The following is a 71,445-nucleotide window of genomic DNA, read 5'->3' as shown; positions in this document are numbered from 1 at the left end:
GTGGGCTAAAATGGACAGGATAGGGAGCTCTAAGCTTGGCCCTGCTCCTCTGAGCCTGTCTGGAGGGCTTGGGTGGATCCTGTGCTGTGCAGGCCCAGGCTCTGTCTGTGGCTTCTCTGCCCAGGGTTGTCATGGGGATTAGATGAAATACACAGATGAAATATCCTGGGAGAGGAGAAAGGGCCACAAGAATAAGAGCATGATCAGTGTGGTATTGGTAGCCATATCTCAGATGACAGAATCCTGACCCAGCAGGCTGCGGCAGCATATTTACTGTAGAGTCACACTCAGCAGAACCATTTCTCATCATGATGGGAGAGATACTTTACGATGTGATACAGACAGATCTCCTGTTTGAAGCTGGGCATGGTGGCGCATGCCTTTAATCCCAGTACTTGGGAGGCAGAGGCAAGGGGATCACTGTGAGTTCAAGGCCAGCCTGGTCTACAAAGTGAGTTCAGGACAGCCAAGGCTACACAAAGAAACCCTGTCTAGAAAAACAACAACAACAACAACAACAAAAAAAAACCAAAAAACAAAACAAAAAAACAAAAAAACAGACAGATCTCCTATTTGAATAGTTACATAGTTGTTACTATGCTTTACTTAAAAAAAAAAAATACAAGCAGGCATCACAGGTTTTTTTTTAATGGATATTTTACTTAGATTAATGCTATAAAAAAAAAAATTAGTGCCAGCTATGGTAATACAAGCCTGTAATCCCAACACACAAGGTAGAAGCTACATAGCAAGTTTGAGGCCAGCTTTGGCCTACGAGACTGACTCAAAAGCCAAAAGAAGACAAAGAGGACTCTATGATGGCTCAGTAGGTAAAGGCACTTGTTGCCACGCCTGGTGACCTGAGGTCAGTCCCTGGGAGGTGCAGGGTAGAGGATAGGCCTCACTTCTGCAAACTGTCCTCTGACTCCTGTGTGCACATGCACACACATACACAAAAGTGTGAGTAAACAAATAAAATGCCACCAAAACAAAATGGAAGGGAAACATTTTATTAGGGAAATAGAATGCTTTTTAAAAGTCTCATTTTAAGGTAAAGATTCTCAGTAGACAGGTATGGCCCGAGTGGGGAGCTTTCCACAGGGGACTCCTTCATCTGTGACAGCTTTTGCTTCAGTTGAGTCCTTGTAGAGATGGGGGCCCACTCGCTGCCCATCAGGTTAGTCTGCTCCATTGGGGAATTTGCTCACTGGGTCAAAGTTCTCTCCTGTGCCCTTACCCTGTCCCGTGCACACACACCACTCACAGGCGTGTGTTTTATGGAATGGACAGTTTGCTTTCTCCAGCTTCTCCTCAGTGGCTTGGCTTAAAGATAACCTGTCTGCACGGCCATCTATATATCCACCCACTGGTCCATCTGTCTGTCTGTCTGGCTGGCTTTCTGTCCATCTGTCTGTCTGTCTGTCAGTCCACCTGCCCACCCATCTACCTATCCATATTCCCTTCAGCAAAGACCTCTGGACTTGCCCTGTCCTGTATACTTTGTATCCACCATCCCTGAACCCCATGACAGGGTCGCTGGACACCGCCAGCCTTCTATGGTTGCAGGGACCAGGCCTCAGGAAGGTTAAGCAGGTTGCCACAGGGAAGCTGTGCTAGGGAGGAGTCTGGGCATGTTTCAAACATAACGCTACTTCTGCTGCACCCGCTGTTTCTAGAACTGGAGGACCAGACAACAGTCCCCTCTCTGCTGGAGCTATGAGTTCTATTCTACATAGTCAATACTGTGGGGCAGGAGCCTGCGAGGAGAGGGATAGAATACTTTGTGCATGGAAACACTGTAGGCAACAGAAACCACAAAGATGAACCCATGGCTGACTTACAAAGGGCAGGGGGAACTGACTGGCAGCAACTCTGACTCCATCAATCCCGTGGACAGTGATAAACCCCTAAATCATTTGATCACTTTATTGTTTTTTATTTTGAAAAATATATATATAAAGGTGGATGTAATCAATGCTCTGAAACCGTGATTCAGAATTTGCACAGGTATGAGCATTTTGTGTGCACTTGATCCTTCCCATGGTCGCAAGAGCCTGGTCATTTGGGTGAGCCTGGTGAGTTTGGGCCCAGCATGTGCCTGTTGAGGGCTGTGCCTGGTTTTCATACCCAGGTAATCCACCGGAAATGCTAGTGAGGCCTCCACTGAGGGTGCGAGTACTGCTTTCCTCTTGTGACCACACCGGGAAGTGAGGCATGTGTGTATTGCTGGCCACTGACCTTTCTCAAAGGGCTTTTTCAAGCCCAAGCATCCGTCCTCACAGATGCCTACCTTGATCATCGGGGGTTTCGAGCGTACTTTAGTCATCAGTGTCCTAAACCATCTGTAATTTAAATGGAGACTGGAAAGGGAGGTTGGAAAAGACAGAAAAACTATGATTCTCTTCTTAGAATCTGATGATTTGTGAAGTTCATTTAAAACAACCAGTGACAAAGTCCATAGTATATTCTGAACCATAGCGTAAGCTGGGCATGGTGGTACATGCTTAGAATCCTGCCCCTTGGGAGGTTAAGGCAGGAGAATCAGGGGTTCAGGGTCATCCCAGTTACAGAGTGAGTTCAAGGCCAGACTGGACTACACAAAACCCTGTCACAAAATAAAAGCATAACGACGAGTTTAGAGGTTCACACCTTTAATCCCAGCACTTGTGAGGCAGAGGCAGGTGGATCTCTACAAGTGTGAGGCCAGTCTGGTCTATGGAGTGAGTTCCAGGACAGCCAGGGCTCTGTAAAAAGACCCTAATTTAAAACAAAAACAACAAAACAACAAAACAAACGAACAACCTAAACCCCCCCCCCCCCCTCAGAAACCCAAAACCAAACAAAAGTATAGGACTAGCTTTAAGGAAACAGACCAAGTCTAGCGGAGGCTCTTTCTGGCCCCCAGTTTCTGCATGCTCCTGTTTTTTCCTTTAGAATGGGCCCCAGGTGCCTTGTAGGGGGTTCTCTTCTCTGCTCAGGCCAGCAGCTCTTCAGCCACAGAGGGTGGGAGCTCCTGCTGGCAATTGGAGGCCGCCTCTTCCTTCTGCCCACAGGCAGACTCTGAACTGGAGGCTGACACAGTCCTGTTAGCGTTCAGCTGGGGATTGGGTGAGAACAGCGGAGTACCACTTCCTAAAGCGCTGAGAAGGTCTTCCTTACTCGCAGATCTTTTCGAATGCGTCACCAAAGGCGGCTGAGGTTTGAACTAGTTTTATAATAAGCCACAGGGACCTGAAGGGGTCCTCAAAGCCTTATTATGATCTGGGAGAGATGAAGCACCTTTGTGTTTTGTTTTGTTTTGTTTTGAGTTGACAACAAGAGACCACACTGCTGGGTCCTTCTCCATCTCGTGGAGATATTCCAGAAGTCACGAAGGCCGAGAGGGGAGACCTCAGAAGGGACTAGAGCTTATCTCACTATGCAAATGGCACCACTGAAAGCAATTGCTTGAATATAGAACTTAGTTCTATCTGATTATACAGACATATATGAATGTTATGTTCTCAGATCTAATTTCCAAAGGAGAGTTTGGCTTTACAAGAACCTATACCACATACAGTGTATTGGGTTGCCCACAGTATACACCAAGCACTGAGATTAAAACTATTTGTAGTCATGTGGAGCTGTGTGCACACTGGTAGAATCACCAGCGATTGAGAGGGGCCACCTACCTCTTCCGGGAAAGCTGAGGATAGGCTCTTGTCCGTCGCCCCTCCCCCCCAAGTGCTACATTCCTTTCAAAAGAAGAATTAACTTCAGGTTACTTACTGTTTTTCTCCTTTTCATCCTTTAGGATTTCAGCACAATTTCGGGAAAATCCCCACCCCCTCAACCCCTCCACCCCCTCACTCCCGGCTTAGATAATCACAAATTCACCTCTTCATGTTTTAATTAACATGAAGTTATAATGGCGAGACCCGCAGCAACACACTTTCCTCAGCCAGTACCATCCTCTCAGGAATCACCTCCAGAGCCCCAAATAGCCTCTTGTGTGCTTTTTCAAAGCCTGCTTTATTGGAGATGAGGGAAGAAGGGTGGAGATGTCCCAATGCCTGGGACACACACACACATATGTATATATATGTGTGTATATATATATATATATATTTTTTTTTTTTTTTTTTTTTTTTTTTTTTAATGTGTATAGGATATGTCTCCTCACCCATCCTTCCACACCCACATTCCTCAGGTTGAGATTCTTGGCAGAGAGTAAGAAGGTCTGCCGCTCACACCAAGCCCTTTTCCCGCTGAGGAAATCAGGGTCTACAAAGGTCAGGTGCCCTGCTGGCATTTCAGGCCAGCTGCCTCCCAGCCTCCTCCTGTCCACTCTGCCCACTGACCCAAGCTCCACCCACCCCTCCGTGGACTGTGGCCGGCATCCACTTATCTGGGACTGGGTGGGTGTTTCCTGCATGTTTAAGATTTTATGGAGGAAATAAAAATAAAGGAACAAAGCTTTTGATTTATTTGTGGACTCCGACTGGGGATGGCTGCAAGGATGGAAAGGGGTGCAGGAACTGGTCACTTGGCACCTTAACAAAATAACCATTCTCTAACAGGGAAAGCAGTTCACAGGGACTGTGCTATTTAGGGTGGGTATGGGGGGGGGGGAGTGGGAAAGATGGGCTGAGGGTTTGGAGAGAGCCTGCGTGTGGGTGGAATGGAATAGGACCGGACAGGGTGGAGTGGCTTCCCCCCAGGCAGGGTCTCCAGCGGTGCCAGGCAGGGCTCTGGGGCCACCCAGCTAGGCTTCAGAGGAGGCAACCTGCCCTTAGGGACTCTCTGACTTGCCTTTCTTGGAAGAAGTCTCTATTCTAATTTCTGCCCATTCTCTGTTGTCTGTGTGATGTGAAGTGAGTTCCCTTCTTCTCCAAGCCTCCCTTCTAGAGGAGATGCCCCCAGCTGCCTCCCGTCTGCCTCTCCTCCCTAATCCAGTTTCTCTGGGGTCAGGTCTCCATTCCCCATGTGTGGGGAGATAGGCACCCAGTTCTTCCCAAAGGAAGTTACTGACGTTCTCCAATGGTGTCGGTTTAAAAAATTGCCTAAGCATCAGTAACTTGCCACCCCCCACAGTACTTCTGAGGACTGGAGGGTGAGGACCATGCCTCCTGGCTGTCTGACCTGCTGGGCCCCATGTGTGTACAGTTGGCTTGGCTTCCTTACTCCCTAAGCCTTACTGACCTCCTGCTGTGTTATGCAACAGGCTTTTACCAAGAGCTTAGGAGAAAGGGGGGGGGGGGGGCTGCTCGTGGCTTACAATGGAGCCAGAGGCAAAGTTGAGTGGTTGTCCTTGTGCTTGGTCACACTCCTGGAGAATTTCTTCAGTGGTTCGTGCTCTCTCTCTCTCTCTCTCTCTCTCTCTCTCTCTCTCTCTCTCTCTCTCTGTCTCTCTCTCTCTCTGTCTGTCTCTCTCTCTCTAACCTAGCATACTACAGTTTCCCAGGGATCAATTTTCCTGTATACTTTCTCCCAGAGCCGAACTTCTAATACCTGATTGCAGGCTGCTGCAGTGACAGTCTACTCTAGACTAAGCTTTGCCCACACCCTTTAAATCCAAAAGACATTCCCTTAAAGAGCGTCTCTAAGCAGAATTCAGTATCCTAGACCTATATAGGAAGAACGTGGATGCTGTGGCACAGTCTTCACCATGATTAACACGTCAGGCTGTCTCTCCTAATGGCCAAACCAAGGGTGGAGGTTTTCTTTGGTAGACTAGCTGTGAAGAGCAGAGGTGATGTGGGTCCACAGATGTTCACTGAGCCTCTGTGGGGATGTGCATTGGCCACAAATGGGGAAGTCACACTGTATTGTCTATAAGTAAGCGTTAAGGTACCAGCACGTGAAATGTGATAAAGGTAGATCACAGAGTGTGATGGGGTGGGACATAACTGCAGTCTCACCAAGTCCGAGACACATTAGGCGTCAGAGAGGCAAGTACATAATGGGAGCCTAGTATGTGGTTAGGGTTAGATGAACAGGTGTTATAATGGCACGTGCTGGCCAGAGGCCAGTTTTGCAGAAAGGGGGCGAGATATACACCTGCCCCCCACAACAGGGTCTCGTGTATCCCAGGCTGACTTCAAACTTGCTGTGTAGCCAAGAATGACCATGAATCCCGGATCTTTTTGTCTCTACTTTGCACGTCCTGGGATTATGGGTAGGAGCTGCTTTGTATGGTTTACGGAATGCTGACGATTAAACCCAGGATTTAATGCACGCTAGGCAAACAGTCTGCCGATGGAACTACAACTCCAGCCCCTAGGAGAATGACTTTTAATGAAAGTGCTATGTAGAAAGCAGAGGGAGCTAAGTGTGGTGGCGCCCACCTTTAATCCCACCCAGCACTTGGAAGGCAGAGGCAGGTGGATCTCTATTAGTCTGAGACCAGCCTGGTCTACATAGTGAGTTCCTAGACAGCGAGGCTTACATAGTGAGACTCTGTCTCAAAAAAGAAAAACAAACAAACAAAAAAAGAAAGGGAAGGAAGGAAGGAGGAAAGGACGAGGAAAGTAGGAGACTGAGGAAGGAAGGAAAGAAGAAAGAAAGAAAGAAAAGAAAGAAAGCAAGCAGAGGGTAGGAGACTGGCCACCCAGTCAGTGATGACTTTTGGTTGAACCCTTGGGACTAGACCTGTTGCCTAGTCTTCCTCTTCTTTCCAACTCAGATCTGCTTGGTTAGGAAGGCAGAGGGGAAACAAACAAACAAACAGAGAAAACTATAGAGCTTGAAGGGTGAGATGTAGCGAGAAAGTGTAAAATCCTGAGTTTGGGAGAGTCACTTGAGAAAGCCCCCTGCCCTGCTGGAGCCCTGGTTGGACCCTCGGAGGCTGGCCGCTGGTCCTCTTCCTTGTACCATTCCACAGCCCTCATAGGAAAATCCCATCAGCCCGCTGGTTGCCATGCCAGCTCGTTTCCAGGAAGTTCCCCCTTTATTTGGCCCATCCATCTGGTTACTCTTTAAAAATGGAAATTAGATTGCCTCGCTCTACCTCTGGGAAGAGCCTAGTCCTCATCTCTTTCTTTTTTTTTTTTTTTTTTTTTTTTTTTTTCCGGTCAAGCACTAAAAAAAACGTTCACATTCTTTGATAATGGTGTTTAATGTTTTGAAAATAAATGAGGAAAACAATATCCCTTTTTAATGGGCCTTTTGCCCTCCACCTCCCTGGGTCTGAGCCACTCCTGAGACTGGCTGTGCACCCTCTGTGTGGAGAACACGCCCCTGGAAATTTCCCTTCAGGCTGAGGGAACCCCTGTTGCTGCATGGGGCCAATTCCATTGCTTTTCTCTTTTGGCTCTTTGTAGCCAGACCCAGGCTAGACCAGGAGTGAAGATGCACCTGTCCCAGGCCACCACAGCTCTAGGATTATGTATATGACAGAAGGGGCTGAGGAGGGAGCCGCTGACCCAGGGCAGACCCGTTAAGAGGTATGGGGGCCATTTGTTTGGCTTATACAATGTGAAAACCTTTTAAACAGATGGCCAGTATTTTAAAATCTGGAGACCCAGACTTCTAGTTACTCTAAAAAGGTAAGTTATTGAGTCCGGCGTGGTGGTGCACGCTTTTAATCCCAGCACTCAGGAGGCAGAGGCAGGCGGATCGCTGTGAGTTCGAGGCCAGCCTGGTCTACAAAGTGAGTCCACGACAGCAAAGACCTAAGCCATTTACAGAGGCCCTGGATAGACCAAAACAAAACACTGCTCTGCTGCAGATGTTCTCTCGCGGCAGCTGCCAGCTGGGTCAGAGTCGTTGAGGGTCTGCCTTCAGCCCCCTTCTCCACACTAGCAGAGGAATCTGATGGCAGGGGCGGCGCGGAGGGGCTTGCCCCTTAAAAGAGGCAGAATGGCCATGTGGCCAAGTAGGAGCTTTACGGCTCTGGACCTCAGCTAGCTATGTACCGAGCCGCAGACGCCTGCCCTTTGGGGTTCTGGGGGCCAGTGAATAATGGCTGTCGCTGGGTGTCTGCCTGAAACTCCACAGACTGAAGCAAGAGGCTCCCCAGAAGAGGTAGAGTAGGGCCCGGAGGAAGAGGCCTCCTTCTGAGCTTCGGTTCAGCGGTTCAGCGGGGCCTGCGAAGAAGAGGCAGCACCTCCACAGAGAGTGCTGGAGGCGGTTCAGTTGGAAGGCCCTTACTGGAAGGCTGCCTAGGGACACCAGCACCTCCAGCATGGACACTATGCCTGCCCCTGAGGACACCCTGCCGGGAATTAGTGGGGGCAGAGGCTGGATCCGGGAGGGCTGCCAAGCAGCAGGGGGAAAGCCTGGGAGGGTCTGCTCAGATAGCTTCAGCTTGCCACGCGTGACTTTCCGAGAGGGTCTCTGTGCTCAAGGGCGGCTAAAGAGGAACAGGGCTGAAGGACCAAGAGGACACTGCTGAGGAGGGGCCCCAAGCCAGGGGTCGACTGTAACCACTGAGCAGGCAAGCCACCACGTGCAGCAGACTTTCCAGACCTTGGCTTTGAATTTGAGGTACTCATTGGTTCTCAACCCGTGGGTCACAACCCCTTCCCAGAGGTCGCCCTAAGACCATTGGGAAACACATTCACTTTATGATTCATAACAGTTAAACAGCTATGAAGGAGCAACGAAATAATTTTATGCTTGGGGGTCCCCACAACATAAGGAATTGCATTAAAGGGTCACAGCATTAGGAAGGTTGAGAGCCACCGTGGCAGCTGAAGCTAGTCAGTGCAGGGTTGAGCTGGACTGAGCTGCAGAGCAGCGAAGAGGGAAAGGGAGCCCTGAGAGAGATCAGCTGAGTACAAGCTGCAGGCAAGGCAGGTCAGCAGCCTGCTTGACTGTGGAAGGCCCTAAGTAAGGGGAATGCTTTCTGTGGCATGGTGGAGTGACCACTAGTCACATGTAGATTCCTATGGCAGGCTAAAGAAATTCTGCCCCTTAGCTGCAGGTGAGACTGCCCCAGCACCAGGAAAGTATTAATTAATCCCTGCCCCTCCCCCCACCCCCAGGGATCCAGAACAAGGGTTCACAAAGCAAACGCCAGGGGGGGCCCTGGCCCCCCCCCCCCCCGCTCCAGCTAGAGCCCCGCCCTCACAAAACCAGTGGCTCTGTTTATCACCTTTGAGCCGCCATCCTCCCTTTCCCCCTGTCCTTGATGAGGTACTGGGGGCACAGTAAGAAGCAGAGCTGGGCCTGCAGAGGTCAGGTATGGCCCATGGCCTGAAGGCTGCATGGATCCTGAGACACTGAGGCCCCTGGCAGCCCGTCAGCTATTGTGAGGGAGACAACTTAGAGTCTTGCAACTTGCCAGGGCCTGGGGGCAAACACTTTAGCCTCTCCCCTTACTGGTTTGTACCTTTGGGCAGATGCCTCAGCATCTTTGACTCTGTTTCCCCTTCGATAAAATGGAGTAGCGCCCTTCACTTGGCTTCTGCCTCAGGCTTGGATGACCCCACTGGACCTCACCTGGGTCACCTGTGCCTCTCTCCTACTTGACTCTCCAATCTTTCCCTAACCCTAGTACTTAGAGTTTGCATTGTGCAATCTGTCCAGCCTTACGTGGGCTCTGCTGGGATTTACCTACTGTGTAATCCCCTTGTGGCCGTCACAACAAGGTGGAGGCCCTGTGTCATGGGGCAGCCGTGCAGCAGGCCTAATTGCAAGAGTCTGTTAGCCTACTGGCAGGAGAGGATCTGTGGGCCTCTAGCATGTGCAGGCCCGCCATGACCTCACCTGCCTATCCCTGCAGCCTTGGTCAATGGTTCCCTCATCACTGGATGTTTCTCGAGCAGCCACTGGAAGCTGTTGTACCATGCTCAATGTAAAGCTGCAAACATAGAATTCTCTGGCTTTTCTCTCACCCTCACTCTCCTAATTCATCACATCCATGCTCTACACCCAGCCACGTCTTGTGGCTTCGAGCACTCACTGTGCCCTTGCTTTCATGCTTCTGAGCTTCATAGCTTTGCAGCTTCTGTTCCTCACCTGGGGCATGCATCTTCTTCTTGTTTACCCAGATAATACATATCTAGGGTTTTCCTTTACTAGGGAGACTTCCCCTAGAGCTGCCAGCACAGCTAAGATGCCCCTCTTCCGCAAAATCTTACATTACAGCATTGGCGTATAGACCAGTGGTTTACAACCTGTGGGTCATGACCCCTTTGGATATTACATATCAGATACCCTACATGTCAGATATTTATATTATTATTTATAACAGTAGCAAAATTACATTTATGAAGTAGCAACGAAATAGTTTTATGGTTGGGAAGTCACCACGACATGAGGAATTGTATTAAAGGGTCTCAGCGTTAGGAAGGTTGAGAGCCACTGGTCTAGACTGAGCAGATATGAACCCTGAGAAGTTGGCTATCCTAGTTCCTCACCCTGTCTCCTCTTCTCCAGACTCAGGCATAACTTGGCCATTTCTTATGTCCTGTGGTTTGTCAGTTTTGAATCTCCCAATGATACACTCTCCAAAACACAAGGTGCCCAGAGAGGGCTTGGTTTTTCTGGTAGAGAACACTGGTATTTAAGATCTTGAGGGGAGATGTTGTCAAACACTGAACCACTTAATAATGTGTAATCTTCTGCACACTCTGCAAGGAGAACAGCCTTCTGCAGAATTCTTGGAGGCACGCTAAAGGACTGCATAGCTCCTGTCAGTCAGTGAGCACTCGGGGGCTTGCTGCCCGGGGGAGTTGCTGTACGAATGATTGCAGGCTGAGATGGATGCTACCCTCCAGCAGAAAATCTGCAATGAAGCTAGTACAGACTCCCACGAGAACCTTCTAGCAGAGGGATGGTGAGGGGCTGAGTTAAGTTGAGCTGTCCTTGGTTGAACTGCTAGATAGACGCCATCCCCGAGCTCAGGAAGGGCCTTGGAGGAGTAGGGGTTCTTCCTGCTGGGGAAGGCACTGCAGTGGGGTTTGAAGGGTGCTGATGCTGGGATGCTAACCTGGTGCTTACTGGGGAGTTAGTCTGTGTCAGACACTGGGTCAAACAAACACATAACGTAGCTTCTCCTAGTACTCTGAGGGCAAGTGCTGTTGCTATGTCGTTCCCTCCACCCCCAAGGACCCAAGGTTACATAACTCCAGTTCTTGGTCTGGATAGCAGATGATGGGCCAGCTCTGGGCCCAGCTGGAAACAGCAGCTCTGTATGTGGATGGGCTTGGAGCAGGGACCAGGAGAGTGGACAGTCCCATGTGAGAATGAAACAGAATGAGGTCTCAGAGCTCTCTGGGTTTTCCCCACTTCCTCTCTGGTCCACAAGGTACCAGATCTGTGCAGCAGGCTTTGTCTCACTTTGGGAGTTGGGTCCTTGAATTTGCCCTGCTCTCGCCTACCTTGCTGTTACTCCCATGAGGCCAGTGATTTGGCCCTGTGACCCTGACACCCCCTCCCTAGCTCACTGCTGTGTTCTCTCCAACACGCCTGCGCCTGCTGTCTCTGCCCGGGCCTGACTTTGCACATATGTGTCCATCATGCTACCAGCCACAGAGGGATACCCAGAGTGGTGAGCTGGTGGTGGTCTGGGACTACATTGCTCTCTTCTAGATGGGAGACCTTGGTGAAATTTTTATAACTTCTCTCATGTCTCAGTTGTTTCTGTTTTTAATTTTAAATTACATTTGTTTCTTTATGTATTTAGCTTGTGTGTGTATGTGTGTGTGTACATGTGCCACCCAGTGTGTATATGGAAGTCAAAAGGACAGCATGTGAAAGTCAGCTCTCTCTCTCTCTCTCTCTCTCTCATTTTGTTTTTCAAGACAGGGTTTCTCTGTGTAGCCTTGGCTGTCCTGGACTCGCTTTGTAGACCAGGCTGGCCTCGAACTCACATCGATCCACCTGCCTCTGGCTCCCTGAGTGCTGGGATTAAAGACGTGTACCACCACACCCAGGCAGCTCTCTCTTTTTTACCATGTGGGTCTCAGAGATTGACCTTGGGTTGTCAGGCTTGTCAGCAAGCACCTTAATCTGCTGAGCCATCTCATTGGCCCCTGTGGTTTTTGGAGCTGTAAAATTAGGTTAATCAAACCAGTGCTTGAAAACTAAATGAGTTCAGTGAATGTCAGAAGTCTCCCAACCGTTTCTGACACATTGTTTATGTTAAGCGTTAGCTGCTGACATGATCATTACTGTCTTGACGATAGCCAGAGGTTTCTGCAGACTGCTCAGAGACTCAGTGCTAGATGGCAGATGGGAGCCCAGACCCTGTCCAGAAGACTCCTTATACTTGTGAGGGGGACCCAAGGGTCACTCCTGATAGGGTAACAGGAGCGCGAGGGCCCTCTCCTTGCTTGCTTCCAGTGTTGTCTTTCTGGCTTGCCTGATGGGGGATGATATAGGCAGAAAAGAAGAGCTGTGGAGTCCATAGAAGACAACAAAAGAGTCATCCAAAGACGACCAACCAGGATGCCCCTGAAGACCGCGGTCCTTCCCAAGAAAAAGGACCCACTACATGAGGTGCTTGGGAGAGAGCAAGAAGGACAGTGGATTAGATCTAGGATGCCAGGAGATTTTTCTCTATGCAGTCACCTTGTTCCTGCCTGACAGGAGCACTGGGTATAAAAGGACTCTTTTTTTTGTTTGTTTGTTTTGTTTTGTTTTTTGAGACAGGGTCCTGGACTTGCTTTGTAGACCAGGCTGGCCTCAAACTCACAGCGATCTGCCTGCCTCTGCCTCCCGAGTGCTGGGATTAAAGGCATGCACCACCATGTCCGACTCTAGAAAAGGACTCTTAAGTGTAAGGAAGGAAGGAGGCCCACCACCAGTCAGTGGCATCTGCCATAGTTCCGGGAAGGAGCAGCACTCAGCCACACGTTTAATCATATGGACCTGAGTCCTCAGTAGCAAGAACTTATATGCATAGCTGGCGGGTGGTTCAACTGTAGGAATGGAGGGAGCAGGGTGCAGTGGTAATTTCTTAGAGGCAACAAGTGGTCCAGGGATGGTGCTGGCTGAGTTGGCACAGATGTCATACAGAGGAGACGGGGAAAGTCTTAGGGAAGGATGCCAAGTGTCCCAGACTCCTGGTGGGTCCTGCCTTACATGCACACAACCTGTAGGTCAGCAGCTGGGGGAAGCATCCCATTTCTGGGAATTGTGCAGAAGGGAAGGGCAGCTCCTGGAATGCAGAGCCATTTCCTCCACATGGGTTGGGTTGCTCCCCGCAATGTGTCCTCATCCCCCTAGTGCTGGGCACACCCAGACATCACAGGGATGCGATTGGCTTGTTAAGACGGATTCAGTGTGAATGCACTCTCAGGAGAGCACTATTAATAATGAGCAAGTCCTCCTCTCCTTGCCCGCTTTACTTAGAAAGGCCCATCCACCCGATGGGCCCAGGAGGAATCTTGAAAATAATTAGTATCAAAATAGAGAGGTAGCCGGGCGTAGTGGTGCACACCTTTAATCCCAGCACTCCGGAGGCAGAGGCAGGTGGATCGCTGTGAGTTCGAGGCCAGCCTGGTCTACAAAGTGGCCAAGGCTACACAGAGAAACCCTGTCTCGAAAAACAAAAAACAATAAACAAACAAACAAAACAAAACAAAACAAAAAAAAAAAAAAAGAGAGGTAAAAGAGTGGTGAGTACCAGAGCTTCACTGGAGTTGGTGACATCTTTTGGGGTACCTGTACCCTTGCTCTGGCCTCTTCCCAATCTTGGCCTTGATGCCAGTGCCAGGAAAGCTGCCACAGGATGAACAATGGCTTAGAATAGTGAGTCACAATGACGGGTGCAGGTGTGTGATGCTGCAAGTGAACTCAAGGCCACTGACCAAAGAGTCACCGGTCATGTGGCATGGCGGTTCTAAGCACAACCTTCGACATCTGATCAGTCCACAGCAAAGACCCAGTAAGGAATAGCAGTTGTTACCACTCTGGGCACCATTGGTTTTAACTAGGACTATATGACATTGCTTTTAAAGTAGTGCTGGGTGGGGTCAGTGGGTGGCCAGGAACTTCCTTAGATACCCCCTGACAGTGTCTGCCACCAGCACCATCTCTTTTACATGCACAGCTCTCTTGGAACAGTGAACAGTGGTTTGGGGGATGGTCTTCTGGGAAACAAATTCTGGAGGCTCTCTAGAGCTTGGGAAGAAGAGAGCACTCTTTTCCAGAGCATCCTCCCTCGTGTGCAGATGTCCTCAGTCAATCACATGCCTAAGCAAGGAAATGGACTAAGTCACTGGAACCTGGTAGGTTAGAAGAGAAAATGGGATCAGTTAGTTTCCCTGTCCCTTGCACACATTCCTTTGCTCAGGCACCTTCTGTGTTAGTTCCACTGGGTCCTGTTTTTTTTTTTTTTTAACTGGGGAAATGGAGGGTCTAAAACATTAAGAAGCTTCACTGTGGGGCACTGTCTGTCTGGCTGCAGCGTCAAGACTGTTACTGACCCCCTAGACTGCCAATACTGAGAGCCACTGAGTTCTTGCTTCTGGGTTGTCTTAGATGTGCCCACCACACTCTGTCATCCATCTATCTATCTTCTATCCTCTATCTGTCTGTCTGTCTGTCTTCTATCGTCTATCTGTCTACCTATTTATTTTTATTTTATGTGAGTATTTTGCCTGCATTGATGTTTGTGCATCACATGTGTACCATGTGTGCCCGAGGAAGACAGAAGGGGGCATCAGATCTCTTGAACTGGAGTTAGAGGAGGTTGTGAGCCACCCTGTAGGTTTTGGCAATTGAACCCGGGTCCTCTGGAAGAGCAGCCAGTGCTCTTAACCACTGAGCCATCTCTCCAGCCCATAGAGTACCCACCATACTTTGAAATTTGCTGAGTGACAAGGCTAGGCTAGGCTCACCACTCAAATGCCAGCTTCTTAGGGTGTGGGCGAGCTTCTTGTGGAAGAAGGGGCATTGTGTCCCTTCTTGGCACAAGAGAGGGCAGAGACAGAGCCGGCAGAAGGCTAAATGGGGCAGGATAGAATGGCTATGGAAGGCACAGTCCCTTCAGCCCTGTGAGGGGGTGGGAAGGTGTGGCTGTCATCCTCTCGGAGCTGATGTTCTGCTTGGGGAAGTGGTTCTGGAATCCAGGAAATAATTCCATGTAGGATGGTGTTATGTGTAGGGGAAAAGGGAGTAGAGGGGACATAAAACCAACAACCAAGAAAAGAAAAAAAAAAAAAAAAAAGCATACTTCCCAATTTAAAGATGCCTGAGGTTTTTATATACATGTCATTAAAATCAATTTAAAAAGCAACATTGCCTTTTAGGAGGAAGTTTCCAGTGTGAGTAATGGTTTAGGTTGCTGGTGCAGCCTGTGGGCTGGGCGGGGCTCTGCGAGCTGTGGTTGCCATGGGAACCAGTTCAGCTGCCTCCTCTGCCAAATGGCTGCTGTTCTAAAAGTTGGTTCCTATGTGGAGGGGGCTGGAACCTCAGAGCCTTTCCCATGGAAACAATGCCCTAAATGATGGGCGACATTCCCACATAGGCCAACAGCATCTGGCTGTGATGGAGAGGAGGTGGCAGTGGGACTTCAAATGAGGGATGGAGCATGGCTGGGAATCACACGGCTGAGAAGGAGATGCTCTTGCTTCTGGGAGCAAGAGAGGAAATATTTGTGTGCCTCCTCTGAGCTCGGCATTATTTCATGCCGATTCATTTCACGCTTAGTGCACCTAAGGCCATGAGACGTAGCTTGCCCAAGGTTATACGGCTGGTCAGTGGACAGACTGGCAAACTGTGACAGGGGCCATGCCTACCTTAAGCTACCTCCCTATCGTCAAGGGGCCACCCATGATCCCCCAAAGTGACGGACAAGCATCCAACAGTGATTTCTACTAGAGGCAGAGCAAATGCCTCTGGTATGAATAGGAATATATAAGCAGTTTGCTCCATAGCTACATAGCAAGCAATTCTGCCGTGGTGACTTCTGTCATAGCCTCTGAGTAGTGGTTAAGAATCTCTTTTCCTGTACCATTCAAGATCAGCTTATTTTGTAGAAGCGTGGCATGTACACTGCCATCTCTGTGACTCCGTTTACAAAGGCTTCATTTGATCCATTTTTTCCTCCCTGGGATGAAAAACATGTCACCCTACCACCACCACCACCACCACCACCACCACCAGGAGAAGACTCACAGCCAAAAACTCTTCTGTATTGGGGGCTCTCTGGACCCATCTTGTCCTGGTAGCCCTCTCTGCCTTTTGGCTCACATTTATTTCAGAAGAATCCTATCCGTGGGGTTCATCTGACCCCTTGGATACAGTCCCAGTGCCTGGCTGAGAGGGAGGGTTCCCCTTAGTCCTGTGTGTGCTGAGGCTAGCTCCGTGCTTGGCAGGTTGTCTAACTTTTTTGGAAATGCCAGAGCTTAAGCCTTGAAGCATCATTCAGCCTATTCTGTGCCAGGTTCTGTGAGGGCAGAGGGGAACAAAGGCAGCCCATGCCCTTGGGTGCATAAGAAATTCGTAGAAGATTCCAAGTGTGATGGTGGCCTCTGTATGGGGATTAAGGGGTTCAAAGCACAATGTGGAGGCTTTGTATCCCCTGGGAAGTACCTCCTGGGCCTGGGCTGTCTGTCTCCTCTGCACACTGCTGTTCTATGTACACTGGGCATTTTACGACTATAGTGCACACCAAGGGAGCAAAGGCTAGTTGGGGTGAGGGGGTGTGGCTGCTGCGCATGCATGCTGGAGAGCTATTGATAGTTAAACCCTCAGTAAAGCAGCTTGGATTTGACTCGCCAGCTGTGGATGGTATGAAAAGGGGTTTTGGATTGCTACAGTGTGACCCTGTACCACTCACTGAGTCTAAATTAGAAGGAAACTCCGAGCCTCAACCGGGGAGGTCAGAGCACCATAACAAGGTGGGGGGGGGGGGCTCCACTGACCACTTCCTGCCAGCTGCCTTAGCCAGGAGAGGCTGTTTATAGCAAGTCCCCAGGTGATTCTGCTGTGGGTGGTCTGAACTCTGACTCAAAGGTCAAGTTTGAGTCCTCTATTACTAATGTGCGTCTTACCTTGTGCTCTTTGAACACAACCAACAGAAATGCTTTTATTTCCTCATCCTTTCCCATGTGCTAAGCGGTACTCGCTCATGTGGCTTCCAGCAGAGAATGGAAAAGCGTCTCTCTCACCAGCAAATACTTGAGCTCTGGTCCAGCGTTGTTGTCCACTGGAGAGAGGACAATAGTGGTTAATGAGGGCCGGTGGCACCAGGCTTTGCTGACCTGAGAGGCAGAGGACATCAGTCCTTCCTGTTTGCCTGTTTCTGTTGTCCTGCCACTCTCCTGTGAGCCCTGCGTGTGGTGGCTCAGCCGATGGAAGATGTAGCTCAGCCCTATTGTTGATTCAGGGGCTGCAGCCACCTCCAGCTCCACCCCAAAGAGCTTAAATGAAAGTGGAAAGAATATTTTCAGGTAAAGCCTGAACATTTTATTTCAGGAGGGACATTTTGATACTGTCAAATTATTCCATTACGGAGATCTATTACAGTCATCTGTTGGTATCCAAGGTGATGGTGGGGGGGATTGGTTTCAAGATTCCAGATCTGTACTTTCTCAAGTCCTTTACATAAAATGTCACCGCACCTTCACACATGCGCGCGCACACACACACACACACATACACACACACACACACACACACACTCCTAATCACCTCTGCATTACATACACGCCCAATATGATAGACATGTTACCTAAGAAGCTATATCATCCTGCTTAAGGAATAACAGTAAGAAAAATGGTCCGTACATGTCAGGAGAAAAAAAATATTTAGAGGCAGCACCTCATGTATGTTAGGATAGCTTCCAAATTGCTATGTATCTAAGGACTGCCTTGAACCTCTGCTCTTCCTGCTTCTGCCGCCATAGTGCTGGCACTGTCGGCTTGTGCCCCTGCATCTACTTTACTAGTGCTGAGGCCTCAGTGCACATGAAACAAGTACTTTACCGACCGAGCCACAGAGCCAGCCCCAAGGAATGGTTTTCACATGCAAAACTGTTTTTATTAACACAGCATATAGCTATAAAAGAATGATCAGCAGCCGGGTGTGGTGGTGCATGCCTTTAATCTCAGCACTCGGGGAGGTAGAAACAGGTGGTGGGTTGGTGTGAGTTCGAGACCAACCTGGTCTACAAACAGAGTCCAGCACAGCCAAGACTACACAGAGAAACCCTGTCTTGAAAAACAACAACAAAGCCGGGTGTGGTGGCGCACACCTTTAATCTCTTTAATCCATGCACAATACAAACCATTTTCTAGGTTTGTTAACCATCCTGCATGGCTGTATGTATGCAGGGGGATTCCTATATATCCCAGGTCTGCTTGAATTCATGACCCTGCTCCCCAGGCAGGGATCACCAGTGCACCACCATGCCTAGCCAGATACCTGATTGCTCCTTTCTTTCCCCCAAACATTTAAATTATTCTTAGCTCCACCCTAACGTACCAAAGCCCCATTCCTAACATTTTTGTGAAGTTCCCTGATTAGATTTTTTTTTTCCCCTTGCAATAAATTTTCACCTGACAGGGTGTAAAAGAGAGTGTACCCTTTTTTAAATTTTGGCCCTTTCTGAAGGCATATTCTCAGCCCAGCTTTGGTAGATTTGTATTCTTCCTGTCTTCAGAAAGCCATATACTTCCCCCACACTCTGGGGGAGTCCTAAATGTCAACAGCAGGTTTCAGTGGCAGCAGCGGATCCAGCAACAACTCTGGCCTTTAGCCACATGCTAATCACCATGGCCACATAACCCACATTCTTGTTAACACCCCCCCCTTTTTTTGTGTGTGTGTGTCACAGCCTAGAGTTGAAGATCTTGTAGAGCTGAAAATAATTATTAAAAACCTCTCAAACTAGCCTGCTAGTCTGATATAGAAGGAAACTATGACTCAAGGTGCGGTGGGGCACAGCGGTCTTCCCATGTCGTGGTGGCAGGAACCCCAGGCCCTTGTGCCCTGGATTATGCTATCCCCTTGCCCTTCTGTGCCAGGAGAGATTTCTCTACTACACCCCTGGCCTCTCGCTTCCCTAAAGCAGCACTGCTGTGCTTTCTCTTCACTGTACAGAGACAGGAGCTTCTGCTCCCCACCCCCACACAGCAATCAGGACTGGTTTTTATGCATTTGGGCATGGCCAGCCAGCAGGAGGTCCCGCTTGTCCCTGGCAGAATCTTCAGTGGACAGCTTTTGTCTCTATCAGCATTTCGAATTGTTCTATTAAAATATTTTTATTAATTCTTTGAGAATGTCCTGCAATGCGTTTTGATCATATTCACCCTCTCCTCCAGCCCCTCCCACATCTACCCTCCCCACCCTCACCTCCCTACCCTCCCAATTTTGAGTCTTCCCTCCTCCCTCCTCCTCCTCTTCCTCTTCCTTCTCCTCCTCTTATGTCCAGTCCAGTTTGTGTTACCTAACTGCTCTTAAGCATGAGGTCTGCTCTGGTGTGTAGGTAACTAAGCAGAAAGCTGCCTGGCCTCCTAGCAGCTATCCGATGTCAATAGTGGGCTGAAGACGTGACTGTTTCAGAGGACCTGGATTCAGTATCCAGAACCTAGGTTGCAGCTCACCCCAGTGCTATCTGTAACTCCAGTTCCAGGGGAATCTGATGCCCTCACATAGACATTAGCAAACCACCGGTGCACATAAAATACAAATAAGTAAGTCATTAAAAAAGAGAGAGACTTGTGCAACCAAAAAAACCAACCAACCAAACAAACAAAAACAAAATCTCACCAAAGTTTTCTGAGTTAGTGGCTACCTCCCCAGCTACCTATACACTGGATTTTTGCCTGGCTTGAGCTTTGCACAGGTCTTGTTGGTGTTGTCACAATCTTGAGCTTGCACAGGTCTTGTTCATGTTGTCACCGTCACTGTGAGTTCATCTGTGCACCTGCCATGTTGTGTCTGGGAAACATGCTCCTTGAAGTCAGACACCAGCCCTGGCTCTTACAAAACTGGTCTTCCCTCACCACCGTGTGACTGCTGCTGGCAGCCTGCTGGGGACTAGACTAGTGGCACTCCCGCTGGAGTGTTCCTTCCGTGATCCCTGCCTGCCTCTCTTTCTGGGTAACTCTGTGACTCCGTTTCCCAGGGTCACTGACTCTTCATCTCTCTTCTGTCACCTCTTCACAATCAGTCCTGACCTGTGAGGGCCCCGCCATTCTTCAGAAACATGGACCCGCATTTCCAGCTCTCTCCTCTACCTTTGTGTATGTGTGGGGTGGGGGTGGGGTTCTTAGCTCCCACGGGTCTTTGCTGGGGAAGGGCAGCCTGTGCTTTCTAGAATGTTTAGTGATATCGCTGGCCTCTACCCACTAGGTGCCAGTGATACCCAGAAATATGCCAGCATTGCAGATGTCCTGCGGTAGGAGACAGAGCTGCCTCTACTAAGAACCGCCCTTTTAATTAGGCTGGTCAATATAATACCCATTCCTTCCTTTCCTTTGTCTCAGCTTCAAGTGAATGGATGAGATTTCTTTTAATGCCAGCCTGACTTTAGCATGATAAAGTCCAAGACTGAGGAAGGAAAGGATGGCAGATTTGAGTTGGGAGGGGCCTTCCACAGCACAGCTGTGCTAATTCACACAGCCCTTTTGTCCTCTGGGCTCAACGGCCTCACCTCTTTCTCAGTGGAGCATTCCAGGCGCTGAGATGCTCTACTTGATAAGGTGAAAGGTGAGCCCTTGCATCGCATCTTCCTCCATTCCCTGCTCAGTCCAGAGCCCCGTGTGTCATTCTGGGGCAGAGGCTAATTGTAGAGGAACTCCCTTGATACAGCTTTTAGCTGTGTTCACTGAAGACTTGTGGTATGGTGCAAATAAAACCAGCCCTGGTGAGAAGCTGCTGTTCAGTAAATAACAGTGGGCTGATGATCGGAACCCTGATTGTCTCTGGGTGGTAGGACCATGTGTGACAATGCTCACATTCCTTTGCCTTGTTTCACTTTTGAATCTACTGTTGGGAGTCTTTGTTCTTTTATAAAGACCAAACCCATGAATAGTTCTCTCTAATTCAGGAAAGAAAGACCAGGAATATTTTCCCCTAGTTCCAAAAGAAAAGATCCCTCCCTCATTCCATGTCTTCCTTTCTTCCTTAGGTTTGACTACCAAAAGCATGGCGACCAGCGCCGTTCCCAGTGACAACCTTCCCACATATAAACTCGTCGTGGTGGGTGATGGTGGTGTGGGCAAGAGTGCCCTCACCATCCAGTTTTTCCAGAAGATCTTTGTGCCTGACTACGACCCTACCATTGAAGACTCCTACCTGAAGCATACAGAGATTGACAATCAATGGGCCATCTTGGACGGTGAGATCTGGTGACAGCCTTGCATGGGGTGGGTTGTTACATGGGGAGGATCAGGGAAATTTGATAGGCTTTAGTGGGGTGACATGGTTTCCAGCTTGCTATTATTATGGGATGGTTGCCAAGGCAGATGCAGCTCCCAGGGGGAATTCTAGATACAGCTTCCAGGGGGGAATTCTGGACAGAGGTCACGTCTTGATAGGGTGCTTAACGATCTTAGTGGTTATGAAAGTGGACAACTGAACAAAGAGGTCAGGCTAGAATCCTGACAGCTCATAAATGCTATGCTGGGTGTCGCTTGCTTGGTCGGATGTACAGATGAACAGTTACAAAATTTTCAAACTAATAAAAGTGGGGGAAATCGAAATTTTCTCTTTTTAGAGATGTATTAAGGAAAGCTGAGAAAGAATTCCCAAGAATAGGAGATGCTCAAAAATGCCTGAAAACTGATTTCTGCATAGCCAGAGTTTATTAGGAAGCGTCCCTTTGTTGGGAGATGTTGTATCCGGCACTGTCTTCTATTCTCCTCAAAAATTAGTGTTTCTCAAACTGGGTGGTCAAGGAACTTACTGGAAAAGTGAATTCCCAGCCCCACCCCCTCATTCTGAAACCCTGAGGATGGAGGGCAGTGGCTTGTGTTTAGCATTCCCTGTAGGGACTGCTGGAGCTGGAGGCCACTAGATTCCCACTGGTCATAGTTTTCTGCTGCCCAGGTCTCTGTCCCGAGCACAGGCCCGTTAATCATAGGACGCTGGTCCAGGAGAAGGGCTTGGGAAGCTGCTCACTTACAAGGTTCTTTCAGATAAATGCAGTTTGCAAATATTTTTCTCTCTCTCTGTGTCTTGTTTTCTATTCTCATAACAGTTTCTTTCAGAGACTGTTTCGTTTCTGTTTTGACGACGGCCAGTTCATTAGTCCTTTTACAGAGTGTGCTTTTGGTATTTTGTCTGAGAAGGCTTTGCTTAACCCAAGGTCATGGCAGTATTTCTCACGGTTTCTCCTGGAAATTTAATTGTTTGGGGTTTTTGATTTAGGTTTTGGTTTATCCTAAATACTTTGCATGTGGCATGGGGGGAGGGGGTGGAACAAATCTCCCAGAGTTTCTCGTTGAAGAGATTCTTCTTTGCAACTCCCAGTTGCTTTTGACCCTCTAGTGACAACCAATTCCCTGTGAAATTTGTCTTTGATCTGTATGTCTGATTTCAGACAAATTACCACTGCCTTAACAGGTTTAGTAAACTCGGCAGTCAAAGCCAAGAGAATGGATATACAAAGTATAGATTCGGCTAAAATTTCTGATTTTGTTAGGGGTGGTGCTGAATTTGTATGCAGTCCGAAGGAGTTTTTGAAGTGTCTGGTAACCCACCTGGGACCTTGACATGTGCTAGACTAGTGACGTAGTCCTGAACCACGCCCTCAACCTTGAGACCTGACGTCTCAGCTGACAACACTGAGCCTTTTAACCTGTAAACACATTCCATTTATTCAGGTCTTCCTTGAGCTGCTCTCAGTTGTTTTGCACTTTCAAATCCATAGGTCTTTGCTGTACATTTTTTTTTTCAGAGTTTATACTTACATCTGCATTGATGTTATGGTAGATGGCTTTTATTTCAGCTTCAGTGATTTGCTGCCAGAATACTTAAAGTATAAATGATTTCTAACTAATTTTAAAAATTAGTTTAAGATAGCTTGTGAAGTAATGGGTTTCATTATGGCTTTAAAAAAAAACACATATATGTCATTATACTTTATTCTAATCTATTTCCCCTGGCACTGCATTCCCTGTGCCTCCTGAGCCCCACCAGTGTAATTAGTTTGTATATATTAATCATATAACCTACTGGTTATTAGCTTTAGTGGCTCTTTGTGGGATTCATTTTTATATAGATGATCATGCAGTGGCAAAGGCAGTTTTCTCTTTTCTGGATGGTTTTTTTTTATCTCCTTTTCTTGCCTTACTTAAGTGACTAGAGCCTCCTGAACTATGCTGGGTGACACAACGAGAACAGACATCCTTGCTTTGACCCTGCGGGGTGTGTTCAGTCTTTTGGCATGACCCGGATGTTAACAACAGCGTTATTTGGTGGTGATGCTCTTTTTTAGGTCAAGGAAGCTCCTTCCCCTAGTTTGCAGAGGGCTTTCCAATCAGGAACGACCTCCGACAAGGCCAAATGCCTTCTCTGGCTGAGATAATCATACGGCTTTTCTTTTTTAGTTTATTAATGTGGTAAATTAGGTTGTTTCTCCTCTATTTAAAAAAAAAACATTTTAATTACTTTTACTTAGTGTGTGTGTTGGGGGATTGGAGCATGTGTTACAGCCTGTGTGTGGAGTCAGAGTTGGGGAAAACCCGTTCTCTCCTTCCACCCTGTGGGTTCTGAGCGTTTAGCTCATGTCATCAGGCTTGGTGGCACGTCCCTTTATGCACCGAACCATCATGCTAGTCCTTTCCTTAACACGTAACTAATCTTTCATCCCTGAAGCAAATATCACGTGGTTATGATGACTTGATGATGGACTTCATATACCATTGGCTTTAATTTGAAAGACTTCGATACAGAAATGTTTTACTTGTGCTGTTGAGTGATATTAGATCATATTTTTATTATAGTTTATTTACCTAACTTTAGTATGAAAGTAATACTGGCCCTCTAGAATTATTTGGAAGGCAAGCCTTCTTTTTCAATTTCTCTAGGAGAGTTTAAGCAAACCTCTTCGCATTTCTTTCTTCTATGTTCAGTAGAATTCACTAGAAAGACCATCTGGATGGCAAGCTTTATGGAGAAGAAACTTTTAAATTGTAAATTAAGTGTCCTTAATAGACATATGGTTATTAAATCACCTCTTTACTCTTCAATGAGCTTTGGTAGTTTGTGATTTTCAAGAAATTTGTTCAGTGTAGCAGAGTTACCAAATTTATTGGCATAAGGCTATTCATAATATTCTTTTATTATCTTTATAATACTTGTAGATTCTACTGCGATATCATCTTTTATTCCTGATACTGGTAACTTGTATCTTTTTTTCCCCCCTGACCCAGGGACAGTTGGGTTTTATAAGTATCGATTTTCTCAAAGAGCCAGCTCTTGCTTCCATTGATTTTTCTCATTTACATCCATTGATTTTTCACTCATAACTATTCCTCCTCCTCTTCCTTCACTTACTTTGGATTTAAGTTTCTCTTGTTCTCGTGCCCTTGAAGAGGAATGTCTCGCTGTTCCTCCTGGGCTCAGCGATCTTCCACCTTAGCCTCCCAAGTGCCTGGGACTTCAGGGACATACCGCCATGCCCCACTTTGTTCTAATTGCCTGAAATGCAAGCTCGTGTTGTTGATTTGAGTCATTTTTTTCCTTTGGATATTCATTTGGTGCTATAAAAATTCTCTAAATTACTCCTTTAGCTGTACTCCACAAATCGTAATATGCTATGTTTTCCATCCTCCCTCCCTCCCTTTCTCCTCCCCCCACTCTCTCCCCTCTCTTAGTGTCTCACTAAGTAACTCTGTCTGTCTTATAACTCTCTGTGTAAACTGAGCTGGCCTCGAACTCACAGAGTTCTACTTGCCTCAGCCTGCTAAATGCTGCGTGGGTTAAAGGTGTACACCACTACACCTGGCCTGTGTTTTCATTTCTATTCAGTTCAAATTCTAACTTTTCTTTATATTTCTTCCTTAGCAGATAGGTTATTTAGAAGTATCTTATTTAGTTTTCAAGTGTTTGGGAATTTTCTGGAGATCTGTTTGTTCTTGGTCTTTAATTTCGCCATGTCAGGGAACATACAGTACATTATTTGAAGTCTTTATTGAGGCTTGTCTCCGTGCCCAGAAGATGGGCTGTCTTCATAGATTTCTCAGAGTCTCCTGTCACTGGATGAAATGTTCTGTGTGTGCCTCAAAGATCACACTGACTGATGAAGTTGTTCAAGTCTTTTGCATCGTTGCTGGTTCCCCAGATATTTGTTCTGTCGCTTATTAAGAGGGGAGTGTTGCATGCCAGGGTGTAATTCTAAATTTCTGTATTTTTCTATCGAGGCTTTGCCTGGTGCATTTTTAAACACTCTGTTACTAAACGCATAGAGATCTAGGGCTGATACATCCTCTTGACCACTGGTCCTACATAGACATTTAGGACTGATATAGCCTCTTGGCAACTGGCCCTCCAGTCATATGAAAATGGCTTTCTCCTCCCTGCCCTGCACCTTGAAACTGTGAGGACCTTAGGCTGGGTGCCTGCACCCCATATCTCAGCATCAGAGATGCACGCTATGATATGAATCGCATATCTCATGTAGAACACGCCAGTCTTTGGGGGCTTGTCTGCAGCCTGGGATTTTGAGCAGTGTCACTGGGTGACAGGTAGACAGGTGTGTCCTTGCTCGGGAATTTGCATGTGGTCTTCCCCCCTTCTAGTGCGTTCTTCCTACAGAAATAATTCATAAGATTTTCGTCTTTTTCCTAAGGCAGGTCTTGCGTATGGCATGCTGGCTTTGAACCTGCCGTGCTGCTGAGGTTGAACTTGAGTTTCTGATCCTCCTGCTTCTGCCCTTCCACCCACCCACCGACCCCACTCCCTGAGCTCTGGGATTATAGGTATATGCAGGCCTTCTGGCATGGTAGGCAAGCTACGTTTATAGCCTATTAAATGCCACTTCATTGGTGAGGTCTCCTATGACCAAGACATCTACACTAGCTATTTCTGTCCGTAAATATTTTTAATAAATAGATGAATTATTAAATACTGAACAATGTATAAGCAGTAACAAGTTCAATGGGTTAGCTGAGTTATTTTCCTAATTCTTAATTATATGTGTGTGTGTGTACTTATAACAATTAAAAATTTACGCATACACACTTTATTACATAATATTTAGTGCATGCACATGTGTGCACGCCTTAGCTATGGCACACATATGGAAGGTGGAGGATAACGTGCTTGTTCTTTCCTTTCACTGTGTGGGTCCTTGGGCTTCACAAGGTCATCGGGGTTGGAGGCCTCTACCTACTGAGCCACCTCACTGACCCCATTTATACACTTTCTTTGTTCTTGTTCTTTTGTTGCTTTCTTTCTTTCTTTCTTTTTTAATGAGGTCTCACTATGTAGCCTTGGCTAGCCTCGAACTCTCTATATAGTCCAAGCTGACCTTGAATTCACAGAGATCTGTTGGCCTCTGTCTCCAGATTGCTGGGATGAAAGGTGTGTGCCATCACACCCAGCTTGCACTTTTAAAAATCATTGTAGGTGCCATCTATTAGAATATATACCACACTTTAGAACAGACTGAGTTAAATATGTGGAAATATGTTTCTTTAACAGAAGTTTTATAAAACCCTTTACTGTACAAGTGTACATTAGGAGCACATTAGTAGGGTATAGTGTTAGGATTTTCCCCGAAGAACCATTTTTGGCACTTCATTTTGGGCTGTGTTCCACAGAAAACATTCAGAGAAATGTTGCATAATTGATACAGAGAAAAACACCGCCTGGTACAAGCTGTGGCTCAGTCAATGTTATTTCTTTTTATTGCCATGTAAGCTTCTTTAATGTTTTTCTAAGTAACTTTGAACATTTGCTTCTCAGGGAGAAAGCAAATGTTTCCAGAGTGCCCTTTTAGATAACATTTCTCAGCTGCAGAGACAGGGCAGGCATGCCGAGTCACTACTTTAGGAGCTCAGGTCAGCGAAACTGGCCTCAGTGTCTTAAGGCTTCTATTGCTGTGATGAAACACCATAACTAGGGCTAGAGAGATGGCTCAGAGGTTAAGAGCACTGACTGTTCTTCCAGAGGTCCTGAGTTCAATTCCTAGCAACTACATGGTGACTCACCACCATCTATAATGAGATCTGGCGCCCTCTTCTGGTATGCATGCAGATAAAACATTGTATACTTAATACATAAATGAGTCTTTAAAAAAAAAAAAAAAACCAAAAAACACCATAACCAAAGCAAGCTGGGGAGGACAGGGTTTATTTGGCTTACACTTCCACATCACAGTCCATCACTGAAGGGAGTCAGGACAGGAACCTGGAGGCAGGAGCTGATGCAGATGCTCTGAAGGAGTGCTGCTTATGTTTTGCCTCTCATGGTTGCTCAGCCTACTTTCTTACAGAACCCAGAACCAACCAGCCCAGGGCTGGGCCCTCCCACACCAATCAGTGCCCTACAGGCTTGCCTAGACCCCAATCTTATGGAGGCATTTTCTTAGTTTGAGGCTCCATCTTCTCTGATGACTCTAGCTTATATCATGTTGACATAAAAACTAGCCCGCACACTTAGCATATGGCATCGCCTCCCCAGCCTTCCCTAAGAATAGAATCTAGATGCCAGACTGGCACATTCTACAATGTAAGGTCTCCCATTTTAAGAAGGCTTAAGACATTTCAGCTGAGCATAGCTTTTAAAAAGGATGCCTGCATATAGAGAACCTTCATCAAAGGCCTGTTATATTTACACCTGAACATAACACTGAGCCTTTCTGGGGTCAGTCTCTTTCAGGGAGGTTTGCACACCTGGGAGGGCCAGCGCTTTTCCTGAGCAACCAGTGCCCTGAGGGCCTGCTTTACCTGCTGGCTACCATCTGGGCATGTGCCAAGCTTGGAAGTAGATGCCTTCAGTTGCCCCACACCCTGCTGATCTCAAAGTGTTCGGGATTCTGCTTTCTCTTGTTCCAGGCTGAGGAAGAACAAACCCACAGCAGCATGAGCGGGGATGGTCATGACAGTGGTTGTGTGTGGGGTGGAAATATCATGGTAGTGATGAGGTCATTGGACAATACTGCTGGAAAGCCCGTGAACACGCTTATTACTTCTTACTGATGCCGTTGCGGTAGCTGCTGTTGCAGATGACAATAAGGTCGAGTGTTATGGTTTGTAGATGGAGTGTCCCACAGGCTCACGTGAGGCGGGCTTGGTCACCAGATAGTGGCGCTGTTTATGAAGGTGGAAGCTACTTGGAGGAAGCAGAGCACTGGAGGTGTGTCTTTGAAAATTCTACCCAGTCTCCAGTCCCTCCCTTGCTCTTTACATCCTGGCTACCATGAGAAAGACAGCTTTGACCGCCACATCTTCCTGCCGCCATGATGTTTGGTCCCAGCACGGGCCCATGAACGACAGAACCAAGGGCTGTGAAGTAAGGATCTCTGAATAAATCTTTTCTCCATTGAGCCGGTTTTCTCAGGTTCCTTTTTCAGTGCTGGTGAAACTGACTGACCCACTGCACGCCGGCTCAAATCCCACCCCACCCCCACCTCCCACACCCACCCCCACACCCACCCTCCACCCCCGTATAGGTACAACGTACATACTGCTGAAGGAGCTGGCCAGGAGAATCTTCTCCAGTGTGACAGCCAATCCTGGTGGCTCTTGGGAATGGGAGTTGAACCCCCAGGGAGAAGGCACATGACTGAACTGTCAGGGTTCCATCCCATCCCTGGCCTGTCTTCCTGTGCTTGCCATGGCTGTGGTCATGCATGCAGACATGCTCAGGAAGACCCTGCTGCTGAGGCTCCACCCCCAGGAGGCTCCCAGGATTCTTGCTAGGTTACAAACCTGTTTCTTGTTTTATTTCGAGGAGCCACACTAGCAATGTCCTCCCAGGACCTGGAGGACGGACAGAAGCAGAGGTTCAGTTCAGCCCAGACCTGTGTAGCCTCTAGGCTCTGAAGCAGGCTGGCCCTGAGTTCTTTCCCAGAAAGGCAAGAGACCCTCATGTCACAACCCATGGTTGGGGCTGGGGACATCTCTACACAGTCTGTCCACCCCTCGACTTCATGGCTTCTCTTTACTGCTTCCCCCTGGCTGTCCGGCTTGTCTCTTGGTCTCTTGAACCCTTCCTTACCCTGGCTTGTGTCTGTGTGGCTCACTTCCTTCCAGGTCTCTCGTTTCATGAATCAGGAAGCTCTGAGCCATAAGCAATCTTGGAGCTGTATGTTTGAGCTTTTCTGTTGTGAAGTGTGTGTGTGTGTGTGTGTGTGTGTGTGTGTGTGTGTATAAAACTACATTTAAATGTGTAGGTATGTGTTGTCCAGTGCATTATCCTTGCTCTGTAACCCTCTTCACCACCCATTTCCAGAACGTTCTCACTTCCCCCACAGATACTCTTTTACACGCTGACATCCTGTTTCACCCAGTCCGTGACATTGACCATTCTGCTTCTTGTCTCTCAAGGTGGCAGCACTAACTGCATGCCTCATACACATGCTAAGAAGCAGTGCTATCATAGACTTGTCCTTTCATAGCTGCCGCCTTTTAATCAGCATCCACTTTCCTTCCCTTATAAAGCTGAAGAATGCCGGGCGTGGTGGCGCACGCCTTTAATCCCAGCACTCAGGAAGCAGAGGCAAGTGGATCACTGTGAGTTCGAGGCCAGCCTGGTCTACAAAGGGAGTCCAGGACAGCCAAGGCTACACAGAGAAACCCTGTCTCAAAAAAAAAAAAAAACAAAAAAAACCCCCAAAAAACACCAAAAAACAACCCCCCCCCCCTGCCAAAAAAAAAGCTGAAGAACACCTCACTGCATCTGTGCTGCTTTCTGATGTCATTCCCCGCTTTTGACTGCTATGAAAGGCTCAGCTATGAATGTGGCCTGTCATTCTCTTTGGGTCCCTCTGGGCACTTCCTTGTCTTAGCAATGTTGTGTCCCTGGTGATTCTTAGGGGTAAAGCCTGGAGGCTACTGAGCTCAACATGTCCCAGCCCCTTTGCTTAATCCCAGGGACTGGCCTGGAGCCACACCTGGCTGATGGCTGAGCCAGGCCTCAGCCTCCCATCCCCACCAAGCCTGTCCTCCATCCTCTCTCGTTGCCTTCTGCTTTGGCCCAAGCTTTAAGCATGCAGAATAGCTGTTGACACACACACCTCTGTCCACTTATAAGAGAAGCAAGTGTTTCTGGGCCCCCCCGCCCCCCCCTCCCACCCCCCACCCCCACCCCGCAAGTGGCTCCAGGCTCACTCTCTGCTCTGCCAGCCTCTGGAACTGCCATTGCCAGGAGCTCTGGGACCCCGGCTGGAAACCTCGCTGTGCCTCATCCCCTCAGCTAGGGCTCAGTCTTTGTTAAACACGAAATCCTGGCCGTCTGTCCTCTGGCATCCTCGGAAGCCAGGACATTTCCACCCTGGCTTCTGCCCAGAACTAGACACAAGTGCTCTTGTCTTCTCTGGGGGGCCTGGACCTGGCTTTCCCCTGAACATTTGGATCCACATCTTTCTGGAAAGCAGGAAGAGAGAAGGACATTGGAAGGGCAGAAGGAACTGGAATGCTTATTGAGAGATTTTTCTGGGCAGGGGTTTTAACCCAGTGGTCATTTATGCTCACCACCCCGTGGCCAACGTTACAGTGGACACATCAAGTGGTCTCCAAATTAAGAACAGAATACAGTAAGAGTCAGCCTGTCCTCTACCCTTTGTCCTCTTCTCTAAAGACAGTGACTTGGGGAGTTCCTTCTTTCCCTGTGGGAGCAAGCATGGCCACCGGCCTCGGGTGATGAATCCAGCCTTACAGCTTTGTGCCTGACCCTTTCTCCTGGCTATGTGAGTCATTTCTGCTTGGATGCTTCCAATGGCTGTTCAGAGTGCCGGGAGGGAGCAGAGTGGGAGCAGGGTTTGCAGGTAGATACCTCTCCGCGCATGTGTAGGCTCCTAAATCCTCTCTTGCTGGTGATTGGCTCTTAGGGCTATGCTAGGCGTGGCTACTGACCAGGGTTTTCTTGCAGGCTACAAGTCGGGCTAAGGGCCTCGTAAAGATTGTTCCTGCTAGTCCTTGGCAGCTTTGCGGGGTCAGGTGGGAAGCGAGAGCTAAAGGGTGGGATGAACTCACCTTGCAGTAAACACACGCATTCTGCACGGCTAGTAAAAAGGAGGTGCAGGTGAATCGAGGGGGTGGCTGCACAGGACTGGTGGCTTTGAACAGAGGAAGCGTGTGATCTGATTGATGGTTTCAGGCTTACTCTGGCTCATGTGTAGAGGAATAAAACTGGGGTACAATGAAGTGGTAGCCTAAGGCTGTAGGGGAGGAAACAAGAAAGGGTGGAGTCCAGCTAGAGTTTTAGGAGAACCCACAGGGTTTGTGGATGGAGAATAGGCAGGGGATGGGGAAGGGAAAAATTATGAAATGGAATTGGGAATCAAGAGACTAATTTTGGACTCAACAAATATGAACTGCCTTCCGTTTAAAGAGCAGAATCGGTGTTCCTTGAGGAACTGATGGACTTAGAAGTGTAGACAGAGCCAGGCGCAGTGTTGCATACTTGTAATCCCAGCACTTGGGGAGGCAGAGGCAGGAGGATCTCTGTGAGTTCGAGGCCAGCTTGGTCTACAAAGCCAGTCTAGGACAGCCAAGGCTACACAGAGAAATCGTGTCTTGAAATAAAACAAAAAAACAAACAAAAAAAACCAACCATCCAAACAAAGAAGTGTAATCAGGCATGTACCAGCAGGAGGAGAGGTTTCAGAGAAGGGGAGGCTGAATTTTTTTTTCTCATATAATTTTTCATTAAGATAGAATCCACAGCCGGGTGGTGGCAATGCACATCTTAACCCCAGCACTTGGGAGACAGAGATCTCTGTGAGTTTGAGGCCAGCTTGGTCTACAGAGTGAGTTCCAGCCAGGGCTACACAGAGAAACTTTGTCTTGAACCCCCCCCCAAAGGAAGGGGGGGCAGAGGGAAGGGAGCGAGGGAAGAGGGAAACATACAATTCATATGCACAATTGAGGTTTTTAAAATACTTACTGTCTTAGTCAGGGATTCATTGCTGTAACGAATCACCACGACCACCACAACTCTTATTAAAAAAAAAAAAAAATTAACTGGGGCTGGCTTACAGTTCAGAGGTTTAGTCCATTATCATCATGGCGGGAAGCATGGCGCCATGCAGGCAGACAGGGTGCTGGAGGAGTCAAGAGTTCTACGTCTTTATCCACAGGCAGCAGGAGCCTGTGTGGCACACTAAGCATAGCTTGAGCATAGGAGACCTGAAAGTCCTCAAAGCCACAGTGACACACTTCTCCAACAAAGCCACACCTACTCCAATGAGGCCGCACTTCCTAATAGTGCCCCTCCCTATGGGCCAAGCATTCAACACGTGAGTCTATGGGGGCCAAACCTGTTCAAACCCACCACACCTATCAATGCGCCCGTAAGTCACCAATCGATTCACAAATTAATCATCACTAGAGTCACAGCCATCGATTCCTGAACTTTCCCATAGCCCCCAAAACATTCGTACATGAACAGCCACTCCTCATCCTCCCTCTCGGAGCCCAGACTCTGCAGTCTACTTTCTGCCCTTGTGCAGTTGCCTGCTGTCACGTCTCATACGCACGGAATCATAGAGCGTGAGTGTTTTGTGGATGGCTTCGGTGCTCGGAAGGTTCTGGGAGCTGCAGCAGACATCCAGATTCTTCTCTTTCGTGTGTGGCTGACACTCTGACGCACAGATAGACACACTTTGCTCGCTCTTTCATTGGCTCCTGGGGCTGTCTCCACTTGGATGACAGTGTCCCCGAGAACACTCAGTTGCGTGGCTCCTCTGTGGACTTAATGTTTTCAGTTCTCCCTGTACTTGCCAGGGCTCATGTGTTTGACATTACATCCCACCAGCAAGGTACGGCGGTGGGGGGGGAGGGGAGTCCACTGACTTGAGGTGAGCTGTTTTGGGGAAAATCATGAAATTTATTCTGAGTAGGACTTGTTTCTGAGATGAGAATAGAAGTGAGGACAAAGGAGGGGTGGTTACAGGGATTAGGAACAAAGCTGGTGACAACCGCATTTAGAATCCTTTGGCGCTCAGGACTCTTACCAGGGAACTGCCAGGCGCAGCCACGCGTCGTCTTGTCCCAGGTCTGCGTGTCTGCCCACGGGCGGGTGCAGCACCCGGGAGAAGGTGATGAAGCCCCCTGGGGGTGGGAGCTGGAAGAACAGCCTCAAGCTTTTCACAGCTCCTAGCCTCCTTCCTCTACTTCCTGCCTGTAATCAGACTTTGCACATGCTCTGTTAGCGTCGTGCGTCATAGGCAGGTAGGCATAAAGAATCAGATGTGTCAGTTCAAGACATACTCCTTGGCTCATTAGCACATAAGCCTGAAGCTTAGGGGCCTCAGCTTGCCTCAGTTTCTTCACTCGTCAACAGCTGGCCTGCAGAGTGGCCATGAGATGGAAGCTGGGTTGCGGGCCAGCACCGTGTCTCTCCATTCCTCCCAGCTACCAGGACCCTCCAAGACTCTGTTCTGTTCCCATGATGCACCTGAACTCTGGTTTATGGGGCTGAGGTCTCTGCCACCCTCTGCAACTTCTTCTCCTACGGGTCTGCCAGTCTTTTCATTCCTGACAAGTACCTGAGAGAGCAATGTAAAAGGAAGAAAGGTTTTTTTTTTTTCCTCACAGTTTGCGGAGGGTTTGCTTGGCAGTCTGCTGGCTCCATCACTTTGAGCCTAAAGTGAGGCAGAACATCATGGTGACAGGAATATAGAGAGTAGGAAGCTGACTACCAGGAAGCAGAGAGAAGGAAAGAGGTGGGGAGAAATGGGCCAGAGACAAGGGTCCCTCCAAAGGCCTGTTCCCAACAGCCTACTTTCTCCACCTAGGTCGTACCTCCTAAAGTTTTCACCAACTCCCAAAATAGAGCTACCGTCTGGGAGCCAAGCCTTCAACATATTTTATATTCAAACCCTAGCATTCCCATCCCTGAGAGCAGCATCAGAGGACCAGTGTCCCTGGCTCCTCTTAAGGGCTCCACAAGGTCATGGAGTATCTCCCCAGAATGAGCGCTCATGCCTACAATATGTACACCAACCCAGGGGACCTCATACACCCCTTACCCACAGCCTCCTCATCCACGCCTTCTGGAATAGCATGGCATCAAGAATAGGCATTGCTGGGGCTAGTAGCGGTGGAATCTGACTTGCTGTTGTCCTTTAGCTGTAGTTTTGAGGAAGCTGGTGTCATGATCAGAAGGAATCCTCCCCCATGGCCAGGAAGCCAGCTGGAGTCCCTGTAAGACTTTGCCTCCTTCCCTGGAGGCGGTCTGAGGGTGGCCTCGCTTTCACAGCCTGCCAGTGCTTTGCAGCTGAAAAAAAAAGGCTGTCCCCTTTTCTGGGACAATGAGTGGTTAGTGCACCCGGCCTTGCCCTATTACACACCTGACCCAGAGAGTGAGCACAGGAAGTAAGCACAGTTCTGACAGGAAGGAGCAAGCCTGTCACCATGTATACTCTGTGAGACAATGTGGTTAGATGCAAACCTATAGCTAGGGAGGCGCAGGATTTCCCACGGAACTTGCCTGAAAAATAGGCTTGATTGTCCTCCTGCCCACAGTAGGACTGGAGATTACAGAAAGACAAAACAAAACAAAACCACTCTAGATGTGGTCCTTGGGCGTACACATCTCTAGAAATCACCCTGGTTTCCTCCTGAGCAGTGAAGGCTGAACATTCCATTTTTAGTGCTTTTCTTTAAAGCACTTTTCATCAAGGTCATGGCATTCCTTGCCTGAATCATGGGATGTGCCTTGTGCTTCCGCACATCTTTTTGAGCCCCCCCCCCCACTTGGATCTGCATCTGAGGGAAGATCCCAGGGAACAGTGCCTGCCTCCTGGTCTCTGCCACTCACTACAAAGCACAGAGCGGGGCCAGGTTACGAGGCACAAGTATGAGGTGCCGTGGGTACGAGCTGGGAGTCAGAATGCTGAGGCCTCCCATGAGGAGACCCTCCTCACAGGTCTGCATCTACGTCAGAGGGAAGCTGGGACAGCCAGAGAGGAGGAGGAGGAGGAGGAGGGGGAGGAAACGCTTTCAAGTTGGAGGCCATAGCTTCAGCATCTGGTTGAAATCTGGACGGCTAGCCCACATCCAGGTGGCCCGACCCACATCTAGATGAATAAAGAGAAGGAAGAAGGGAGCAGAGGGGAAGGGGGAGGGAGATGAGAAGAGCAAGGGGTGCAGGGGGGGAGCGAAGGGGAGAGAGAAGGAAGAGGAGAAGAAGAGATAGGAAAAAGAGGAGGAAGAAAAGGAGGAGTCAATCTGGACACACACATCAAAGACTGAGGCTGGCACCCTTCAATGCTGCCTGTCCGCCCACCTGAGACTTGTATAATGCTAGCCCGTGGGACTGGATCTTACAGCAGGCTCCGTGTAATCCTGCTGCACTGGTGTTTTCCATCTGGAGACTCTCTCTCTCTCTCTCTCTCTCTCTCTCTCTCTGCCTCCTACATCTGCCTGCACCGCCACACACTGGCAGAACACCTCTTCCCCCACAGTGAGTAAGACTTTCTGTCCCTGCACACCTCCTACCTTCATGAGCTGACGCATAAGGAACGCAGGCCGAGGTACCTTCCTCAGAGCATGAGCTGGGTGCCTCAGCCTCCCCTAGGGATGGTGGGTGGCAGGCCATGGACTGGGGTCTGCCCCAGGTGTTTCCAGGTATGTGAGTCAAAACAGAGGCTGCCCAGCTCAGCTGTCACCCCTCCTCTCAGGCCAAGAGTGACTTTCAGCCATCTGTGCCTTCAGCTTTACATGCAATTGTCCCTGGTATATCAGACTTTGATCATTCATAATTTTCTATAATTCTTTTAAAAATGTTATTAGCACATATTGTACAAAATAACGGGCCTTGTGATGACACCCTCAAGCATATATCCAATTACTCCCATTAAGCCGGGTGTGGTGGCACATGCCTTTAATTCCAGCACTTGGGAGGCAGAGTCAGGTGGATCTCTGTGAGTTCAAGGCCAGGTTGGTCTGCAGAGCGAGTCTAGGACAGCCAGGACTACAAGAGAAACCCTGTCTCAAGAAACAAACAAACAAAAAAACCCAAACAAACAAACAAAAAAATTACTCCCATTATCCTCTTGTCCCCTCACCTCTCTCTTCTTTTCTTTCCAAATAGTCTCCTTTGTACATATACATTACATATACATATATATTACATATACACACATATACACATATACATTACATATACCTATACATATACATATGTTTGAGATAGGGTGTTTTATCATGTAGACCAGGCTGGCCTTGAACTCAGAGTTTGCCTGCCTCTTTCTCCTGAGTGTGCCACCACTCCTGGCTTTTTTTTTTTTTTTTTTTTTTAATATAGGTTCCACATATGACAGGCTCATCTTTCTGAATCTGGCTTATTTCGCCTAGTGGGATGGTTTCTACTTCCTTTTTTTCTGCAAACAACAGTATTTCATTCCTCTTTATGCCTAAGTGGTGCTCGCTGAGGCATGTACATAGGACCATGTTGTGGTTCCATTCTGAGTCTTTTGAACAATTTCCAGATTGATGTTCATAGTCACAGCACCTGCTTCTGTTGCAGCCATTAGTGGAGAAGGTCCCTGCTACCTGCGTCTTGGCCAGCGTTTGCTGCCTTTTTCCTGATGACAGACATTCTGACTGGGGTGAGATAGGATGTCAGGTTTTCGAGACAGGGTTTCTCTGTGTAGCCTTGACTGTCCTAGACTCGCTGTGTAGACCAGGCTGGCCTCAAACTCACAGCGATCCGCCTGCCTCTGCCTCTTGATTTACACTTCCCTCATTGTTAAAGATAACACACACTTTCTGTGTCTACTCCTCCCGGCCCCCAAGACAGGGTTTCTCTGTGTAGCCCTGGCTGTCCTGGAACTCACTTTATAGACCAGGTTGGCCTCGAACTCAAAGATCTGCCTACCTCTGCCTCCGAAGTCCTGGGATTAAAGGTGCATGCCACCACACCCAGCTCTGTACCTCCTTTTGAGAACTGTTTTCCATGTGAGTTTTAGGATTTTTTTTTTTTTTTCTAGTTCTGTGACAGATGTCATTAAAATGTTGAGAGTCTTATTTCTGCCATCTTGTTTCCTAGCTACCCTTTTATTAGGATTGTTTCACCCTATTGCACATTGTCCCCATATGCTTTGCTCTCCCTTTATCTCCTCTACCAACTAGGATGTTTGAGGTTTTATTTACTTATGGTTTAGATGTAAGAGGGTGTCTACTTGCATTTTTTTGTCAGCGTCAGGATATCACTAGGATCTGGAGTCTCTTCCCAAACAAAGCGAGAACTTCACGCGAGGTCACATATCCTTTAACCATTACCAGAAAAGGGACATCACACTAAGGCCAGAGTTGTTGAGGCTGGAGGGATGGCTCGAAGGTTGAGAGAACATATTGCTCTTGCAGAGAAGCTGAGTTGGGGTTCCAACACTCACGTTGGGGGGTTCACAACAGCCTGTAACTTCAGACCCAGAGTGTCTACTTCTGACCTCTGACCTGTATGGGCACTGACTGTACTCATGTGAACATACCAACACACACACACACAAACGCATGCACACACATACACATATACACATAATTTAAAATAAAAATAATTTTAAAAATTTAAATTAGTCTTTCCCTCCTCTTCTCAACTTTTTTTTTTAATACTAGAATTGCTTCAGATTTTAGAGATTTTTACATTTAGAAATAAAGCATTTCATATTTCAGAGCCCTTCAGATTTTGAACTCACTGACTAAGTCTATTCAGCCTGCAACCAGTTACCGTCTCCCGGGCCCAGCTCTCACTCATGAGTCACCATAGATTTTAGTTCAAAATTATCATGCATTCTCTTGCTCCGAACCTAAGACCTCACACTTGCCAGGCAAGTGCTCTACCACTGACTGATATTCCAGCCCAACCCCCACCTCCTCTTTTAAACCTGGTGAGTTACCTAGGCTTAACTTAAACTTCTCATAAGTAGCAGAGAGGACAGACTGGACCACCAAGCCTGCCTTCCACAGTCTTCTAACTGAGTGGCGAGTTTTCTCTTCACTCCAATGTCTGCCCTTCTCTTTGTCTCCCGCTGTTTATGATGCTGCTCAGCTTTCTCTTTTGTGGGTGTCATTTTCACTGTAATGACTTACATTCTCCAAGAACTCTTTTAGAAAGCATAAGAGTGTTCCTGCAGTGTTGGATTTCTCTGCACTTTCTCTTTCCAGAGGGTTTTTTTGTGTCATTATTGTTGCTTTGAATATAGACTCTCTTGTAGCTCGGGCTGGCCTTGAACTCCCTACTTCTGCATCCACCTCCAAAGTGCTGGAACTATAGGTTCCAGTATAGTACCTGGCTTCAGAAGAGTCTTTCAATTCCAGATTCAAACTGAGCCTTAATATGTGAGTGGTCTCTATGTTTTGATGATATATACCTTCATATACCTTCAAAGCCTTTGAATGTATTAACTGCAATATTATCATGACTTCTGAGCTCACATTCATCTCTTCCTAGGCACACAAGCCAAATCAGACCACTTTCCTCTGTTTTGTTGATTGCAGTTTAGAGTAGGCCTTATTTAGGTAAAAAGCCAGAGCTGGAGGAATCCAGCCTGGCCTGCCTTAGAACCTGGGGTCCTCAGATTCCTTGCCACCCGCCCACCGGTAATTCTATATGAGAATCTCTTACCTCTGCTCTTCTCAGGGTCTGATTCGAGGTATTGCATGTGGTCTGCCAGGCTCGGCAGCTTGTGTGCGAAGCTGAGCCCACAGACTCTCTCTTCCTCCTCGTGTTCTCCACCCTCAGTTGCTCAGCTCAGGGCCCAGCAGCATCTTCAGTGCAGCTGTGTCTTAGAGAGTGTTCAGCATCCGGTCACTTCTCTTCCCAGCGTGGTCCAGCCACTGTCCATCATGGCTTGCCTGGATTACTGTGAACCTCTTAACTAGTTCCCTGCTCTCATTGGTGGCTTGTCCCCTGATGCCCTAGCATTGCCCTGGCATTGCACTGGCATTGCACTAGCACTGCACTAGCATTGCACTAGCACTGCACTAGCATTGCACTAGCACTGCACTAGCATTGCACTAGCACTGCACTAGCATTGCACTAGCACTGCACTAGCATTGCACTAGCCTTTGCACAGTGTCCTCTGGATTGTGTCATTCTTTGCCCACATTCTCCACTGGGCCTTATCACGTACAGGAAGAGGAAGAGCATAGGGCAACACACTCTCGTGACCTGCTGGCTATCCCGGGCCCATGAGGTGTTGGCCCGCACCTCTACCTCTGAGTTTTTGGGGTATTCCCTCTGCTGGAATGTTGTTCCCCAGGTCACGTGGCTCTGATCCCTCTCGCGTTTAGTCATTGCTCAAAGGTCGCCTACTGAGAGGTAGCTTCTTGACCTATCCAGAATGGCAACAAAGCCTGCAGCCACCTTTGGCCTCATTAGATTGACCCTTGAACTCTGGTAAAGTTATATCAACCGCTCAATTGTTTGTCTGCTTCACTGCTGGGTTTTGCCCTCATTTACCCTGTAACCAAAGGGCCTACAGCCTGCCTGGCACGGCGCAGGCACTCAGATGTTTCTTCAATGAATGGACAAAATTGCCTAGCCGCACATTCCTTTAGTTACTTAAATTTGATGCGGGTACTTTTGAGGTTGGGTCTCAACTAGACAGGAGCAGTATACACCAGGGAAGGAACATCGAGTTTCTGGGGTCCGTGCAGTGGGAGTGATGAGGGTGGCTGGAGGCTGCAGTGGCCCTCCTCAATGACACCTGATTCCTGCCCCCAGATGCCCTTTCCTGCCATTCCCGTCCTAGGATGTGGACTTCACTTCTGAGCTCTACTCCTCTGCCAAGAACAACATGGTGTCTGTCCACAGAGGGCTTAAAGAGGTCCTCCTGACGGGGCTGGTTACTTTGGAATTCTCCCCACCTGAGAGCTTCAAGGTGGAGACCCTGTTTCCATATATGTGAAGGAGGAAATGGAGGCGCAGAGTGCCGGGCACACCCCAGAGAACCCCAGTTTGTAAGGGCTTAAACCCATGAATCTAAGCCTAGCTGTGGGGTTCCCCAGAGAGACATGCAAAAATTGATTTCTCATTTCATGAGGCTTGTCCTGAGGCCATAGGGCAGAGGTCTGCTGAGCACGGAGGTTGGGATGAACCAGGAAGAGCCTTACACAGAAGCAGCCTCTGAGGTGGCGGGAAGTCCTCACAGGAGGACAGCAGCTGGGACTGAGACACTGTGGGGAGAGCCGCAGCAGTAGCCTGGGGATCTACTGTCTGTGGTGGCTCCAGTGGGATCACGGGCAGCCCCTGAGTGACCTCATTCCTCTCCAGTTCTGGACACAGCTGGGCAGGAGGAGTTCAGCGCCATGCGAGAACAATACATGCGCACAGGGGACGGCTTCCTCATCGTCTACTCCGTCACTGACAAGGCCAGCTTCGAGCACGTGGACCGCTTCCACCAGCTCATACTGCGTGTCAAGGACAGGTGAGGGCAGTAGACAGGGCCTCCCTACTTCCGTTCCTGGCTTATTGAGGCACAGCACCCCATTTCCCCCACCCTCCCTCTCCTTTTCTCTCCCGCCCCCGCCCCAACAGATTTCTCTAAAGCAGCACTTCTCAACCTGTGGGTCATGACCCCTTTGGAGGGGGGTCTCACATATCATATGTTTACATTATGAGTCACAACAGTAGCAAAATTACAGTTATAAAGTAGCAACAAAAATAAATGTATGGTTAGGGGTCAGCACTTTAAAGTATTAAAGGGTCATAGCATTAGGGAGGTTGGGGACCACTGCTCGAAGGTCTCTCCTGGCCCTGTCCTTAAGCTGCCCCCAAGGCTTTACGTCATATGCTCCTTCCATCTTCATAAACTATCCCTCCATCAAAGAATCATTGGCAACATCATTGTCTTCCAACTCCAAATTTCACAAAATTGCATTATGCGGGAAAAAAAAAGAGTGGATTTCCCCTCCAGAACACATTGAAATTGGTTAAGTTGCATTCGACCCCAAGGTTTACAAGTCTCTAGTTAAAGGCTTTCCTTCTCACTCTATAACATAGTTTAAATCACCCAGTGACTGTTTTAAGGCCGTCTCATACTGCCAGTCAGAGAAGCAATGCAAAGGAAAAATTCAATGAAGGAAAACAGCAAGCTTAGATTAGATCCCTATAAAGACAGAGCAACCCAGTCAATAGCTATTCCACAGGAAGAAAGGCAGCTAACGTCACCCCAGCAGGGGACACATTCACCCAGAGTAAGCTGCAAGTGATTCGTGTGGTGCCGCTCATGAATATATGGACCTCAAAGAGCCTCCCTTAGTGTTCAGTGGTGGGAAATCTTAATTTACTTGCTAATCAAAGAAATAAAAGGTAGTATTTTTGTTTGTTTGAAATCACAGGTGTTTTTAATATGAAAATATCCAATACTGCCTCAGTTTCGGTGGGCTAATGTTTTGTTCGGCTCACTGCTTTCAATAAGATGCTTATGGGGCATGCCCCTCCATCCTACACTTCCTCTTCTGGGATCCCTTCTCATTTGCTGCTGCCATTTGTGCGGTGCCAGCCCCTGTCCCTGGTGCCCTTCATGGGTCCTGACTGACAGCTGCAGGACTCACGACAAACCCTGCAGTTTGTACATCAGAGCACGGTAGAACTGAGGGGCGTGTCTGAGAAGCCAGGACCTCACACCAGCAGCCTCAGCCTTGCAATAGAGCCCAGGTTCCTTCTGGCCCTCGTCTTTGTCTCCTCCGGAAAGGAAGAGGCCCCCAGGGAATTTCTGGGGGGGGTGGCCTGGCTCAACGGCACCTTGAGCTGATGGTGGGAAAGGATACATCTCACTTGGCTCCTGTTCTGTTTCCCAGGGAGTCATTCCCAATGATCCTCGTGGCCAATAAGGTGGATTTGATGCATCTGAGGAAAATCACCAGGGAGCAAGGAAAAGAAATGGCGACCAAACACAACGTAGGTTTGCGTGTGTGTGTGTGTGTGTGTGTGTGTGTGTGTGTGTGTGTGTGTGTGTGGTCTTTGAAAATGGGACCAAAGCCTCCTAATGAGCAACTAGGCTCCAAAGAGAGGTCACCAGCACAATGTGAGGGGATATTATTTGAAACAAGCAGGAGGCCAGTGAGAATGCATTCTTTGAAGCCATAAGAGGCACTGGGGTCGTGGCATGGACCACTGCCTTCAGAGTGGCCTGGAATCTGTGGTATTCGGGGCACTCCTGGCTGAGGATTGCTCTGCCGGAGGTGGCACGTATCCAGCACTGGGCTGTGCAAAGGTGATAGATAGCTCTTCCTGCTCAGGGGCTAGCACCTAGTGACACTAAATCTCTGACATCAGCTCTGTTCACTGAGCCCGCCCCATGCCCAGCACTGAACTGGCGCCTGCCTCTGAGGGTTAATTCAGCAAAGGCAGAAATAGGGAGGTGGGAAACCAAACAGCCATCCCACGGTGGAGGGCGCTGTCCTCTCAGAGTTATCAGAGGCTCAAACAAAAATGTCAAAGGCTGAAGCTGGGCCCTTTGTGTGTCTCTGCACTACAGCAAGACCTCTGCTTGAAGCCACTGCAGCGTGTGAACATCTAACCTCACAGGATGGTAACTTAGGGATGCTGAGCCCTGTGTGTCCTGGGCAAAGCTTCCCACTGACTGCTGTAACACCACAGCTTGCTCTGCCACCCTCCACATGCATTTAACAAACAAATGACTTATTTTCTTCACCGTACTTAGCTTCTCTAAATGTATTAGAATAGAAGGCACTCATTTTGTGATCAGGAAAAATTAAAGTCAAGAGACGTTGCAAAGTCCTTCGGTCTAACCTCTGCCGGCTTCCTTCTTTCACGTCCGGGAGGCCAGGGCATGTTTTCCTGAGCTCTCAAGCCCTGTGTGTGGAGGGATGAGCACTCCATGGGTCTCTGGTGCACCCTACCATAGGACCTAGAACTGTACCTCATCCTCCCAGAGCCTTTGCTCCACTCTGCCCATCCAGGGTTTGGTGCCGGCACTGCCCATGAGGTCCTGTCAGCCCCAGCTCCCACGTGCCACTTCCCATCAGCTGAGAGACTATCGCAGTAGCATCCTTGGGTCAACATGGCCAAGCTCCCAGGTTTATAGACACAGAGCAAACTAGAGCGGGGTTGCCTGGAGAGCTGGGAGTAAGAGACCAGAGTGACCCAGGTCCAGAGTTCTTCTCACACGTACCTCTCCTCAAGCCTTTCCCACTCAAGTTTACTCTGGAGGAGCCCAGGGAAAAGGTCAGAGGTCACCCCTGAAAGAGGAATGAAGAACATAGTCTTCCTAAGTGTGAGGAATGAAGTGATTTGCTCTTGAGTATAAAAAGACTCTTTGGATTCTATTTTAGGGAGCTATTAAGTATCTCTGTGACTAGAGAACAAGAGGGAGCTAGGGAAGCCATTAGCAAAATTCTCCAGCCTTACAAGGCAAGGTGCCCTAGATAGAGCCTTGTGTGTGTATGGGGGTGGGGGTCTGTCGGGTCCACAGACCCTCTAGAGGGTACAGTTTGGTTTTGGTTTCTCTGGGCACCCCTGGCTGATCTAGAGCTAGCTCTGTTGACCAGGCTGGCCTCCAATTCACAGAGATCCGCCTGCCTCTACCTCCCGAGTGCTGGCATTAAAGGTGTGCGCCACCACCTCCTGGCTTGGAGTATATGTTTTAAAAATGGAAGAGGGCCTTGTGGGTCACGGTGCCAGGTTGACCAAGATGAGCTTTGCCTTCCAGATCCCATATATAGAAACCAGTGCCAAGGACCCACCTCTCAACGTGGATAAAGCCTTCCATGACCTCGTTAGAGTAATTAGGTAAGCACGGAACCCTCCCTGACAGCTGTGCCCCTCCCTGGCAACAGCCTCTTCTGTGGAAAGGGACAAGCCATAGCGTAACTGGAATACAACTCCTGTGCTGGGCCAGAAGCTGAAGTAGTTCCAAGCCTGGTTTGGCATTCCTGGTAACTCTTTCCTTTTCCCACACCCTGTCCTTTGCCCCACCTCTGCACTGCCTCCAGGTACAAGCAGAGGGGTGGGTAGAGGGTGCAGGCACTTTTGTGGAGATCAGGGGGTCCTGATACCTCAGAACCCCAAGCTTTCAACATATCCAACACACCAAAGAGCAGATCCCTCTTTCTACCTCTGCCCTGATACTAGAATCCTGGAGAGGCAGTGCCCCAAAACAGCCAAGTATGGTTTCTGGATTCAAATTCCAGAGACATTGTGCATGTGTCTCCTCAGACCCCCTAGCCTGTGAGTCTTCAAGTGCAGGCCGACTTGAGAACAGACTCATGAACATTTCTTTAAAACTTTACTCCATGTCGGATGACTGAAGGCGCCTTCTGGCTGTGTTCCCGGCCATCATCCATTGGGTTTCCTAAACCTTTAACGTTCCTGACAGTCAAACTCCTGTCCTCCGTGCCTTATGTGGGTGACTCAGAGGCTGTTGGTCAGCTATGACTCAGACCCAGGCCTGTAATGCTACGTCTTTTTTACCACCTCTTGGTCCCCTACCAGGTGCACACACCCCTGCATACGCCCCCACATGCTCCCCAGCTTTATTCCTCCGTGCAGCCCTCACGCTGTGTTTGAATTGGCTGTTGGATGTGCTGCCATGTATTGCTTATGGGCCTGTGGCACCAAAGGCAACCTTCAGGCCTAGCGAACGTTAACAGAAAACACGTGAAAGACATTTGCACCCACATGGCCAGTTATCTATATAAAATATGAAGAAGGAGGAGGAAGAGGAAGAGGAGGAAGTGGAAGAGGAGGAGGAGGAGAAGAAGAAGCCAACTCCATTATAAAGCATAAGGGGCTTACAATAAAATCTAGTCACTATTTGATTTCCACAGTCAGAGGATTCTTGCTTTTCCTTCCCTAACTTTCTAGTCCTTTTGCACCAGGAGATGCCACACGGCCTGGTGTCCTTAGGTGGCGAAGGCAGCAGCACCCTCAAGCTGTCCTTCCATCCTAGCTAGGACAGTCAGAGACCCAGGAGTCACAGAGAGAGGACAGAGGAAGGGAAAGGCTTGTTCTGACGTTGTCTAACTTCTCTTCGTTGTTCAACAGGCAACAGATTCCAGAGAAAAGCCAGAAGAAGAAAAAGAAAACAAAATGGCGTGGAGACAGGGCCACTGGCACTCACAAACTGCAGTGTGCAATCTTGTGACAGCCTGAGGCCCTGGGCATAGTAGCCATGAACTGCCAGTGCCTGGGACCACCCCACTGCCTAACTGCACTGAGAACCGTATCTCACCATAGCCCGTGGCTCTGGACTGGGCACAGGAAGGGAGCGAGGGAGGATGGGCAGGGACAGACTGTGTCTGGCTTTGCTGCCTCACCGCTCCCAGGAGACAAGCAACAGCTTCCAAGCCCTGCGTGTGTTGATGGAGCCCAGTTCCCAGTCTCTTGGTGGGTGTGTTTTCTTCTAATTACATAGGGCTGGTTTGCTGTGGGAGTGTTTATCCACATACAATGTACCAGACAAGCCATGAACAAGCACCCCCCCCCCCAATCCCATCCCCAGTGTCGGAGCTCTTGTGTCTTTTGTAGATTTTTAAATTATTTGAGTAATGATTGTTTTATTAAAGAGGTCTGTGCCCACTGCCTGGCAAAGCCCCAAGCCTTTGGCAGACCTCTGATCAGTGTCTGGAGCAGTGCCATCGTCATCGTCTTAACTGAGTGTCCCTAGCAGTGCCAAACTTCACGGAGGATGAAAGACTGAGACAGAAGTTAGTGGAGTCTGTATCAGAAGCCTGGGACAGAGTCAGCTGACCCCAGGGACTGGGGGAGAAGGAGGTGCGTTTGCCTGGAGGCCTTTGGTGTGGTTGAAAATGCTGGGAGATTAGAAAATAAAATCCCCGCACAGCTTCTCTCCACCCCAACCACCGCTGAAGGGAGAGCTGGCTGAGATGGTTCACCCCGGAGCGATTTCCTTATCCTGAGAGTGTGAGGATTGGCTTGGCTTTGCACAAATGCTCATTTGCTTTTGAGGCAGTGGGTAAATTCTGTGTGCGGATGTAGACAGGGCCCTGGGCTTCTCAGATGTGTCCCTTCTTGCTCGCTCGCATTCTGTGTGTTGCTGCGCCTCTGACGCAAACAAAGGGGGCATATCCAAGGAGGTGAACGCGATGTCATTCAGAAAGCTCTGAGCTGAGAACACTGGATGATGTGGTCAACGAAGCCCCAGGACCTGGAGCCATCTCTATCTGAGTCAGCTGGCCATCGTCTTTATAAGCCCAGCCAATGGGCCGACCCCTTCTAGCATCAGAGCTATGGCTGCCTTTTGGTCCATACTTTGATTGCCCTCTTCGGTCTTAGATCAAAGGGGATAGGAAAGTTAAGCTGATGACATGGTCCATACACGTATTTCAGCAGGGACACCTCCCACCACGACACACCCTTCCATCTCTGGTGCTGCTAGTGGGGTAAAGACTAGATCTGTGTGGAGGGACAGCAGCAACAAAGTACCCTATGAGAGGGTCAGAGAGGGAGGCGGCATAGCTACTGAGCTCCCTTGCCAGCTCACCTTGCAAAACAGGATCCCCAGTCTGGGCCAATCTAGAGAAAGAAACGTGTGCTAAGAAATCCAAGGAAAGTGAGCACCGCGTGGATTTCCAGTCTCATGACTCCTTACTCCCGACAGTCCTAAGTCTTTCACACAGGGTTGTTAGCACAGAAGGCGCCATCCAAGCGGCAATTGTGCTACAGAAGGAAATGCTTGACACTTTTGCTAGCTAGAGATCAAACTTCCTACTTGTTGAACTGCCACCCTGCCCTGCTTTTTTTTTTTTTTTCCGTTCCCAAAAAGGACCAGAGAACATTCCAGATGAGGTGTCTCATCATTTCCCAGATCCTGTAATACTTACGAACATTTCCAACACTAAAAGAAACCAGAATTTCTCCCTGAGCTGCACCTGTATTAGCTGCAGCCTGGAAAGAGGACAGACAGAAGCGAGGTTGGGATGCCACACGGAGCGCTGAGACAGAAGGCCCTACGAATCAGGGTAGCAGCCACTGCCAGAGAGCCCCCATCTCTTACCACCTGCCACCAGCACACCCCTGCCTCTGTGGAGCTGCACCTCCCGCTGTGCTGAGGGGGGCACTGTCACTGGAGAAAAGCAGTCACCTAGACCAAAGCCCCGAGTCACACAGGTAACCAGAAGGGAGCGTCTCAGTGGCTCAGCATGCCTGGCCCTCTCAGAAGAGGCAGTGCATACAGGCCCATCCTTCAGAACATCCATTCTAAACTGCCCACATCCTACACTGACTCCACGTGCAGATGGACAGACTGGCTGACATCTGGTCTTCAGCGGTCTCTGATTCAGGGCTCCTGGTAGGCTCTTATCTCTCTGAGTCCCATTTCCCCCATAAGTGACATGGGTAGGGAATACCCCAGAATTAGAAATGAGCCCTTTGACAGAGAGTTTCCAGTGAGACCGAGTAAAATACACTTGAGAGCATCTCCATCACCAGTCGACAGGGAAACTAGGGAAACCTGGTTGGCCATGACACCCCATGACTGAGGACACTTTGAGTCTATAGCTGAGTTGTCATGCTGAGGTGCCCTCTAGTTTTTTCATAAACTTGTGTTCCTGTCACACACACACCCCATGACACCCTCCCGGGAATCCCCTCATCCCGCCTCTCTATTGTGTGCTCTGATTTCTTCCCATCACTCTACACCTCCTTGTAGATGCTCTTTCTCCCCCTAGCCATCCCCTCACCCCCAGAATGGGACGGTGTGATGGCTCCTTCCTTCCCAGGCATTTTGCCACACAGGGGACATCTGGATGTGTCCCTTAGGGGTTCCTCACCCTTAGGGGTTCCTCACCTCCCCATGGCTCTCACTGTGTGTGGAGAGTGCCTGATCAGATTAGCATGGCCTCTCTTGCCTGCCAGGAGATAATGGCCCGCTAAGCCATGCCAGCTCTAACCCCAACGCCCCTCAGACCCACCACATGAAGTCCAGAGCCACAGAGGGGACCCTTCCTTTAGAAGCCCGCCCAGTTGGAGACTCCATGTTGGGTTGGGTTTACCTAGAATGCCAGATACTTGAAACACTGAGCCCTTTGAGTGACAGTATTAGCAGGTGGCTGTTGTTGTGAAACGAGAGTGATGCCTGGACAGCCTGGTGATGCTCGAGCCTTTTAAGTAACTTTTTACCAAGTCTTTGTGTATCTCTACTTATTAATAAAGAAACAGAGAAATGCTGTCTTATGTCCTCTTACTCAAATACTCCTAGGTGTGTGAGTTATTAGTCCCTTAGCCAACCGCGAGCCTCTTCCAGAGCACAGCCTTGTGCTGGGCTAGATTGAAAGTAAAGAGGAAGCCTCCTGGCAGCCATGGAGGCATCCCCGAAGGAGCCCACTTTCTCATCTGCAAACCACTCGCCCCTCTGTCTTTTGTGGGAAACTTTTCTTGTATTCAAGATGGAATTCCTGACCTTCCCCGCCCCCCCCCCCCCATGCCTGTTTCACCCAGCTCCTCGCTTCCAGTTCTTAAACCCAAACTCCTGGATTTTCCCCTTCATCTCTCTAAGCGAAGACTGTTGATTTCTCCCTGAAAAACAAAACAAAACAAAAACAAAAACAGATCTAGAGTCTCGGCTTTCCCGCTGCCTCCCCTGCTGACACTAGAGCCTACACTGCCATTGTCAGTGGTTTGCTCTTGTCTTCCCCACAGTCTGTTCTCAGCACAGCCAGCAAAGAGGCTTTGGGGAAATTTAAAGTGAGCTTATGTCCCCGCTCTGCCTACCCCACCCTTCACCCAGTGGCTTCCCGATCTCATTTTACAGAAATGCCAAGGTGGGCTATGATATTACCCATAATGAGAGAGTAAGTGGTCATTAGGCGGAAGAGCAGAGCAGCCAAAGGTGTTCCCTCACGTGATCTCAGACCCTCACTGAGTTCTGAGCCCCACGACAAGCTCAGAGGATGCCGGAACCAGGGAGCTTGTTCCTTGACTAGTTGAAAATCACAGCCACGTATCGAACCCACAAATTACATCACTATTAAAAAGATTTTCTTCCTAAGTCTAATCTATAAAAGCGCGTGCTCTTTCTTCTCTCCTCTCTCCTCCTTCCTCCCTCCCTCCCTCCCTTTCTCCTTCCTTCCTTCCTTCCTTCCTTCCTTCCTTCCTTCCTTCCTTCCTTCCCCCTCCTATCTATAAGGTCTGTGCACAAGCTGGTGCATATGTGCATGTGCTTTTGACCTCCGAAAGGTCAGCATCAGGTGTCTTCCTCAACTGCTCTCTACTGTTTTTGAGACAGGCTCTCTCCCTGAACCTGCCCCTGCCTCACCTGTGCTGTGATGACAGATGCATGTATGCTGCTCAGCCAGCTTTTACACAGGAGCTGGGATTCAGGTCTTAATGCTTGCACGGCCAACACTCAACCAACGGAGCCACCTTCTGTTCTCTGGAAGGACTATTTGAAGAGCCCACTTTGATTTCTTGGGAAGAGGCTGTGGATAAAAGCCCTCCCCCCAACCTGGTGTCACAGACATTGTCATCACCCTACAACTTACTGACGTGGCCCAGGCCCTGTCAGAGGATCTGGATTCAGAATCTTCATTCTGTGCTCAGTGCTTTGTGTGCACAGGAACTTGAGCAGCATTCAGCCCAGGTTCGCTGCCTCTGGGCCAAACTCCACCACAGCCATTTAACCTGCATAGGCTCTCAATCCCTGTGGCTCTCAATCCCTGCCGCTCTCAGTCCCTGTGGGTCTCAATCCCTGCGGCTCTCAGTCCCTGTGGCTCTCAATCCCTGTAGCTCTCAGTCCCTGTGGCTCTCAGTCCCTGCGGGTCTCAATCCCTGTGGCTCTCAGTCCCTGCGGCTCTCAGTCCTGTGGCTCTCAATCCCTGTGGCTCTCAGTCCCTGCGGGTCTCAGTCCCTGCGGGTCTCAATCCCTGTGGGTCTCAATCCCTTTGGGGGGTCAAATGATCCTTTCACAGGGGTTGTCAAAGACCATCAGAAAACACAGATATTTTTTTGGTTTTTGTTTTGTTTTGTTTTTGTTTTTTCGAGACAGGGTTTCTCTGTGTAGCCTTGGCCATCCTGGACTCACTTTGTAGACCAGGCTGTCCTCGAACTCACAGTGATCCGCCTTCCTCTGCCTCCCGAGTGCTGGGATTAATGGCATGCGCCACCATGCCCAGCTTAGAAAACACAGATATTTACATTACAATTGATAACAGTGGCAAAATTATAGTTATGAGGTAGCAACAAAAATAATTGTATGGTTGGGAGTTACCACACCATGAAGAACAGACTGGATTAAAGGGTTGCAGCATTAGGAAGGTTGACGACCACTGTATTAGAGGAAGCTCCACTGCAAACAGCTCTTAAGAATCTGCCTAGCAACACCGTCAGCTCAGAAGTGCCCTCCAACAGGCACCGTATGTAGCCACTGACTATAGGAAGATTTTGCACAAAGGACTAATGGGCTCTTAGGTTTTTGGGGTTTTTTCTTTCTTTCTTTCTTTCTTTCTTTCTTTCTTTCTTTCTTTCTTTCTTTCTGTTTTTCTCTTGGGTTTGTCTTGAAATGTAGGCAACAGCCAGCTGTGATGGTGCATGCCTTTAATCCCAGCACTCATGAGGCACCGGCATGCAGTATACCTGTTTGGAGGCCAGCCTGCTCTATACAGTGAGTTCCAGGCCAGCAAGGGCTACAGAGTAAGACCTTATTGAGAGAGAGAGAGAAACAGAGACAGAGACAAAGACAGAGACAGAGAGAGAGACAGAGAGAGAGAGAGAAAGAGAGAGAGAGAGAGAGAAAACAATCTTGAAGATAAAAGTCTCACCGTCTGCCATTCTAGCATCCAAATAAAGGGTAGAACATTCTCTGCAAGGAAGGGATGCTCTCATTCCCAGGATTTTCACTCTCCAGCTTCTGAGGTCCAGCACCACAGCAAACAGCCCATCGTTACGCGTATGTGAACATCTAGGCATAAACAAGGGCTGAGTTGACACCACGCAAAAAAACCCATGGGGGTTTCCAGCACAGGGTCCAGCTGACCAGTCTTGCCCAAAGCCATCCTTCTGTCCAGTTCTGAGATCTATGCCTGGGCTGACAGACAGAGGTAAGGTCCCGGCATAAGTGCCTCTCGGTGTGTCCCCCAGACTTGTGGCTTCAGCAGCATCAGCAGCAGGCCATTTATTACAAATGTCCGTCATCCTGCCCCACCCCACACCTGCCGAGCCGAAGCCTTGACAAGGCCTTCACGGTGCTCGCATGCCCCCCCCCCCCCCCCCCCGCCCAAGTCTGAGAATCACCAAATTAGGCAAGTGTGGGCACAAGGTTAAAGCTTCCATGCTGTGGAGATAAAGAGCTGCTTGGAGCTGCTCTCATCCGCAAGGCAGCTGTGGCCCCATGGGGTGCTCAGGTCATTCCTCATTGCTTCCTGTGTCATAAGGGTTCCCCCCTCCCCAACATCTGGAACCAAAGACCCCAGCAGAAGAGTCATGGAGTTGCATGTGGGGTGGCTTATGTAAAATGACAGCTACACGTACATACACTCTTCCGGGTTCCTGATGGCCACATTCTGTCAGAGTCTCACCATACACTGGGTACCACTCAGTGTGAGGATCACAGCCCCGGAGCACAGGAAGGGGAAATGAAAGGAGCGAAGATCCAGCTTCTCTGAAGAAGCACTGACAAAATCGTTAACTGAGTGGACATGTCCCCAAATGTCCTCCCACGACATCCTGCAGGAGGGGACAGGGTCAGGCTGCCTTTTTCCCAGTTCCCCCTACGTGACCAAGTGTGTGACCCACATGACTCATCTACCTCCTTCCCCACTGTGGCAAATACCATTGTGACTGTGTGTGTGAGTGTGTGTATGTGAGTAGGAGGGTGTGCATGTGTGTGTGAGTGTGTGCATGTGTGTGAATGTGAGTGTGTGTATGTATGTGTATGAATATGAGTGTGTGTGAGTGTGAGTGTGCACATATGTGTGTGAGTGTGTGTGGATGTGAGTGTGTGTGTATAAATGTGAGTGTGTGTATATATGTGTGTGAGTGTGTGTATGAATGTGAGTGTGTGGGTGTGTATATGAGTGTGTATGTGTGAATCTGTGTGCAAATGTGAGTGTGTGTGAGTGTGTGTATGAATGTGACTGTGTGTGTGAGTGTGTGTATGTGAGTAGGAGGGTGTGCATATGTGTGTGAGTGTGTAAGTGTGTATGAATGTGAGTGTGTGTATGTATGTGTATGAATGAGTGTGTGTGAGTGTGTGTGAGTGTGAGTGTGCACATATGTGTGTGAGTGTGTGTGGATGTGAGTGTGTAAGTGTGTATGAACGTGAGTGTGTGTATGTATGTGTGTGAGTGTGTGTATGAATGTGAGTGTGTGTGAGTGTGTATATGAGTGTGTATGTGTGAATCTGTGTGCGAATGTGAGTGTGTGTGTGAGTGTGTGTGTGTGTGTGTGTGAGTGAGTGTGTGTATGAATGTGAGTGTGTATGTGTTAGTGCTAGGGATTGAAGCCAGGACCAGTTCATGCTAGGCAAGAATTCTATCACAGACCTAGATTCCCAGCTCCGCAGGCAACGCCTCTCTTTTCATTAAAGCAGGTCCCTTTGAGGCTGATGGCAAACTATAGTGAGATTTCATTAGTCTATGTTCCTTGCATTTTTATGCCCTCAGGCCCAGGGAAGGATTGGGAGCACAATGGTGATACCTAATGTTTATAAAATAAATCAATAATTATTACAGATATCAGCCTCCACACCTTAAAACCCAAACCATCTTAGTTCAAATGTGCTTTCTTTGCCCCCATAGTCTCATAGCTTGTAGGAGACCCAAAGTTGCTGCAAATTTCAAATAGTTTCCCAAGGTCACGATTTCACGGTGACCTCTGCATCTGCCTCTAGTCCAGAGCCTTGCTCCTCAAGTTAACTCCTGCCTGCCTCAGTCTACACACACACACACACACACACACACACACACACACACACACACACACACACACACAAACCCCCTTTATAACTACCCCGAACTGTGCTGAAGACTTGTAGGCCCTAATGTCCTCTCAGTTGACTTTTGTTGCCAGTGTCACTTCTACCCTAGGTCAAAAACCCTCTCCTCAGGCCTTCAGTGCAGATGCTTTTTAAAAGCCACCTCCCACAATTTCTTCCTAGGGTGAAATAACCAGTGACTTAAAGCCTCCAGTTTGCTTAGGCAAAGAATTTTCTGGATGCTGGTTTATCATAGGTCCAGGACAGGCCTCATCCAATCTTACCATGGCGTTAAGAATGAAATGTTCAGTTGGCTGGAGAGATGGCTCAGAGGTGAAGAGCACGGACTGTTCTGCTGTTCTTCCAAAGGTCCTGAGTTCAATTCCCAGCAACCACATGGTGGCTCACAACCATCTATAATGTGATCTAGTGCCCTCTTCTGGCCTTCAAACACTGTATACATAATACATAAAATTGTAAAAAATAAAAAAAAGAATGAAATGTTCGCCCTGTTCTGGCATAACAACTCTAATAACTATGAATTAGTTGCCTGTCCTCGGGGACCTAGCAATTGTCGTTAACCCCTTGTGGTGGGGGTAGTTAGAGCACGGGCTTCAGATCCAGCAGCTTAAATTTGCTTTTTAAATAAGCTCCAGGTAAGTGCATACTGCCTGTCCTATACCTCGGAGAACCACGAATTAGCAAATCCGTGGGACACGCAGGGAGAATGCTGGCTTGCATTGTTGAGCACTTCCTGTAAGCAAGAGCCTGTCCCAGCTCCTCTACTCGTGACCAACCTGTCATGCAGGTGATAACAGTGTATTATAGAAAAAGCACCTGAGCAGGTAGGAATGCCCCCAGAGCTGCTCCGGAAGCCTGCGCTGTTCCCCCCACGCCCCCACACCACCACACCACCCCACACCACCCCGCCCCCAACCCCCACCCCCCTCCCTCCAACCCAACCACCACCCCCTCCCCCCAACCCCACCACCCCCCCTCCTCCCGAAACCCCCATCCCCACCCCCTCCTCCCGAAACCCCCATCCCCATCCCCCTCCTCCCGAGCCCCTCATCCCCACCCCCCCCACCCCTCCTCCCGAGCCCCCAGCCCCCAACCCCCACCCCCCTGGCGACACTGAAGATCGAGCTGGCCCAGGCTGTCTCCCCGCACCCATTTTCGATTTTGCCCCGTCAGAGGAATGCTTTCACTGCGTGTCACGCTTCTTTGCCTTCTTTCAAGGGAGCTAAACGCAGCTCAACTTCCCCCCTGAGTGACTCAGCACAGGGTTATTCGGTGCTGGTCATTTCCTACAGTGTCTGCACCGAATCCCCACCCAGGGCAGCCCTCACCACGGCCTTGGAGCCCGCCTTCAGTTCTGTTGCTCTTACTGCCCCTCCCGCCAGGCGAGGCCCAGTAGATAACGCAATGGGTGAAGTCCAGGGGTCCTTAAGCGTGTTCTCTGGCAGGCGAGGCCCAGTAGATAACGCAATGGGTGAAGTCCAGGGGTCCTTAAGCGTGTTCTCTGGCTTTCTGCCTTGAGAACCACCCATAGCCAGGGACCCCAGCAACTGTCTTCGTCCCCTGGGGTAGGGGTAGTTAGAACACAGACTTAGGATTTAGTGGCTTTTAACTTGCTTTTTAACAGGGTCCGGGCAATGATATGGTGCTTGTCTGGGCCCTCTGAGAACCATAAATTAGCAAATCCATGGGGCACATGCTTTCTTTGTCCCCTAGTCTCATAGCTTGTAGCAGATCCAAGGCCACTGCAAATTTCAAATAGTTTTCCCCAAGGTCACAATCTCTGGCCTCTGCATCTGCCTCTATTCCAGAGTCTCGATCCTCAACTTAACCCCTGCCTCAGTTTCCACAAAGAAACCCCACTGTCATAACCACCCCTGAACTTTGCTGAGGACCTCTGCCCATGGCACACTTGGCGTGGCTCCTTTGCTGCAGCAAATGGAACCCTGAATACAAGCATGGTTATTTGTTAACAGAGAAGTTCCTCTCTTCTTTCAGCCCAGACTTTTGGTTCCCTCTGCGGTTGGCACTGCTGAGGCTCCAGTGTTACTGGTGCTGGGAACCTGTGGGGTGGTGGCCAGTGCGCAGGCTGCATAGGTCGAGCTTGGCTACGTTGCTGACTAGTGACCTTAGCCAAGTGGTCCAACCTCTGCACATCTCAGCTTAGTTGTCATACTTTAACTGGACCGATGATAATAGTACTTCTTAAGGCTTCTAGGCGATTGTTAGGGGTTCTTTGCTTGTTTTGTTTTGGGGAAGGTTGGTTTTGGTTTTGGCTTTTGGTTTTTTTTGAGACAGGGTTTCTCTGTGTAACAGCACTGGCTGACCTGGGCTGGCCTTATAGATGAGGCTGGCCTCGAACTCACAGCGATCCACCTGCCTCTGCCTCCCGAGTGCTGGGATTAAAGGCATGCACCACCAGTATTTGCTTTCAGAATAATGACTGACCCATAGAAGTTCTAAGTGCTCCTCGTGCCCCAGAGCAGCCTTTTGCTGCCCTCTGCTGTCCAGATCCTGGGGCTCAGCTCTCACCATCTTTCCTTGTCAAAGTCGGTTAAGGCATGCACGCCTAGAAACCCAGGCAGGACAGCCATGTTGTCTGAGAGCTGCCTGGGCTATACAGTAAGTTTTAGGTCAACCCAGAATATAGGGTGAGACCCTATCAGGGCGGGGGGGGGGGTGGGGGCTGCTGATATGTCTCAGTGGATAAAGCCTTCACTTCACAAGTATAAGAGCGGACCTAAGACTGGATCCTTAGAACCCGTGTAAAAAGTGTGGCATCTGTTGTACACTACTATCCGCTGAGCCACTTGGGAGGTTCAGCTGCATCCCCTTGCAAAAGGATTATCCCAGCTGAGTTGTTAACTGTCTACACCTCTTCACTGAGGGCGGGGGAGGGTCATAAAAGATCCTCACCTGAGCTGCCTACCATCTGTTGGAGGCAGCTCTGCCTTAGTTGCTGGCGAGGGGGAAGGGGGGGGGGATGGGCACTAGAGTATATAAGCAGCGCAAGACCAAGGCGAAAGGGGCTCTCTCTGTGTGGCTACAGGAAGTCCTCATGCCTGCTGGGTAAAGACATTCTAAGTGGCCTACCGCGGGAAGAACACCCACAGTTCTGTAAGTAGCTTCTCACCTATGTGAGGAAGCCCACTAAGTTAACTGGTTTTCCAGAATGACCTCTGATGGAACTGTACCTCAGTTTGTCTTTGGGACCTTAGGAGGAAGGACTTACTTCCACAGGACTTCCGTCTCCTATGCGAAGAGATTTTTAGCAATATTGTGTGTCTGAGGGGGTAGAGACAAGAGGATACGCGGAGCTCATTGGCCAACCAGGCAAGCGGAAGTAGAAGCTCATTGGCCATCCAGGCTAGCGGAAGTGGGACTCCTGGTTTCAGTGAGAGAATCTGTCTGAAAAAAAATAAATAAATAAAGTGTAGGCTGGGTCTGGTGGCACACACTTTTTCGAGACAGGGTCTCTCTTTTTAACTCTGGCTGTTCTAGAATTAGCTCTGTAGACCAGGGTGGCCTCAAACTCACAGAGATCCGCCGTCTGTCTCTGTCTCCTGAAGGCTAAAGGTGTGCTCCACCATTGCCTCGAGGGTGGTGCACACTTTTAATCCCAACACTGGGGAAACAGAGGCAGGCAGATCTCTGCGAGCTCCAGGCAAGCCAAGGCTAAATAATGAATAAACAAGTAAGCCCAACAAAATCTAGTTTTCAGCCTAAAATCTTCTACCCAAAATGCCACTCTCTCCTAGGAAATAATCAGAGACGCGAAGTTGATAAAGATGATTTTTGCATTCATAAACCGAAGTGTGTCAAGGACCTAAGTGAGCCAATTACAGTTCACCAGTGTAACAGTGGCTGGCGCAGCAAGAGTACAAATATCTTAAAACGTTCATTTCCTGTATTCTCCCCGCTCTGGAATTGATAACCTCTTTTGAAAGACCTGGGAATCCCTAGATGTCACAGGCTTGGTGGCAATGCCAGATGAGGGCCTTGGTGCCTCTCACTATTCCTTGTCAATTCCAAGGTAACACGCTTAAGAAAGCCTGGGAAGCTGGGACAATGCCCCTCTTGTCCACCAGAGGGCGCCATTGTAGAGAGGAAAACAGCCTTCTTGCTGCATTTCCAGATTCAGCGACGCTCTGCCCTCTGCGGAGGCAATAGTGGGCAAGGAGACACCAAAGCGTGCGCGCACACGTGTTTATCAGCCCGCCTGGCTCCTTTCTTGCCTGTGCCCTGTGGGACTTCCTAACTATAGGGCCTCTGGTGTCAGAGAAATATAAATTTGGAGTTCAAGGCCACCGTTTGCATGTGCCAAAATGTTTGGCACACTGCCAGACCAAGGGCCGGTCCATAAGCCTTCTGCAACTAAACTTTGCCACCCCAGGTTAGCCTGGCTCTTCTGGAGACTTTTCCATCTACTTGAACTCCCCAGGTAAGCAGAAGGAACCCGAGGTCTCTGAGGTCCCCGGAGAAAAACTTTCAGCCCATCTCTCTTGGCTCTTTTCACAGAGTTCTATGCTCCGCATGTCTTGAACGCAGCCGCCGTCTTCGGTGAGATAATCGCCCCCACCTCCACAGCTCCAGTGTGCCGCTCCAGTGTGCAGGCTTGCTTGCAGACTCTGCCTAGTCCACAGTTCCCTCGTGTTTGGGGGAGGGCCTCGCTATGGGTGGGGCTTCGGGGGAAAATTCCTTAGTGCAAGTCTAGGTCAGTAGCCTTCATCAAAGAGTAGCCCTGGTACAAAGGGCACATTCCTGGGAACGTGTAAGAAATGGACATTCTACAGACCCACTGTGTCCCAGTCTCTAGAGTGAGGCTGGAAGGCTCAGTGGGTAGCACTCTTGGAGTGTCATGGGGCTGTTGGGGATGACCTGGCCTGCACTCTTCCCAACTCTGTGAGCTGCAGAATTCCTTCCACAGACAGGTGAAGCTGCTCTTGGGGCGCTCCAGCCGCCCAGCTTACAATTGGCCAGGTTGAGCGCGGGCCCGCCTGACCACTTTAAGGATGTTTCCATATGATGGTTCAGGCTTTAGCCTTCAAGCTCGATGAAAAGATGTCACGTTTTGCTATAGTTGCTTAGCAAAGAGCCTGGCTTATGGAAGCCTACTCCACAAACTAGCAGGTAATGTGGTCCTACTGTGATACTGTCTCCTTCAAAGCTGGGGGAGGTGACACTGGGACACAGAGGGAAGGGGAGGGCAGGGGAGAGAGAGAAGGCAGGCAGTGTTTTCCCTGCTCCACAAGGTCAGTGGACGTCCTGCCCTGTGGAACATCGAGGAAGGGAGAAGCATGAAACCTTGGGCGAGGAGAGGCACAGACCTACTCCGTAGGAAGCTCACCATCTGCAGATAGGCTCCTGCAGAAGGCGTGAAGGGAGTCCCCTCCCCACTGCTTGTCACCAAGAAAGGTTTCATAGAGTTCAGAAGTGACCTTCAAACCCAGCACACAGGTACTAAGAAAGGCAGACAGACTTAGTGTCTGAGAAAATGGCTCAAGGGCCATCTCTTAATGAGACTGGATGATTCTGGAAAATACATTTTATTTTATTTTTATGTATGTATGTATATATGTATATATATACACAAACACACACATATACATGTTCATGTGAGTACACACGTATGCATGTCCATAATCAGGCCAGAGGTTGATGTGGGGTGTCTTCCTCAATCATTCTTTCACCGTATTCATTTTTTTATTGGTAATATTTATATTACATCTCAATTGCTATCCCATCCCTTGTATCCTCCCATTCCACCCTCCATCCCACTTTCACCCTATTCCCCTCCCCTATGGCTGTGACTGAGGGGGATCTCCTCCCCCTGTAAATGATCTTGGTAGCCTGCTATCCTTCCTCTGAGTGCCACCAGGCCTCCCCATCCAGGGGACATGGTCAAATATGGGGCACCAGAGTTCATGTGAAAGTCAGTCCCCACTCTCCACTCAACTGTGGAGCATGTCCTGTCCATTGGCTGTCTCTGGGTAGGGGTTTGATGCTCACTGCACGTCTTGTCCTTGGCTGGTTTCACCTTATTCTTTGAGACAGACTCATTCATGGAATCTGTAGCTCTCCAGGCCAGCTACCCTCTACCAGCTAGTCTCGGGGATCCTCCTGTCTCTGTCTCTACAGCAGTAGGGTTCCAGGCAAGCCACCACATCCAGACATTTTACATCAGTGCTGGGCTTCTCGGGGATACTATACTCCTGTTGGGAGTCATGCTGCAGCCCAGCCCAGCACAGCCTGACCTTGTGTCTTCCTGTCACAAGCTCAGGCACCCCGCCACCATCGCCCTGCTGCTGGCACAGCTGTCCTCACTCTCAGCTCCTCCATCTGGGGCTTATCTCCATGGCTGGAGAAGGCAGCTGAATTCAACAAAGAAGGTTCTCCATATCCAGTAGATATGGTGGTGGCACAGTCGCCACAGAGCAACTTGCAACTGTCATGAGGTCACATGGCCAAAAGCCAACAGAGACTGAGTTCTAGGATGCTGATGAGGGCACCACGGACTTCTCAGAATTTCTTACTAGGATAGCTAGAAGAAGAAAAGATACAGAGAAGACATCCCCGAGGCAGTCTGCTCTTTGGCAGTGATGGAAATCGTTATATCAACGCAGCAGAACTATGTGGCAGGGACAGTTCCCCCAGGAGAACTGGCATGGGACAAGCCAGACAAGTGTGTTCAGACCACCCAAAGCTCAAACTTGAGATCTATCTCATCCTGAGAATGGAAGGTGTGGGGACAAAGCTCTCTCCCAGTTTCTGTGCCTGCCTCAGGAGCACAGGGACACAACTCCAGGCGGCTATAGGCGGTCACTCATGTAAGCTGTCACCTGCTGTTAGCCTTCCCCATGCAAATAGAGCGTTAACAGATTCCTAAGTCTCAGCCACTAAGACACATCCATCCTCAAAGCCCCTCCCCACTGCCCAAGATTTGTAAGTTCCTGTTTCAGATGAGCACTATCTACGTCACGCGTCACCGAAGGACTTCTGAGACTGGCTGTTTATTCTGAGCTGTGGCACTGGGAAAGAAGGGCTTCCCTTCTCACCAAAGGATTCATTGTTGGGCCTTGCAGACTCAGTCACCGTGGAACCACTGTGGTTCCCGTGGCCTCTGCAGCCTTCTGCTGTCTCCGGCCATGCTGCCAATCTGCTGCTCCTTTCCTAAGCCATGGGCCCGGTCCTCTGAGTCAGGTCGGGCCTCAGTCAGGCCCCTGTCGTCCCCTGATTCGGTTCTGCATCCCTCTGCTACCGCTGGCAAGCCCGAGTCAGGCTGGGCCTTCACTGCCACCTGACTTGGGTCTTAGAGCCCTGAGCGCCCCGCTGCTACCTGGCCTCCTGCAAGAGCAGTAACACTTACCGTGGAAAAAAATCTTCACGCGCTCTTTTCCCACAACCCCAACTGGACTCGGACCTCCTTCCTTTCTCATGCGCGCGCGCGCACACACACACATTTCACCCTTTTCCTCTGGGAAAACTTGCGGCTGAGAAGCACAGCTCAGTGCCCCAGCAGCACCGGGAAGGTGCCGAGCCACATCACATAATGATATGTGAGAGCGATGCTAATGAAATATGAACTCGGCAGTCGCAGAAGGTGATGGGTGGTCAAACATGACGAGCTTCCGCAGACCATGGTCGTAAAATTCCAGCAAGATGGTGGCGCAGTGGATGAGAGAGCTTGCACTTAAGCCTGAGATCCTGAGTTTCATCCCCAGAACCCGCAGCGGAAGAAGAGAACTGGTTCCCAAATGTTGTCCTCTTGTCCCCTCTTGTGCACTGCAGCACGCACATGCCGCCCCCCCCCACATCATGCACCCACACTATGATAATAATAAGCAAAATATCTCTTTAAAGGTGCATTTGCTGATGATTAATCGGGTGGCCGGTCGCTGGGTGTTGTGGCGCACGCCTTTAATCTCAGCACTCTGGAGGCAGGTGGATCTCTGTGAGTTCAAGGCCAGCCTGGTCTACAAATCGAGTCTAGGACAGCCAAGGCTACACATAGAAACCCTGTCTCAAAAAACAAAAACAAACAAACAAACAAAAAAATAGTGTGGCTGGTCAAGGTTTTCACCCACGCAGCTTGATGTTTAAGCATAGTCTGGTGTCTGTACTGACGTTGACAAGTTGGAAAACAAACAAATCCAAAACCTATTCAAATGGGCTCTAGTTCAGTTCGTTAGCGTGTGTTGTCATAAGTTGTTTTCGGTGAAAACCAAGTACATTTCAAGTTGATTTACCTCCAGTTAACATGCCAGAAATGTGTCAAGTAATTAGACAAAGGGCGTGTGTGTGTGTGTATGTGTGTGTGTGTGTGTGTGTGTGTGTGTGTTTACAACAGATACCACTGAAATCCAGAGAATAACTGAAAATGATCTTGAAAATTTATACTCCGATAATTTAGAAAACCCGGTGGAAAGGAATAAATTGCTCAGTCCGTATGACCTGCCAAAACTGAGTCAGGAGAGTGGAGAAAGCAACGTTTCTTTTCAGTGGGTCAGCAACAAATTATGACGCTAAAGTAGTAATTAAAGTTCTCGCACCAAGGAAAGTCCCGGGATGGAAAGATTTACTGTTGGAATTTACTGGACCATTAAAGGAGACCTAATGTCAATGTGGCCCAAGCTTTCTATAAAATAGAAATGGGGTGGTTACTTCTAAACTTAGTCCATGAAGCCAATATCAACCTAATGTCAAAATGTGACGATAAAAGAAACTCTAGACCAGTGTACTTGAGGAATGTAGATGCAAAAATCCTCAACGAAATACAAACCAAATTCAACAATACATTAGGAAGATCAGAGCACATAAATCAAACGTTGTGTTTTGATACATCTGTAAATACTGTTTTAACATTTAAAGAAGATCAAATGTCAGGGATGCAAGGACGACTGACCATATCAAATCATAAAAGTAATACAGTGCACAGTGACAGCTACACAGCATCACCCTGGATGGACGGAAGCCGAAAGCATTGCCTTTAAAACCAGGAACAAGACAGATGTCTGCACCTCGTCACCAATACTCAGTGCGGAACTTGAAATCTTAGTCACTGCAATAAAGCAGGGGAAAGAAATAAAAGGGGCACAGCAGGAAGGAAGACATCGAACGTCTGTACGTAAGGATGATGTGATGATACAGTTAGAAGGCCTAAAGGTTCCACGAAACCCTAAAGGGGAATTTAATAAACTAACAAGGCACAATATTAACATACAGGCTCATGCCTGTAATCCCAACACTCAGGGAAGCAGAGGCAGGAGGATTACTGTGAGTTTGAGGCCAGCCCGGTCTACAAAGCAAGTCCAGGACAGCCAAGGCTACACAGAGAAACCCTACCCTGGAAAACCAAAACCAAAACAACAGTAAGAACAAAAGTGGCTTTTAAATATACCAATAATAAACCCACTGAGAACTAACTAGGTAGCACAGTACCATTCAAAATGGCCTCAAAAACAATAAAACATGTAGGAGAGAATCTAACCAACGTGGTGAAAGATTTCTATAATGAAAACTACAAAAATTGAAGAAAGAACTTAGAAAAGACCTCCGATGGAGTGACGTGAATCAGGGGAAATATGACTGTGAAGATGGCTATACTACCAACTGTGACCTTAGCAAATTTGATGAAACCCTCATCAAAATCCCAATAATTTGCAGAACTAGGAAAAAAAAAAAAAAGTAAAATTTGCATGGAGGCAAAGTAACTCTGAGCGAAAACAGCAGTGCTCAGGGTATTTATTGTAATGCTCGATTTCAAAGTGTCTTCATAGCGCTGGAGCAGGAAAACCATTGTTGCTTAGACATACAAACAGACACTGCACTGGTCAGTTTTTATTGTCAACTGATGCAACCTAGAGTCACCTGGGAAGAGAAAGTGTCAGTTGAAGAGCCGGCTCGACTAGACTGGCCCCTACCCATGTCTGTGAGGACGCACCTTCACTGGTCATTGATGTGGGACGGTCCACCATGGGCGGCACCATCCCTGGCGGATGAACCTAAGTTGTGTAAGAAATCTAGCTGAGCAAGCCAGTCGGCAGCCTTCCCCTGTGGTGTTCTCGTGCTTTCTTCCCCGCCTTCCCTCAGTGGTAGAATGTTAACCTGGAAATGAAAGTTAAAGTAAACCCCGTCTTCCCCTAAGTTGCTTTTTCTCAGAGTGTTTTTATCACAGTGACAGAAAAGCAAAGAGAAATAGAGGCCAATGAATGGAAAAGGACATAGAACCCATACACACGTCCAGTCATCTACCCGCAGCAAGTTAATTCTCAACAAAGCAGCCAAGACATACTAAGGAAAAGACAGTCCTATTGGGAAACTGGATTTCCATATATAAAAGACTGAACTTCTACCCACCCATCTCTCTCACACTGTATACAATCAACTCTAGGAGCTGGACGTGGTGGCACACACTCCTGTAAACCCAACCCTCAGGGGGCTGAGTCAAAAAGACTACAAATTTGAATGTGACCTAGGCTATACAGTGTGATAAAGGCCAGCCTGAGCTAGATAGCCAGATGCCATTAAAAATAACCTATTCAAAATGGATCAAGACCTGAAACATGGAAGGTAGTGTTGGAATACACAAGGGAAATACTTCAAAACATAGCCATAGGCAGTGACTTCCTGAACAGCCTGGGAAATAGGAGCAACGCGACAAATGATGTGTCAACTTAAAAAGGGTCTGCACGGCACAGCAAAGGAAATAACAAGAGTAAAAAAAGACGGCCTGGAGAATGGGAGAAAATCCTGGCAGGGGATTCTCATCAGTGCAGGTAAAGAACTGAAAAGGACCAAGTGGCCAAAGCAAGAAACGAGCAAATGAACCAAATAGACTGGTCTTTCCCCTATAGCCTAGACTGATCTTGCCTTCTGATCCTCCTGCCTCAGCTTCCTGAGTGCTAAGGCTGCAGACATTTGCTCAACTATGTTCATAGCAGCCTTTTTGGGGTTTTTGAAGCAGGGTTTCTCTGTGTAGCCTTGGCTGGCCTGGACTTGATTTGTAGACCAGGCTGGCCTCGAACTCAAAGCAATCCACCTGCCTCTGCCTCTGGAGTGCTGGAATTAAAGGCGTGCGCCACCACATTCGGCTTTTGTGTGTGTGTGCTTGTTAGTTTATTGTTCTTTCTTAATGTAGATATTACTTTCAGCTTCTTGGATATCTGCGAACGGAAGCAGTAGAGGTCAGGAAGTAAGCAAGGGGCCAGGAGAAGACTCCTCATGTAGTTGGAGAAATGAGATAGTAAAATACATGTGCTACGAAAGGACAAGAATGGAACATAGGGGAAGATTTAAAGTGGGATGGGCAAGGCGGATGGGGGAAAGAGGGAATGGCTGGGAGGGTTAACTAAAACCTGGGTCGTATGAAAAAGTGTGGAAACCAACTGCTTTATAGCTGTGTATACATGAGTCTGAACGGATGTACTCTATAGGTAGATCATGCTGTTCCCAGTTAGTAAACAAATGCCCTAGTGCCAGGTGTAGGATTCCTCCCTGAGTCACTCACTGGTCAGGAAGGCCTCAGAGGACCACGAAACAATCCCGGATATTGGCATTGCTCTCTGTTGCCCACAAGGACCTGACTGTCAGAGCCTAATGCTGAGGAAAGTGCATGCATGTGTTGTACGGCACAGAGAAATCAAGCTGGGGGTCCCCCCTCTCCCCCGTGGCAAGCATTCATAATGCCTGAAGGTGCAGTCTGCTGGGGAAACTGTCACCTACCCAGCCGTGGAACCTGTGTTCTGCTTGCCAACCTGCTGGGAAGCCTACCCCCGTGGGTGCAATAGTGGTAGGACTGTCATGGGGGCAAGTGAGCATTTTCTGTTTGGAGTTATAGGAGGGAATTCACGCCTGGTGCAAGCCACTTCCTGGGTTTGCTCAGCTTGTTTTCTTATACAAGCCAGGACCACCTGCCCCGAGGTGGCTCCACCCACAGAGGGATGAAACCTCCTATATCTGGGGGGCACCAATCAACAAAATTCCCTCACAGAGATGCTCCACAGGCCAAGGCAATAGAATCAGCTCCTCAACTGAAGCTCCCTCTTTGCAGGTGATTCCAGGTTGTGTCAGGTTAACAAACCCCATATAACCCCAAATATATATGTACATATATATATATATATATGTGTGTGCGTATTATATATATGTGTATATACACACAAACCAAACACATGATAGCAATAATAAATAAAATTTAAAACGACTTTTTAAAGACTTCAAAACACTAGTTACCTCAGAGTATGAGCTTTATATGTGACTCACTGGATTAATTCATATGCCACATATGTGGATTTGCATTTGGTGTGTGTATAGATGTTTACACTGGTAAAAGTTGACCAATACATACTTCATTATGAGTAAATTATATGTAATGACATAATAAATAGTTAATAAACATACAAATAGAAAATGAGCACATAACGCTTTTCACGCTTTCCTTTGATATAGGGTCCTCCTCCTTCAGCTGCCTCGGTCCTGGGGTTGTGAGTATGGACAGTCCTACCGAGCCACACAATATAATATTAATAAGTGTTGACAATCTGTCGGACTCTCATAGGCTGCATCTGTAGCTATGCTTAGTGGGAGCTCTAGCAAATGTCTTAAGGGAAGACAGGTTAAAAATTATTTTAATTTCTATGTCAAGCAACTAACAAAAAGAAAGACAAGCAATGAAACCTCAACCAGAGAAAGTAAGAGAAAGGAAATAAAAGCCGACGTGACCAAGTCAAACATATACAATGGAGAAGAGGAAGTCAAAATTACATTATTTAAAAGCCTTTAGAGAGACTGACAAAGGAGACAAAGGAAGAGATCGCAATGTGTGTATAACAAGACCGTAAAACAAATATTAGTTCAGATCCCATAGACATAAAAAGAAGAAACAAGAGTTGGGTGCCATGCATGCCAGTACAGTTAACACAGGCAGGCTTCAAAATTCCTTGAGAACAACTTCATAATTAATTTGGAGAGAATAACTGGTTTTATGAAAAGAAAAATTTCACGTCTTAATACACATCAAAACAACTCTCCAAGTTGGATCCTGGGACCAGAAATAGAACTTTCCACCTGCAAAGGGCAGCCAGCCTGCTAGCTGACAGGAGGCCAGTGAGGTCATTGAGGACAGAGCTTCCTGTTTCTTACAGGGGTGGGGGTGGGGCGCTCGCCCTGCAGAGGCAGTGCCCAGGTTTTCAGTGCTAGCAGTTATGACCTGGTGATGGTAGTGCCTAGGAGCACCCCCACCCCCACGCCATGGTGAGAAGTCTGAGTCTGTTTGAGTTACCTGGGCGTCCACAGACCTTCCTTCCCCACTGAACACAACCAACCACACTGATGTCCGCAGCTCTGGGAGGATCGTGGGACAGAATTGTGTATTCTAATAGCTGCGCAGGGATCTGAGGGCCGATCTGTAGCTGTGTAGCAGGCTTGGACTGGCAAACAAAGAAACCTAGACAGTGTGACGTGGAAAGACCCATCTCTTGTCAGAGAGGACCCACGTGTGTGTGAGAGGACCCTAGACAGAGATGCTCTGCTGGTTGCCCGGGCTGCTAACTGAAGTCAGGTTTGCTCAAAGCCACCGGAAGAACCTCAATAGTTATTTTAGCCTCCGAATTGAAGACACTAGAACAAATTTGCATTCGCTAGGCGAGTGGGTTGAGAAACCGAAGCTATAATTAGTTTATTGAAACTATTAGCCTTAAAAAGGAAGGGCAGAACATAATAATAATAATAAAACAGGAAGTGAGGACCAGTTGAATGTAGTGGAGCACGCATGGAGTCCCAGCTGCTCAGCAAGCCTGGGGTGAGAGGATGTCCTAAATGCAGGAGTTTGAATCCAGCCTGGGCTCTATGGGCAAACTCCATTTCAGAACACAACACATGATATCAAGGATGTCTTAATGCATAGTATTGTATGAATGAACGCTAAGCTAAGTAAAACAAGCCAGCTACAAAAGAGACAAAGCATCGCATGCCTCCTGGTAATACCCAACGAGAGTCCCAAAGACAGAAAGTAGTTGAGGCCAGGAGCTGGGCAAGGGGGGGTGGGGAAGATAAGAACTCATTTAAAAAAAAAAAAAAGATTTATTTATTTATTATGTATACAATGTTCTATCTGCATGTACATCTGCATGCCAGAAGAGGGCACCAGATCTCATTATAGATGGTTATGAGCCACCATGTAGTTGCTGGGAGAATTGAACTCAAGACCTCTGGTGCTCTTAACCACTGAGCCATCTCTTTTGTAAGGGGTATAAATTTCTAGGTTTGCAAGATGAAAGGAGTTGTGGAGATTGGATATTGCTTATGACTGGACCACAGCACCACACACACAGCACCAGTGCCCTGTGTGCCAGGTAAAACATGTAAAGCCTGAAGATGCAGGTTGCACACAGGCCTAGGTTCGATTGCCACCCCCACTCTCCTGAAAGCACAGCATAAACTGAAGGTGGTGCGCTCCTGTAATCAATCCAACCATCAGAGGGAGAAGCAGGAAAATCAGGAATTCAAAGTCATCTCCAGCTACAAGGGACGTTGAAGGCCAGGCAGAGCTGCAGGAGTCCGTCTCAAACAAAACGGGTGAACATGGTTAAATGGGTAAGCATTTTATGCATTTTAACTCAATTTAAAAATTGTGAAAATTGGTTGGGCGTGGTGGTGCACACCTTTAACCCCAGCACTCGGGAGGCAGAGGCAGGCAGATCACAGTGAGTCAAGGCCAGCCTGGTCTACAAAGAGAGTCCAGAGCAGCCAAGGCTACACAGAGAAACCCTGTTTTGAAAAACGGACAAAAACAAAGGAAAAAAAATGTGAAAATTGGGGCTGGAGAGATGGCTCAGAGGTTAAGAGCACTGGCTGCTCTTTGAAGGTCCCGAGTTCAATTCCCAGCACCCACATGGTGGCTCACAACCACCTGTAATGAGATCCGGTGCCTTCTTGTGGTGGGCAGGCACACATGTGGGCAGAATACTGTATAAATAATAAATAAGTCTTTAAAAAAAAAAAAGAAAAGAAAAGAAATTGTGAAAATTGTACACAAATACATTCCAGTTTTACAAATCAAACAATGCACACAAAAGTCCTCAGGTGGGCCAGTGTGCTTTACATACAGTGCTTTACACACACACACACACACACACACACACACACATACACACACACTCTATGACTCAAGCATTATAACAATTTCCATCTTAAGGATGAGGAAGTGAAACAGCCAAGAATCATGCATCTTTTCCATAATCCCAGAGTCCAGAAGTGCCTGCGCTTTGATTTAACCCTTCAAATGCAGACCGATCTTCTCCCAGCCCACTCCAGAGTCAAGCTGGATACCCAGCACGGAGACACGAAGGTGTGTCACTTGCAAGAAGGGGCTGTCCTCAAGGGAGCCAGGTCTGACAGTGAGGACCACAAAGAAGTAGGTCCATGTGGGATGCAAAACTAAGGATGCAAAATACACGTAACAATGGATATTTATCTTTGTTTTCCAAAAGAGGGATGATTTGACAAGATGCTGAGGGTTTTAAGATTGTGTGGTCGTGTGTACGTGTTTGGGTTCAGTTCTAAACTCAAATGCCCAGCTCTAAGAGGAACCGTTTCCAAGTGACCCTGGCCAAAGCAGCCCTCTGCCCCTGCTTCTCCTGCCCACACATGGGCTTCATTGTCCTTCTTCCCCGGTTACTGTGTGTCACCTAACAGGGACAGCATCCTCTCCATCCTCTCCCGTGTCTGGACCAGTCCCTGGCAGCTGGTAAGGGCTGTGCACTTCTCAGAGGACCGCGCTGCAACGTGACACAACTTAGGCACCTTGAATATTGTTTTGAGACCCAGGTAGCCTGAGACCACAATCTCCTTCTTTGCTTTTTTATCTTCTGCTGAGCTGCCATCTTCTGTACCTTGGTTGGTAGGTGCAGAACTCCACTTCCAACGTTAGTCTCCATGTGGCTTCCCCCTTCATTATTTCCTCTGTGTGTCTATGCACATATTTCCCTCGTGTGTGTGTGTGTGTGTGTGCGTGCGTGCGTGCGTGCGTGCGTGCGTGCGTGTGTGTCTGTCTGTCTGTCTGTGTGCCTGTGAAAGCAAAAGGTACAGTTCAGTTGTTTTCCTTGATCACTTTGCACCCTATCTTATTTATTATTTATTTATTTTAAGATAGGGCCTCACTATGTCTCCCTGCTGGTCTGGAACTCACAGTATAAACCAGGCTGGCCTTGAACTCACAGACATCTATCCAGAATGGAGCATTGTAGCTAGATCCAGGTGGAGAGAAGGAATAGTAGCCATGTCCTCGGCACAATCGTGACCTCAGGGCGGGGGATAAGATCCCATATTCTCAACAGTCTCATATAGTTGACTTATGGAAGCAATTTGCTGTCATTATAAATAGGGCTCAGAAGAATGGAAAAAAAAATCTGATGACGTTCTCGCCACTCCAATGTACTGTATGGAAAGGCTGTTCTTCGCAGAGGAACCCGGAAGCTTTGCTGTTGAATGAACTTGGTGTGTTCAGGAACAGGTAGAAAAATGCAGCTGGGGCAATAAGATCCCTGATGGTGTCCATGGGTCCAATGCTGGACATATGTCTTGGTGAGTGTCCATTACAAAGACACAAACACACACACACACACACACACAACCACTTTCTTCCCAACAGGGACGCTCCCTCACACGCATCACCTTCCACAGTTTTTGTAAACACACTAAATCAGGTGGTACAGGAGGTAAGGACCTGGTGAACACAAAAAGCAAAGGGGATGGTGAACACGGTACATGTTGTCCCCAAGGAGTTTGGCAGTCTAACCAGGTCTAGGCACTGTCTCTGGCCCTGCGCCTGCAGCGCTAGACACTGGGGTGGGCGTGGGGAGAAGGACAGCGTTCTGTGAGGGAGAGGAGCAGATAATTTCCCAGTCTACGTATCTTGTGAATCCCTTCTGCCTCACACTGTTGAAGTCAGCTCTGTGTCCTTAATACATAGCTCCAATGTCTGTAGCTTCTGTCGAGCTAGACCAAGCAAAGGAGAAGTGTCTTGAGAAATGGGTTTCGTAGTAAACAATTGGAGAAACACTGGGTTAAATTGTGTTTAACAGCCTTTATCCGTAAGACTGTTCAGGGCTGGAGAGATGGCTCGGAGGTTAAGAGCACTGACTGCTCTTCCAAAGGTCATGAGTTCAATTCCCAGCAACCACATGTTGGCTCACAACCATCTATAATGAAATCTGTATACATAATAAATACGTAAATCTTAAAAAAAAAAGACTGTTCAGAAATTTTAATGCAATTTTAATACAGTTGACTCTTCAAAGGCACTGAAGGAGCAGTTTTTGTTGTTTGTTGTTTGTTTTTTGTTTTTTTGTTTTTGTTTTTTTTTTTTTTGAGGCAGGGTTTCTCTGTGTAGCCTTGGCTGTTCTGGGCTTGCTTTGTAGACCAGGCTGGCCTCGAACTCACAGCGATCCACCTGGAGTGCTGGGATTAAAGGTGTGCACCACCGCCCGGCTTGTTTGTTTTTGTTGTTGATGATTTTCTGGCTTAGCCTGAGACCAAGAACAGAAGAGGATTCAGTATTCTGACCTCCAGGAACATACAGTTGTAAAACCTTACTGGGACAAAGAAGTTTTTGGTTTTTTTTTTTTTTTTTTTTTAGATTTATTTTTTAATTTTAAATTGTGTGTGTGTGTGTGTGCATGACACAAGGCCATCCCCTGGAGCTGGAGTCACATGAGCTCGGTGACCTTGTTGTGGGTGCTGGGATCTGAACACTATAGTGTTCTTCTACATGAGAAGTAAGTGCTCTTAACCAAGGAGCCACCCACCCAACACCTTGCAGCAAATAATTTTATCCAGAGGGGAGGAGGGAGAAGAGAGGAGGGAAAGGGTGCGAGAAAAAGAACACAGTCACCTTTTGATTGTTTATAAGGCTAGGTCTTTCATCAACTGTCAAAAGAGAATGAAATTAATTGAAAGAGATTACTCCAAATCAAGCCTGTACGCCTGTCAACTGTCTCACCATCCGGTCATTGCTGTGACCTCTTGTATGGGCACCCACAATATGTGCCATCCACAAGGTGAGTCACTGTCTGAACGTAGGGAGGCACACTACTTTTGTCTGATTGGTCAGACAGGGCTCCACAGAAGCTCTGGGCTGCACGGATTCCCAAGAACCTCAGGGCTCGCTTCTCCTTTCTTTTTCCATTCACGGGTCACTTGCCCTGTCTGGGCACACCAAGGGAGAGCAAATGGCTTGTATGTGAAGCTAACCAGGCTCCTGGAAGCTCCCAGTCTAATGGTTGCTTAGAATGAGGGGTACAGAAGGGCCCCTAAGATCACCTTGGCTGTGCTGGAGGCTGAGTCTAGTGTTACTTAACAGGAGGCTTAAGGGAGAACAGCATCGCACTCTCTAAGGACTAGCTTGGACTCCCAGCCTCAGAGTCCATCCTGGCCCTGGTCTGGAACACACCTCTCGAAAAGGACAAATAAAACTGTGTGTAAGGAACCGGTTTTAGGTAGTTTATCCATAATATGTCAGTTGGGCCCACGAGTAA

General features: G+C 48.5%; 1 protein-coding gene across 1 annotated transcript; it reads left to right on the top strand.

Annotated features, from left to right (window-relative positions):
• The first annotated feature begins 21,027 nt into the window (after nucleotides 1-21,027).
• Mras (muscle RAS oncogene homolog) lies at nucleotides 21,028-45,444 on the top strand. Its single transcript, XM_051140330.1, has 5 exons — nucleotides 21,028-21,220; nucleotides 40,273-40,426; nucleotides 41,802-41,901; nucleotides 43,676-43,755; nucleotides 45,010-45,444. Exons 1-5 carry the CDS (start codon nucleotides 21,028-21,030, stop codon nucleotides 45,107-45,109), a joined length of 627 nt encoding a protein of 208 aa, XP_050996287.1. The 3' UTR covers nucleotides 45,110-45,444.
• The last annotated feature ends 26,001 nt before the right edge of the window (nucleotides 45,445-71,445 follow it).

The sequence above is a fragment of the Acomys russatus genome, chromosome 32 (assembly GCF_903995435.1).
Source record: "Acomys russatus chromosome 32, mAcoRus1.1, whole genome shotgun sequence".
In the NCBI taxonomy this organism is placed as follows: Eukaryota; Metazoa; Chordata; class Mammalia; order Rodentia; family Muridae; genus Acomys; species Acomys russatus.
Note: the sequence above shows the minus strand (reverse complement) of the source record. Positions and strands in the feature narration are given on the sequence as shown.

Coding starts and splice junctions, on each gene's coding strand:
- Mras (XM_051140330.1), top strand. CDS start 21,028: ATGGCGACCAGCGCCGTTCCCAGTGACAACCTTCCCACATATAAACTC. Junction 41,902..43,675: donor AAATGGCGACCAAACACAAC/GTAGGTTTGCGT, acceptor TTTGCCTTCCAG/ATCCCATATATAGAAACCAG. Junction 43,756..45,009: donor GACCTCGTTAGAGTAATTAG/GTAAGCACGGAA, acceptor GTTGTTCAACAG/GCAACAGATTCCAGAGAAAA.